Genomic DNA, 72,089 nt, shown 5'->3' on the forward strand with positions numbered 1-72,089 from the left:
TACATGCACTCATACGCCAAGGCAAGGTAAACGAACCAGAAAGTACCTGTATGGAAATGTCTTTATTCTCTGCTGGTCTTGAGGAATGGAGGGGGGGGGGGGGGGGGGGGGGGGGAGTACAATGACGTCGCGGCAAGACTTTTAGCAGAACCTGCATGCCTGTTGGTTTGCGGGTGCAAGCGTCAAGTCTGCCAGAATGGAGTTCCGGTTCATTTGTGCGACAAACATTTCTCGCACTGCTAACTTTTAGTCAAGGCAACAAATTCTTGGCCACAGTGTGTACACCAATGATGCTCGATAAACTCCCATCCACCAATCGGCAGACGCATTCTCTAGCAGTCAAGCTCTGCCGAGAGCCCCAGGCCCGTACCTGCAAAATACACATAAAAAGAAACAGAAGCAAGCATTAGACACACAATACAGAACTGAGCAGTCGACGAAGTGCCCAGCTCTCTTACTCAGTTACTCGCAAGAGTAACCCAAGCTGACTAAACCCATGCTGCTACCAAGAAACGGCTGCAACTGAAGTGCCTAGACATTGTCAGGGAACATGAGCGCATGCATTTTAAAGCAAACCTCAGGCCCGATACAGCTGTGGTCGAGTAAGATCCCTGTCGCGCTGCAGCACACGAATCTCCGAATAGCAGAGTGCCTCGGCGCGATAAGGAATGAGCACAAAGAAAAAAAACTGATCTGAAACTGTCAACCCGACACTCACAGGGAAGCTCGCAATCTCTTTACACGCGTGCAAAATAAACATTATACCTGACTTACCTGCAAGCACCCTCAGACCCACAACCAAGACATGCGGTTAGAAAAGCAAGCATGCCATGTGGCTCAAGACAGCTGTGAGCGAGGAACACCCTCAACGCTTTCGGCAACGAGCCAAACCAAGAAGCACAGTGCCTCGGCCATCTGGTGTTATGCAGTCAAAAGAGAACACCAGACAGCTAGTGTGGCGAGTATACCTCCGGTGTTCACGTGCAAGCAGCCATTAAACCCACGTGATAGTACCTGGTAGTACACACCGCTAAAGGCAAAGACAACGCTTGTTCTTGTCTCGCACGCGGTCGCGAGAGCGGGGGCAGTGGGAAGCAAAGTACCTTCATGTAGTCAGCCAGGCGTTTAGGCGTGTAAATCTTCTGAATTTGCCGTCTCGCGAAAGTACAGTGCCTTATTTCACTGAGATGGTGCACGCTTCAGGTTAATATTTATGCGGTGGTACATATGATGAAAAATATACTAAACATACCAAATAAAAGCTTGCATAACTTACCTGGCTCTTGACATACGGAAGGACTCGAAGAAGGTCCGGGCGTCGGGGTCCGGGTACATCTGTCGCACAGTGGTGGCGTACACGCCGAGCGTCTTTCTAGACCTCAACAGCGTGCAGATTGCCCTTCGCTGCTCCTTGCTGATACTCAAGTACTGTTCACATGCAGCCGCAAAAGCAGTCAGCCCAGTCATGTTGACGGTTCTTGCATTTCTGACGTACTACCTTACCGCACAAAGGTTCATTAGCTCAGCAATCCCAGCTTCGTACGTGGGATCCTCACGAAACGCCATCACGAAAGCAAAGGAATGAAGACGGGGACGGCGCCGACGGCGCAACCAGCGCAACGATCCCACAGATTAATTTTCATTGGACACTCGCTCGGGACCAAAGCTGCATTTCGATTGGTCGTCATTTCACCGCCAGAGGGCGCTCGTGCCTGCGTGCGCGCGTGTGCGCTCGCCCGAAGCTGGCACCGTCCAAACCAAACCGCACGGTTCTGACTCAGAAAGCGCGCCGGAAACAGCAAAAACGTCACGAAATACGTCACATCCGGGGCGCGCACGACCTACAGCCGCAAAAAAGACGCGTTGGTTTGGATCGCGCTTAATTGGCAAAAACGCGCTCCAACCGCTCGATCCTAGCCGCTTTGCGGTTGAGAACGCGCGGATCCGCTTCGCGAACGCGGATCCGATTCCAGTGGGAACGCGCCATTACATGCTTCAACAGGCTTGTGTTTTTCGCCAGAAGTACCTCATTTGTCTTGATCTTGTTCCGTTTGTATGCGTACGTAAAAAAAAAAAAAAGTGTAACAGGTTGATGGGTTCGAACTGCAGTCGGTTCTTGTGATTCGCTTCTTCGTTTTTTGTAAAGATAAGAGTGGCTGCGAGGTCAAAGAATTGTTCCCTTCGGCCGAAGTTTGGATGTGTGTGTAGCTTTTGTTAGTTCAAAGGAATTAGTTTTTTTTTATTATTATTATTGTGTTTGCGAAGTCAAGACGTGTCCCCTTGGTGCCTTTGTGTGGAGTGTTTTTTTTATGGTGACGATTTTGGGTTCAGATTGTATAAAAAGAGGGAGAACTGAATGAAGTGGTTAGCTGTGTTTGAGACGTCGTCGTGTTTCTTCCACCCAGTCTCAGGTGGTCTAAAAAATGGTTGATTTATTGGTTTTGTGGGATTCTACTTTACCCCAAAGTCCTCAGTGAGGCAAATACCCACTTGTAACTCGTCGGTTGAAAAATGTGGGTTTCGACTTACCTTGTTGATTGCTGTGAGGCAACACCCACTCCGTAGTCCGCTACTATGACGTTTACGGCCGGGTCCGTCCCTTGACTGCCGTTACGCTCCGGTGGACGGGAGACAACACCAACACAGTGAGCCCGTTTTCGACGTGTTTATTGACTCAAATGCCAACACGCTTCGCTCTTAGACATGAAAAGTCTGGGCGCTGGCTCAATTTCCAGTATCACTCGGTCGGTTTCCCGCGCTGCTGCATTATGGTACGTTTACACTTGCGGATTCGCCAGCGAATCCGCCCAGCTTTTGCCGCTGGGGCGAAAGGCTGGGCGGAAAACGCGGCGACGAGCCGTATAGGTACGGGACCTATTTCTGCAGCCGAACGAGGCGTTTCGCTGACCGGAAGTGACATTCTTCTACAGTGCGACGCTGCCTACGTCATGAGTACGCCTTCTTCTGGGAGCAGCAACGTCCGGGAGAGACAGCCGAGGTGGGACTTCTTGCGCCTTCTCGTTCTGTTTGACGGGATGGTAGAACAGCTGCCGCAGCCGGCGCCGCCGCCGCCGTTCGAAGGAAATAGATGTAGACGCAACCCGCCCGTCGTCGCTGCCGCCGGGAACGGATCCGCGCCCGCGGGAGCGGATTTTTTCTTAGGTGTGTAAACGTACCATTACCGCTCATTCACACTGGAAGCGGATCCGCGTTCGCAAAGCGGTTGCGAACGCGGATCCGCTTCCAGTGTGAATGAGCGGTTAGACAGAGTCACGGGAAGTCGCGTCGTGTCCGCTAAAGTTCGTCCCTGTGACGGCCGTCGTCAGAGGTAACGGTAACGTCAGCTTCTTCGACGAGATCGCACATTGTCTTGTTGTAGAGCGGAAATTTGGCCTCGCCGCAAAATCGTTCGTAGTATGACGTGCAGTTTTCACTGACCGAAGTTTCTTTCAGATTTGCAGCTCGCACCCACATTTCGCAGGCTCTCTCGCAAGGTCTCTTTTCTTCTGTAATCAATCGAAAAATAACTCATATTCATCCAAAACGCTAAAATGCCAAAAAGGAAAGAGAATATTCTCTACAGACGTTTGGAAGCAGTCGCGCATTGAAAACCAGTTAGGCCACCGTGAATGGAAAACGCTTTATTTTGGCGCCAGTCTGGAAACCGTGGCTACGCTTCAGCAATGCTTGACTATCAGACAATCTACGCACACCAGCAGCAAAATGGTTGCGCCCAGAGGCCGTACTTGCAAGCATCTATAGTCGCTGGCGCTTTAAAAAACGCAGGGCATGGCGAGTGTCAAATGTCTCGTTATCACTCTGCAGTCGATAAGGTTACCGAAGCACGAATCACGAAACAAGGAACGTGAAACAAAATGAGCCACGCTCTCCGTTTCTTAACCTTGGGGTGACTATAGATAGGCATGACCGAGGAATGACTGGTATGTATAGATTTCTCTCAAGTCACGTCCTTTACGTCATCTTCCTCTACACTGCTCTCCGTTCCTCTACACTGTTGTTGGCGCCGCCATTTTGGGGCTTGTGCAGAGCAGACGCAACTGCGGGTCGTCACGATTCACGTGCGACTTCCTCAGCATTAGATTTGGTGTTTGGAAGCTCATGTAATGTTGCTTTGCTTTGTCGCGAGCTGTTTAAACATTTGTGGAGGTCGGAAAAGCATTTCCTGTGATTTCAGATAAACCTTCAGACAACTTGCAACCAGGCTTTTAAGCCACAATTTGGCCAAGTGTCGTTACTCTGAAGCGTAGCTTATTTAGTGGCACTAGTCGTCCCCATAGGTGTATAGTTGTCAGCTTAGCCGGTAGAACGCAATGTTTGGATTTTGCTTGGGAGAAGAGCGTGTTGGTTTAAGTCATGGATGAAGAAAGAATAAAACAATTAAAACAGGGACACAACCACATCTATGAAAGATGTGGTTGTGTTGTCCCTGTTTTAATTGTTTTATTCTTTCTTCATCAATGTTTGGATCTCGTTGCTAATACTTAATTACGACACTTGGCCTTTTTAAAGCTTAGTCGTCAGACGCATGGCATTTGCTTCTGTTTTAATGGCACGAGGGCTCGTTAAACGTGTGCATTACAGTCGCCCTTAAAACAGCGAGGGCTACAATGAAGCTATGGTACTAAAGAAAGAAACAACAGAGGTTTAAAACAGCCGCGGCTAATTACCAAAAAAAAAATATAGCTCAACGTAGTTTGGAACAAATCTAAGGAGGGTACTGAGCCCTTAAGAGAGAAAATCAACCACAACAACAACAAGGTTGTGGCAATTACGAATAAGCTGGCACCAATATGCCATTAACATAGCTAAGGTTGACGCTCGGGCTAGTTGGTGTGACATTCTTAAAAGGTTAAAACAGCGCAAACGACAAGGGACAAGGAGCAGAAGGACACATATACAGCGCTGCGTATGTGTTCTTCTGCTTCTTGTCCCGAGTCGTTTACGCTGTTTTAACCTTTTAAAAATGCATGGTTGGATACCTACGACGTAACTTTTCCTTAGCTCCATTATCGTTAAAATTATTGCTTTACAAAACATCAGTACTATACCTAAGCTCGAAGATGCATGTTCGGCCTGGGATCCTGGTACAGAAATACTAATTTCAGGCGTCGAGGCCATCGAAAACCGTCCAGTACGCTTTATACTATCCCACTATCATCGCATATCTAGCGTGACTTCTGTGAAATCTAGCCTCTCATTGCCTCCCCTTTCCACCCGGCGCTTATTTCTCGTCTGTGCTTGCTTCATAAATTATCCATTAACAATGCTATACTAAAACGCCAACTTATCAATGACCACATCTACATATCTTCTCGTTTTGACCATCCCTGCAAAGCAGGCTTAGCAACATGCAAGACTAATTCCTTTTTACAGTTCATTCATACAAAAACCCTTTTTTTGAATGGAACCGCCTTCCCCCGTGCATTGCAAGCATCAATGACCTTGCGGGATTTAATGAAACACTAACGTGCTATTATTCGTGTGTTCGAGCCGAATTGACCGTTTTGTGACGTGTTTGATCCCGACTCCCACCCTCTCTGTAATGCTTCGGCCCTGAGAGTATAATAAACAAAAAAGAAAACAATAAGTAAATAAGCGTCTCTCGTTACCATTCTGATGGGAAATAATACGCTCAGCCACACTACGTTTTAATTTGTATTATCCTCGCGAACATTACTTTTTTTTTGGCGGCACGAATGCCTCGATCAGAATTCTATTGCCAGCTTGTTTTTTTTAGTGTGTATTTTAGTTTTTCTATGAAAAGCCACCAGCGAACAGAAATGCGAGAAAATCAAAACAAAGGTTAAGCGCAGATATAAAAAAACTAACCGTCCCTACTTCTCCCCAGGGCAACTAAAAATCGTGGCATTTGACCAAAACAAGCTCCGAGACGTCCAGCTGGTTCCGCTGAAGAATTCTGCTACGCAGGCTTCTTCTGCGCACTTGTTTACGCAACAAATAAAAAAAAAAAAAAAAAGGCGCCGTAATACGCACAAAACATAATCTGCATTCTTCGGTTCTTTTTTTTTAATTCGCTTAATGAGATTAAAGTTGTATTCACACGGGGGCTGAAATTCGAAGAATTTCCCACGGAGCGTAGATCGAGTGAAGAAAACGTCAGGTGTTGCGGGACGCCTGGGGGTAGTAGAAAAGGTCGAAGTGCAGGGCTATCGGCACGCTCACTTTTTAAAATTAATCAGTTCACGAGGGGACATCAACTGGTTGGATGACCCCGCGGATTTGGTGATCCGGACGATTCACCCATTTACATTACCGTGTTTCGACGTGGGGACCAGCAAACCCCGAGAACGCGCATCACACGGACGGCCGCCGGTCTCCCTCCAACCAAACTTTTGCGATGCTTGTTTTTGTTTTGCTTTAATTTATAGTCGGTCGCTCATTAAACGCGTTGGTGTCAAGAGTGGAAACGACGAAGCTGAGAAGAGAGCTGCCCTCGCTGATGACGTGACGTGCATCCCTCTGCGATTGTCTTTCCCCGTGTGAATATCGCTTAATGGTCCTTCACGTGTCAGTATATTCTTTGCGTGGATGCGATGAAGTAAAGTAATTTTGCTTATATAGCTTCCCAATTAAAAGTTGGGCCCCTATTTTGAATCCACCTTTCTTTATCTGCCCAGATTTTCTGATGCTTTTATATCTTCAACATAACGATATATAGTTTAAATTACACTTGGTGTACACCTTAAAATTAGGAGATGGAAAATAGCAATTAGAATCACCTACTATATTCGCTATTAGAACTCGTGAAGTCTTTTTTTACAGGGATTGATACAATCTGTTTTTTTGTCTAATTGAAGACGACAAATGAAGCACAATTTATTAAGGCAAGTTTTTACAATAATTTCCTGGTTTTCTTTATTGGCATGAGAGCTCACTATTTGACCCATATCTATACGTTAACGCAGAATAAGACAAGCACTGCAAAATATAAATGAAAATTCCTGTGCAACATTGAGAACACTATGTGTATTTCATCCGAGGTAAGTGTAGGAGATTCACGCTTTGTCGTAGTACAGATTGTGGGCGGCGTATAGACTTGTACTTTATGTCAAACTACTCGAGCCCTTATTCTTAGAAGGCTACAGAGCAGCTATATTTTCTTGACACATTATAAGCAGTTTCTATCTTGTAAATCTGTGTAGAATCTGGCAGTTTCCTCGCTTTTTCATGTGAATGGTGATTTCGTTTTTTCGGCAGCGGCTGTACTTCGGTATGAACTAATTGCAGAGTAACAAGATTGTGTCGTTATCTGAATTCACTGCCCTTCTTTTTCATCCTTTTTTGCCATTTGTTTATTTGTCTGATTACTTTTCAAGGAGTCACCGCAAAGTTTTAAGAGCCACAATATCTGATTAAAATATAAATATAGAAAGCAGCCATTAATACTTCACCTTTCCGGGCCTTGTCTCCCAAGGGATCAGACACCTGAACGCCGGTAGCATCCTTACATTGCTTCGCAGCGGCTTGTTGAGAAATGAACCAGATATTAGAAAAACTATGGGGCTGGTCACTCTTGGTGTATACATCGATTGGCACTGTATGGCATGCGTCTTAGCCTCCCCGTCCTTCTTGATTACTGTTACGTTCACATTGGCTGGTCAGCTTTTGGCTTATACCATCAAGAAAACTATGTGCCACAGATAGGATTCCGTGTCAAAATCCTATCTGTGTTTTCCGCTGTTTAGTTTTAGTGTAAAGACGGAGGTGTGTGTTAGAGTCTAAGTTTGGTAAAGTTCAAATTCTTTGACATTCTATGTTAAATTCAAGATCAATTTGGTTATATACGTGAATATTCATAATAGTTAGCAATACAAAATTAATATTCCCATACAAGTTCATGAAAAGACGCGTATAACCATTTTAATTATGATCATGCCGAAGAAATCTGCGGGTTAAATTAATATAGCTTTGTTTTCTTTAAGTAGCCCAAATAGTACAGTCCAGATTAGAAACTGGAACACTGGCTACTACAACGACGTGCTTGGATTGGACTTTGTTGTCGTGACTCACAAATATAACAATATTAAGAATTTATCCAGATAAGCCTCCCTTTGTCAATCTTGCGTGGTTAGTTTGACAATGGCGGTTCACTCTTATCAAGACTGCCGTTGAATTGATGCTTAATGGGGATTAATATGAAGCATCGTGAAACATCCTGGGCATTTTCGTTTCATTGTTATAGTTTGCGCTTTTCAGATCAATCGAAAACGACGATCATTTTACCGATGAATGATCTTAGCATATTATTTCGTTTAATTCCAGAACATGTATCGAAACCGTATGTAGATTTTTTTTTTTTCGTCTTTGCTATCGCATAAAAATATACATATGCTTGCTCCGGGGCTAGTTAGGGCGCTGTGCTCCGAGTCAACATACAATAAAACTGCTGATAACTTTTTCTTCTCCTTAAGCTCGGGCTTTTCTAATTTGAGGACAGCTTTAATTCGGGTTTTAAGGGTTTTTCATATTTTGTTTTTACCAAACCGACTCGGGGATTATTTTTCGGGGTTTATCGGTATGACACCCCAGATCATGGAAACCTAACCACAAGTTACCGACTGCATTAAACCATTAACCTTCTTACCGTGATCCCAATGACTCATCAACACAACGGCGCAATTCCCATCGGTGTACAAGAAAGGGTAACAATATTCGCCAGTTATGATTCCATCTGAAAGAATTTAATACGCCATTTACCAAACTGCGAGAAGCGACAGTATGCATGCAAGCTGGCTAGGTTTGGTGGTCAGGGTTCAGATTATGATGGCATAAAACTGGGTTAAAGCGTGCGTGGACTAACAGTCGCCTCCTGAGGCAGGCGGTCTAAGATTGGGATAACTTAACTATAACTTATATAAGTATAGCCGAATGAGGACATGATGTATGAGGTATCCTGGACTCTGAGTCGAAGTTGCTAAGTAACGCGTTACTTGAATCTAGTTACTTTGTTCTTCACTAAGTGACGACTTGCTGAATCTTAAGAGAAAGAACGAGTAAAGTATTTTTGCTATATTTCGATGGATAACGAGTAAAGGTGTTTAGTTACTTCTAGATGGGAAGGTGTACAACACAGGCATCCAAACTAGTTATTACCGCAGCTCGCGCCGGTAATTTGCACGACAAGAAAACACTAGATAGACCATAAAAATGAGCACAAGTCATACCAGCATAGCCACAGTTATCCCCGATTGATCGCGTTAAAAAGGAAGGAACTACTAAAAACGACCAATATTAGACGTGGCTCTGCCTCGTAAAAAAGCGACATTCAAAGTGACAAGAAAACAACGCGCCACTTTCAAGTGGAGGTGACTCGTTCCTTTTAAAGGTCAGCCACAAGTAACGCACTCAGTTTCTTGCTAAGTGAGGAACGAGCTATTCAGTTACGTTAAATCAGTATCGAGTACTTGCCTGCCCTCAGCCCTTCACAGCGCCTTGTGTGTGCACCCTGCCCCTTGTGTCTTTCGTCTATTTTTGCGCTGTTTTACCTCCCTATAAGCATGTACCAACTAGGCCAACTTAAAGGGGGGTGGACCAGTACAAAAATGTATATCATATTACTATACTGCTAGGGCCCATCGTATGTTTCTATATTTTTGCTCTATTCGTTTTGAAATTTGTGCGACAGCTTCATGGATAAATTGACTTACTTGCGGGACCCTCGAATCCACCCCATTAGGGAAGGCCGCCATGTTTGTTGGGTCGCTTACGTCACCCGCCCGATGCGCGGCTTCCCCTTGTACGCACTCGCAGACTTGGCTCTCCCGGCGCCTCGAGCTCCTTCGTTTACCTTCCGTTTTCTGAGCACGCGGTTTTGAAGGGACACTGACAGGGTTAGTATGCTCGCCGAGGTTTTTCGTTGTACGTGACATATGAGAGCCCAACTACCCAGAACAGAATTTGCGGCTCGAAATTCGGTTTTTTTCCGCCCGAAAACCGCCGATCGAGAACTGACCGGTCTGAGTCGCGCTCACTCTCTTTTCCGTGGTCACGGGACGTTTTCTAAGGTTTAGACACAACCTACCAAATTTAATCAAAGTCGAGGATTATTGAAGGCACACACGCAATATTAAAAATAGAAAAAAATATGAAACCCATTTTTGGTGGCTTCTAAAGAACTGTTAATATGTTGATTGAAAAAAAAAAAAAAGTTGCACAAAAAATTGGAGCCATTCTTTGCGTTCACCGCACAATTCTCAAAAAGGCGTCGTATCGCGTAACGCGGGTCTCGCGGGCTTGACGGCGATGACAGCGCACGACGGGCGTGGGAACTCTACTTCAGAACTTTCGTTCACGGTACCGGCGAATCTGCCTTCCTACGAAAGAGAAATTTTGGACCGATCAAAAGAATGGGGATTCATTCTGTACGACACGCCCGACCACCAAACCGATCTGCACGAAGACGTCGCTGAGCCGTCGCCCCTTCCCATAGCTGAAGACATCGCTCGGGCATACGTCAAGCACGACCTGAGTGTTTCCAGTTGAATGTGCACGCGAGCAATTTCTTTACTATAGGTGCGAACGTGGCCAATGCATGGTGCTGCCCGACTTCGAGCCGGGGATGCCTTTGCTGGAAGGAAATCGGCAGCAAACTTTCCGACATCCAGTCACCAGCTGCATGACAACGAACGAAGAGTTGCCCCAGTAGCTCAGTGTAAAGGTGCCCGTTCCGCACGGAGCGGACCCAGGTTCAATCCACAGTTTGAGCGTTCTTTTCTTTTTGTCAAACATTTTGCGATGTTTACAGATTTATTTTTTAAAATTATCACAAAAAAAATGTTGTGGCGAAACGTCGCTGAACTAAATGGTATGGGATTCCTTTTTTGACACTTGCGAACTCAATGTAGTCACTTTCAACAAAATGCAAGGAGCATATAAATCGGGTAGCTTCCACTTTCCGAGGTGCCCGTAAATGTTCTGCAGAAATAGACCCTTTTCAAAAGTCCATCGAGCAACATTGTTCGGTCACCATTGCTTGCTCACGAAGTGTGTGATTGGCTCCGAGTTTTCGCCGAACCGTGACGTCGGCGCTCGTTATCACCACGAGCTGAGCCAAGATGACGCCGAACGCTGACGACACCCTCGTGTCCAATACACGTTCAGAGTATGTGAGCAAGCAATGGCGGACAGTCGTTGGTGTGGACTTTTGAAAAGGGTCTGTTGCAGCCAGCTATTAGTCCCGGTCCCGTTGATCTTTCGGAAACTTGTGCAGATTCTGCCGCACAATGCCACTTTTGGATGCATGACCTGAGAGGCATCTCTTCACGCAGCATCTTGGGGGCATTCTTTTCGAAGCCGATCACGGGCATTCACCACGGGTACTCACTACTAATTGGCAACACTTAAATGTACAAGACAACTCATCTTGAAGTGCAGAAGAGCGAGCGGAACAAACATAACTGATAAGCAATCGCACGCCAAACGGTTCCTGCAACGCATGTCGTCTGCTGCCTGCGGCAAAAAAAAAAAAAAAGGAAAAAGAAGTGCGCGGTGGGCTATAGTCACGCTCTCTATAGTTCTCCGACCTCCGTGCGTAGGTTTCGGTTTTGGTTTCGGTATCGAGCAGTTGCGTCTTTTGGCTTTATTAAATATATTAATTGGGTAGTCTTCTAACACCGTAATGACTCGTCTGGCAAATAATCAAGCATTTTTTTGGCGGGGGGGGGGGGGGGGGGGCTGTCAGTGTCCCTTCAAGACGATGACTTCTACGCCACCACTCGATTCGTCGGGGTCTTCGATACCAGTCGCATCAGCGGTGAGAGTGATCGTTATCGAAAGATGTTGGAAGCTGTCCGGCGATTATCTCGCACGTGCATGCAAGGTGGAAGGAAGGTCAAAGGGCAAGTGGTCGAGAGCGAGAGTAGCTTTGGATTAGCCGAGTGCCGTAAGTGCGTGCGATCGTACCGTGGCGAAACGAGCTTGGTCGAGCTAAAGTCCCTTGATACCTTTTTTACAAGTAACGACAACCAATACAAATGCCAAAGCACATTCCGCTGGAACAAAATGGCGGCACTCAGTTCAAACCTCTGCCGTGCGCCTCCATTCGCTTCCTAAAACCTGCACCGTCACGCAGTCGGTGCGTCAAAGAATGCCGCTACTTGTAGGAAGCTCTTATCTAGGGACTTCAGGTCGAGCGTGGGCGCTCCTAGAATAGGAGACCGTTCATGGAAATATGATGATCACGTGGTTTACGCGCACCATGGTGTGACTAATTTGGGCAGTGTTGCTTGGTCGCCAGAAGAAAATCAACATTCATAAATTGAATTTTTCAATTCATTTTTCAATTTCAAGAATAATCTACCCACTTAATCATCGTGTTCTAGCCCCTTTGGTGCCTCGCTGCAGGTATTCTTTTCCCCATAAAAATAAACGCGGAGACAAAATAACACAAGAAACACATTTACTTTTACCTTTCACATTAAGAAACACGTGTCTTTTTTTTCTGCTTTTTAGAACGCGCCATTGTTGCTTCAGAAACCTCTAACACCAGAGTGAGTGGTTAAATATCAGCCATTTGTTGTTTGGGATCTGAACGGATGTGAATATTTAAAAAGAATTTAAGTCTTGCCCGCAGAACTTCGACAAAAAGTCGCGGCTAGTTTTTGTGTAAAACAAACCGTTAATACGCCTGAGTTCTTTCTTGAGATGTATGTATGTGTGTTTAAGTTTTTATATTAATATATCTATAAATTAGGGCGCCGTGATACTAGGTTCAGAAAGGTTACAAAATCGTGGATCGTTTGTTAGTGCAGAGAACCTGCGTTAGATGGCCGAAAAATGACCAAGCATCTAAAGTATAGTACGTATCAAGCAGAAACATAATTATTTGCTGATTTTTCAGTTTTTTTTTTTAATTTATAAATACTAAAATGCTTAGATAGTTTAAGAGAATATTAAATTGTCCGAACTTACTTCTTCGATGTCGCGCACTCAATACGTTCGTTACTGAACTTCCATTCAGTCGCACCATTTTATGACAGGACTGTATGAAAAACCTGAAGAAAAATCTGTCGTTACTCTTTGGTCAACCATTTGTACGTTTTATTTCCATTAGAGCGTGCCACACTACGAGCACAAGATGTTCTTCTACTCACGATTTATTTAATGATACATCGAACCACTTGGTGAACTTTGAATCCTCCTTCTTTTGAGTCTCTTTGTTTTCGTATAACACTTTCTGGACCATCGTGCACATATATAGTCCTTCGTTCTTAGGGTCGCCGTGGAAATTTCTGTACAGTACGTACTTGAAGTATCCGGGTGCATTCATGAACTGAAATACAATGTTGAAACCACCAATAGAAATATAAGCCCCGATGAAGAGCTGCCCAGCTTGAAGGGTCATTTTTTGAACCTGTGTTATAAGAGCGCCGAAACAGAAGGCATCTAATCGTGTGTTTTCATGAGGCACCTGCCCCCGTGTGGAAAGCGGCGGTACGATAGAGCCGTATTTTAAGCCCGTGTCCGTAAAATATGGACAGCATTCGAATAGAAGTTCACTGAATTCGAGCATAATCCATAAAACCTGCGACAGTGACTACACGGAATACTATACTGTCACGAATGACAGACGGTGAGGCAGGTGAAAGTGGGAATAACTAAAGATTTTGTGGGGGGGCGAACTTGTGCCAGAACGAAGAAGAACGCACGTCGAGAAAATAAACCCCCTTCATATTTTAAAAGTAGCGCAAGGTGCATCGAGGCACGTGCAGCTTTCAGCTAGAATTCAGACGCCATTTTTTCCAGAAGTGGCATGCGGCATGTGTCTCGAGCATTTCCACAACAGTAAATGGCGCCACTTTTCCCAGGATGAAAGGGCTTTACGAGAAAGCAGCAGCAAGCGACGGTCCGTCGGCGTAACAGCTCTGGCTATCTCGAGAGAAAATCTGTAAATGAATCGGTAATACGGCGCACGACTCTCTGTCTACTCTTCTCGTCATCTAGAATATTGTACCTAGAATGTCCGGGAGAGAGCTAGGGTGAAACTGACTAGCCAAGGTCATTCTGGCCTCCGTACCGTCTACGCTCGGGGAAAAAGTGAATGCGAACCTTGTAGATGAACGGAGAAGCGTATCTTCTCGATCCTGCACGCGGCATTACGCAGTTTTACGTTGCGTTCAGCCGCAGCGGACGCTCTTCCCAGCGAATCGGGCTCTGTGAACGTAGCACGTGACCGCGCTTTCTACGCGTCACGACGCTTCCCGTCGAAGGCCGCAGGAAGCTCACACGGCCTTGGGTTGGCTCCGATAGCCCGTAGCATCCGCTGCGGCCAGATGTAAGGCGAAACGGAGTTTGGTTTTACAGTGGCGGCCGGCACGAGAGCTATAGAAACGAAGTCACTGCTGTTTGTCGGCCGGTCTGCGGTTGAGTTTCGTCGCCAACCTTAACTCAGTTATCTCAACTGTGATACGAGAAGTGAGAGTACTGTATACAATACCTATCCGAGAAATGCATGTTGAGATGAACTATGGCATTCGGAAATGAATGTTATAAGCTTCGGCTCTTCGTGACTTAAAATAAAAAATGAAATACTAAGGAACTAGAGAAAAACGACGTGAGCCGGGACGGGGAGGCAAGCGAAATGTTACGAACGCAGCCAATCGGAGGGTATGGAGAAATCGCACACTCACTTAAATATGACCTTAGAAAGCTCCCAATAAGACAGACAGTAGTAAGATTCAGAACTTACTTTCCACGCATCCTGGTTCGATTCCGAAATGTTTCTGAAGCCCGCAGGTACTTGTACGTTTGTGCAGTTGCTCGTCTCGTCGGGCCTTAGATCGGTCGATGCAACCTTTAAGAAAAGCTTAAGCTAGTTAACAATGTGGTTAGTTTTCCAGGGATTTTCGTGCGCGTGTACGACAGTTTCGCAAGTGGCCCCGGGTTTTTTAGGTCGTTCCACTAGGAAGCGCAGAGAGAGAAGAAATACCCTCCCCCTCCCACCCCACGCGTCGTCTGCTACGCCGAGTGGGCAGCGCATGTAGCTATCATCCGGCTGGCGTTCAAACTCGGTTTAAAATAGCGTCATTCTGTAAATTTCAAGCGCAGATGCGCGGAGCTTGATAGGCAGGCTATCGTGTAATGTTCTGCTTGATAAAAAGACTGACCGGGTCCCATTGCGCTGTTACCTGCATTTAAATAACAAAAAAAGAGGAAAAACTGTGTCACAGTGCCCAATCTCTCCGGCGAAAAGTAAGTCCTGGTGCTTTAGCTTTTTTACTACACAAACTTCGCACTGGTGTAGGCCTTTAGCGACAATGAGCGAAAGTCTGGAATAATAATTAAACACCTGCTCGCCTGACGCAATAGACGCAGTGGTGGAGGTTGTACTGCCGGCTGACTCCATTGCTATTGAAGTAATTGAACAAAGATACACTAGTAGATCATTTATTGAAATAAAACAATAGAGCACTATAGGCTGATTTTGGACTAGCCATAAATATTCTAAGAGCGCGAACCACTTCACAACAGCGGCCACGAGCGAAAGTTCGATGTTCGGTACAGCCCGCCGGTACAGCCCAAAGATGGAGAACGGCAACCTCCCGGTTTGTCGTCTGCTAGCCCTATCGGGCATGTGCCCTCTCTCTCGTTGCACCCCGTCGAACCTGCTCAACTTCCCAGATATGTGGAGAGGGCGCTGCGGTCGAACGAAATGGCGCCGCCCTGGAGCGCTAAATGGAATGGTCTATACAATCCAATTGTCATTTTGGTCACACTAAGATAATGGCGTCAATGTTGTGTGTGCTGAGTAATGCTGCAAATGCTACTCCAGCACCACTGTCATCGTTATTGTTTGACTTTTATGCCGGGCAACTGCACGTGACGTTGGTGTATTTGGAATCCGGTCGACATTTTTGTTTGCTTGACTGCATTTACCGGCTGTACAAGCTGTAAGCATGTTTGCCTTTCTCCTTTTTCTAATTGCAGCATAATGACAAATTTATTTATTTTAAAATTGCTTCCATTTTACGGACATTCATGTGTGTAAACAAACTTACACAATAAATAAAAAGAAAGAGCAGGAATATGACGTATGGACGAAACTGTATAGATTTATTCTGTCTCCTTTATTTGAGCCATCAGCTTGATGCGTTTTAATACGCGCCAAATACTCAGACAAACCAATGCATAAATGAAGTGACTTCCTGAAAACTTGTTATTCCTAATAAGATGGTAAGCGTGGAAGCGAGCTGGTGAAGGTTCACGATGAATCCTGAGACTGTGGTAGATAGGGAATGGGACTCAATAAACGCAGTAGCCGAGTATGAGACGTCGCCTTGTCCTTTCTTCGCTCTGTTCAACTGTTTAATTTTTCCCATTTGTTACCACAGTCTCAGCTATGGTTTATCATGGTTCTGTTCCTCCCTCACAAAAAAATGATCGCATCTCCATGTGGTGAATGCTGTTGATTGGGGCGAAGCTCTGGTAGTGCTGATGATACTGATTTTATTGTTCATAAATAGTGCTGAAGGTGCTGATTTTTTTTATTGCTCATAGGTAGTGCTGAGTTCTGGGTTGCCGTTTCGACTTCATTATTACTGATTTATGGTCGGTGAAACGCAGAGCCAGTGGTTCTTCTAGCGGATCAGCTTGAATCCTCTAGAAGACGTGGGAACGCATCTCTCGGACATATCCACGGTTGATAGTGCATATTAGCAGCCACCGATTTTTTTTTTTTCTTTACTGAGAGCTACCGCTGATCAATGATAGCAGCTCGCCAGAACAGCTGGACAATCCTGAACTCCGCGACCGATATGTATGCAGGAACGTTATGCGCGCGCGGCACAGCATATTCACAACTTCCGGTGATTTATCACAACCTCTGCAACACTTCTCCCGGTAGATTCACACAAGCCCAAAATGGCCGATTCGGAACTACCTGTGGCCGCATTCGAGGAGCAGTGAAGCGCGATCCAGCAAATTGTTTGAGATCAGTGGGATGCCCACAGGTCTGCCCATCACAGGGTGAGGACATCCCTTGTTGCACGGAGTGGGCCAGCGCATGAGGTATCCCGTAAAATGGCGTCTACCATTCGACAAGTCTACGCGCTCAAGCTGAGTCAAACAAGATTGCAAGCTCTTCAAACGGCATAAAAAGACGACTGGGTAGAAAAAAAAATGGTTCAGATATCACCACTCAAGACAAAGCGCGTCTGTGTATGGAAGCACCCTAAAAAAATCATTCAGCAGTCTTTAAAAAAAATGAGGGCGAGAGTATTACGAGTGCCGGCTTCACCATGTATTTATCAATCTTGACGGATATTCGATGAAGGAATAATCGTATGATAAGATGACTAATGATATAACATTTTTATTAGAATTTTTTAAATTATGGTTTTAGGTGTCATAATGGAATTGCAGCATTGAGGGTAATTACTGTTAGCGGTCAGACCGATTTAAATCATTCGCGAGGAGGTAATGATTTTTCAAAATATTTATCGATAAAGTTTCGCGTTTTCCCCACCGATTTAATTATTGCGCTCAAGAAGTGCGTCGCAAGCAATGACCCCAGTGACGCTTCGAAAAATGACGTCGTTGTTTCAAACAATCAGTGGTCTGTGAATACGCCTAGACTTGACTTTCGCAAGTCTTTTGCATATTATTTACAGGAAGAGAACTGTGCCTTGAAATTCCACGCGTAAGACTGACCTGCTCAGTGCATATTAAGTGGACGTCTGAGGTATCTATGTTCGGGCGGCGATATCCATCCTGTTTCATTTCGCTCCATCGTAGAAGTCGAACCAAATCATTTGGACGACTGTTCACAATTGCAAGCGATCGTGAATGTGGTAAACTACGCGTGTAAATAAATTTTTGTGGTTCGGATTAAGGACCGCTACCATACAAAATGATTTGGTTCAACGGCACACGACGTGAACGTTCGTTAAGTTCAAGAGGATAGAGACACATAACCTACCTTTGGGGTCGTTCAGAGACGTTTTACTCTATTTAGCTACAGAGCTCTTCAAATTCCAACCGGTAAATGTTACCTCGGCGTCTTGTTTACATGAGTGGTGCGCCGTGAAACGCGGGTCACAGATTTACACGCTGCAGAACGTTTTGAATGTTTACTACACAATTGCGCTGCCCGTCAAACGCAGAGCTAAAGATACAATGATTCGAGGTTGAGTGAGTTGATGAATACAAATATCTAGGAGTGAAGATTAATGAGGTTATATAATACTTCAATGAACGTGCCAAATGTCTAACAGGTAAGGGCAACAGAAATGCAGTCATAATGAAAATCGAGCACTGTGGAACTATAACAGGTATAAGGTGGTGAGGTAGTTCTAGAATGGAGTTATGGTTTTGAGCCTGACTTTTACAAATGCAGTTTTGTGCATAAAACTGAACGTCCGGACAAGGCTAGAAATAAATTAATGTGGATTAGCTAGATCCGCTCTAGGAGCACATGGCAATACACCGAACTGAGGTGTACAGGGCTATATGGGATGGTCCTCGTTCGAGGGCAGGGAAGCTAGCAGTTAGATTGAATTTGAGGATAGGCTAAGAGAAATAAAGTCAAAACTAGGGGTACGAAGAATTCTTAGCTATTTAGAGATGAGAAGCGTGGATATAGAATGGAGAAAGCGGACTAAAAAACTCTGATCTAAATATATGGGCAATAGCAGGGAGGCGGATGAGAAAAAAAAAAAAGCCTTATAAGAGAGTTAAAGACACTTAGAAGAAAATATAAGAAGCAGGTATACAGGCTAAATTGGCCTTGGAAATTTACGAGTCGTTTGAAAGGGACATTACTAAGGAGCCCATCTTCGACAAATCCAGGAGGAGCTCCTTGTTGTACGAGGCAGGGACGGGAGTTTTGCGCACTAAGGCATATAGAGCTAGATATCAGGAAGTAGATACGGTGTGCCGAGCTTGTGGAGAGGAAGAGGAGACGACCAATCACTTGATACTTTACTGTAAAGAGCTTCACCCTGTAGCAGCTGAAAAGGCGACTAATTTAACGAACGTGCTGGGATCTAGGAATAGTGATGGAAAAATAGACATGGGCAGGGTGTAGCTAATTTAGAGGAGATTATATGACTGGTGGCACCAGTTCAGGCAAATGTGAATATTTCCTTGCTCCCTTCCGGGCGACGTGCATTGCGCAAGATCCGTGCAAACGGTTGCCTAGAGGCGGCTCCGTTATACGGAACGTAAATAGCTTTTAGGAATAAATCTCTAGATATATAACTCTATGTTTAATAAATGTTAAGAAGTGAAAAACACTGACTAGGTGCGCAAACCGCCGCCCGATTTAAAGGCCTTATCCATCCATCCAGTAATCCACCCGTACACATAAGGCCAGTACAGGGGCTTTTCGAACTAGGGTGCATAGAGCGAAATACCATGGCATACATACGGTGTGTGGGGCATCTGGGAATAAAAAGAGACGGCTGACTACTCAATACTTTACTGTAAAGGGCTTCACCCCGCAGTTAAATGTGATACGGATTTAGTGAAGGCTTTGTGCTTTAAAGACAGCGACGGAAAAAGAAACGCTGGTAAAGCGGAGATCACCAAACACAAGTTGTCGGACTGGTGGCACAAGTCGAGGGAAGAATGAAGTTTCGAGGACAATGGTAGATGACGGCTTGGGCTTAGCAACGATATGAGATTGTTTTGATTACGAGTGTAATCAAGATTTGATTGATTACGGGTGTAATCAGAGATTAGTAGATTTAAATTAAAAACTTTGGCTAGGTGGCACAAGCCACTGCCCGATTTAAAGGGTTGAGCCATATATATTCATCAAATCATCGTCATTGTTGAAATGGTTGCGAACGCTTTATGATTCACTTTGATTAAAAAAATACGTTATATTTCGCATGCGGTTTCCCGAAAGGAAGCAGACGCATCATTTATGTTTCCGGAACCGTGTGCGTGCTCTTATAGCGACTCACTAAAACTCTCCCTTGAGATAATCCCAAAACATTCAGTCCGCCAAAAATAGCTAACCGGGGTGGGGTGGGAAGGGGATCAGTCGCGTTCGTTCCTTTGGATTCAGAGCCTGAATATCCAACGAGCTCAAAGATCCAACGACTCAAAAGATCCACTAGTGAACATTCAGGCTCGTTTAATGTTCGGACAGGTCGTACATTGAATCTTGCTTGGATCTTCCGTTTCGTTGGACATTTTGATTCGTTGGACATTCTGTCTCAATTGGACATTCTGCTCCGATGGACATTCAGTCGCGGTGGACATTCCTGCCTGGTTGGATCTCCCGTCTCGTTGGATATTTAGACTCGTTAAACATTCCGTCTCAATTGGATATTCTTTTCCGATTTATATTCCGTATCTCCTGCCACGTGGCCAAGTGGATATCGATCGCGGAGCGGCATACAGTGTCGTTACTCTGGCTACTTGATATGAGGAATGCGTTTCGCAATGTTTACGTATTTCGAGCTGATAGGTTTTTAAATGTGTTAAAAAGAACGCTGGTCGCTCAAGCACATTCAAGCAAGCTGGTTAAATTTCTAAAACTTTGCAAAACATCTACAACTGCTGAAAAAGAAAGAAGACGTGCAACTTTGCGGAGTTTTAACTGCAGAAACACCCAATATTTATTTTAGAAAGATGTTTTATCTAGGTTATCGTTTTATTCATAAATTTTCTAGCAAAAAAAAAAGACTTCAAGAATAAAATGTAAACCCGCACAACGATGAGTGATTGGTGCACACGAGACCAACTCTTTACAAAAACACTACGGAGACGAAGCTTCGTAGGCGGTAATATAGGATCCCCTTTCGGCATGCGGCACCTTTCTCCACGTTTTCAAAAGAGGACAACGTAGTCAGCGGAAAACAAGAAAAATTTATTCAATTTATGCGTCACTAAACGACTACAGAAAGAACTGTTAGCTTGCCCCTCGAGAACACAAAAACATCGTAATTCTGTCCGTGTAATTCCAGACGTCCTGGTAGACTGCAGCATGGGTGGTCACTGATGAATGAGGTAAACGCATCTATTGAATGGAGGCTGCACAGCACGGTAATATTTTACGTCTTCACGGTTGCCGAAGTGAGTATCCATTCCCAGTAGACGTCCCGACCTGGTTGGATCTTCCGTCTCGTTGGGTATTCAGTCACGGTGGACATTCAAGACAGGTTGGATCTTCCATCTGGATGGATATTCAGGTACGCTGGACATTCAGGCCTGGTTGGATCTTCAGTCTCGTTAAATATTAAGACTCGTTGGACATTTCGTCTCAATTGGACATTTCGTTTCCATGGGTATTCCGTCTTGTCTGTCACGTGACCAATTGAATTTTTCGACTCGTTGGATCTTCTGTCTCGACGGATATTCGGGCCGTAAGCGGTTCTTTTGCTTGGGTACTGGTGCTGTGAAAAAAGCAAGCTCTTCCCCAAACGGGCCGCATAACGAGGTCTTCTCACACTCCGTCTGGTGGTCAAGAAGTGACTGTCATCGATACCGTTCACTAGATGTGCTCTTTAATTTGAAATCTTTTTTAAACAAACCCTATTCGGGTAGCGCTAGACCACGTGCTACACACAATACATATAATGATCGAATGTTGACTATTGCTGAATTCCATGTCCGAATCCTGTCGTATACATCGACAATCAGGTCGTTTGTGCGCGAGAAATATGCATGCCTTTCGGCTATCTTCTGCTGTAGAAAATTTTCGAGAGCTCAGTCGTGTCGATTAATACGACTGAGCGGGCGGCGCCATCAAAACTTAGGGTAAAATAAAGCAAGCCTCCTAGTTGCGTTCGTTTTGTCGCGCAAGAACTCAACAAAAACAATAACTTTTTTTCTAAAATTTCAAGAGCGGTACAATGTTTACTTAATAAAATCGGCAAGTATACACACCACTAAACGAAAAAACAACTAAAAATACGAGACAAACCCAAGGAGCTTTGCGTAAAATCCCTGATCATTCAAATCAAGCTCGGTGTTATGACAGCGCCGCGCACTTTCATCTCCTCCTCTATCTCAAATTCTAGCCGTATAGAATGTGAACAAGAGTTTATTTTAGACATTTAGATTTATCTTCGTGAATGCGTGTAGAGCAATATTCTGTTGCCCTCCTTTGCACATCTCAGGCTTGTAGTTCTAGGCAAGCAACAGGGAGTTTCCGTAAACCGTTTTCGGCATTGCTGTGTGGCTACGGGACCTCGTGCCGTCATTTCGAGCGTGGATCCAGTACGCTCCCGCGAGGTCAGCTGTTCTTGGCATGCTTGCAGAAAAAATCTACAAATGCTCCCTAATATCGGCACAGTCTACTCTATACTATGTTTCGCCTTAAGATGGACTTGTAGTGAAAGCTACAAGCGTGAGCTTCTTGCTCAAGAACGCACCTCGGCTTCACGTCACGAACGTTTATGCAGCAGAAGCTTCAACAATAACTTCGAGCTCGTGCTTCTAGCCTTTGCTGGGGTACATAGAGTGATAGCGGGTGCTTTTCCGGCACTCTGTTTTTGTTTTCATATGATCTGGAGCATTCAAAAGAACATTTGACTCGCCCCGTGTTTGTTTATGATCGCGGCATCCACCGAGCCAACGCATCCATCGATGCGTGTGTTTGTTCTGCGGATACGTTGACATGCGGTTTGGACGTAGGTTCTTGGTGTATATAATGACGCGATGGCTCAAACAATAAGATGGATCTAACAAAACGATGGGCACGTTGTTGTAGTTTGCCCAAAAGGGATGTAGTTTCTCGTTGGCGATGTCATGATAGATGTGTTGGAGCGATTGATGTGACGGCTGAACACGGACGTATTTGCTCGGTGGGTATGATGGAACTTTTGATTATTTCGTCCCTCTGGTTAATATGCCACTTATAAAGAGCGCCTCATAACCTATACACGTCTTCCTTAGAACTACATTACCTGAAAAAGTTCGTCAGCTATTCCCTCGTAGTCCTCGTAGTCTACTTTTGCCGGTTTGTTATCGTCGTCTCCTTCAGCCGGGGAAAGCATTTGAGTGGCCAGAAGGGTACAGACCAAGACATATGCAATGTGACGCTGCATATTCACCCAGATTGGAATCTTGACTTTTCCTGGACCCCTATCTTTTTATACTCCCTTTTATTTCACGAAATCCTGACATATGACGCCGTAGAAAATCGTCTTTCATCTTCTGCCACGCAGCTGGCGAAGTAAAAACAATAATTCTGTGTTTCTGCGTGTATATTGTTGTTTCAAGTGCAAGAGAAAACATTGACAGGTGTCCCTGACATTTTTAGTGTCCGTTCGTAAGTTTTATGTTCATAGGGCGTTTGAGCTTAATTCGAACAATCAATTTTTTTAAAGGGGTTGAACGAGAGTTGTTTTTTCCATGTTTTTATCAGGCTCGGTGGACATTCCATCAGTCTATAACCGTTAGGTAAGTTAACCAATTAACTAAAATCTGTTAATTAACCTTTTGATGATTGGTTTTAAGGGTCACGTTGCTAGTGCAGTATTGAGGGCAATCACAATTAAAGGCCAGACCGATTTAAAAGTTGCGTGCAAAAAGCCCGCCGCAAGCACTGCTCACAATACCGCTTAAATGAGTGAAGTATGGTCGTCTCAATCATATCGTCGCTTGTGTCGTTTGTGTAACTATCAAAGACACGCCCCGAGGTAGGTCATACGTGACTGAAATGACTACTTCACTCTTCTAAGCATCTTTGTGGTCTGGGCCTGAATTACCGGTGTCAAGAGATCATTGAGTGAATATTAAAACAAAATCGATAATTAATTTTAATTTTTGCCTTCCAAAAGTCTCATATTTTTACTAGAACGTAAACTTTTTGTTAAAAAGCACAGCGCGTTATTTCCTCTGGCAAAAACGGTTAAGCTCAAAAGGTTGTTTTAACATATGTTAAAAATCGGAGAAGATGCTCTTATATAAAAGAGTTGCACAAAAAGCAAATTCGTCCTTTTATTTTTCCTTAAATATAATCTTCAATAAAATTAATTTAACTAATTAACCCCAGCTAAGTAAACCAGTGTCCATGAGTTATCCATGAACACATTTACGATGTAAACTTGCATTATTTATTCCTATTGCCTTCACAGTTACGCCGACCCGAAATTGGAAAAGTCGCTGTTCCATCTCCTCTTACACGTTATTTTTTCTCCCCAAAACAATAACATATTTTGAAAAATAAATAAATAAATAAGTTTATTTCGTTGCGTGGACATGTTTTTCTACCTCATAACGATTGCATTGATAACAAACAAATCGACATGACACCCCTTTCATTATCCTTGGCTGAACTGACCATAAGACAATCTGCAAGTGTTTATTTCGCTCATACCATTTTCTAACCATTCATTACTAAGGATATACCTGTGATATTCTGTAATACCTGTTTCACTGAAATGCACGACACACTCGCAAATAGTTAGTGCAAGCGGTATACCTTTGGTGTCGCTGAAGACAAATGATACCAGGGCTGCAAGAATAGGAAGACAGAAATACCTAGAAAGTGTTGTCATTCAAATAGCACTAAAGAGGTAGGAAGGATCAGATTTGTATAGACGTCTTCCGAATAGACACCATGTGTTGACACATGGAATTTATCATGTTCATTATGTGCCTATATTTATTACGCACTCTGCTCAGGAATGCACTAGAACATTAAAAAAGTTTGCCTTTTTTATATAATGCTAGCTGTTCTAAACATTTTGCTATTCACGCCTGTTGAATACGCAATATTTTTTTTACCATTATAATTTCTACTTCGCATCTTAGAACTTAAATTTCAAATGGTTTGGACTGTCTGTTTTAACCCAAACAAATGGCATGTGTATTTTCCTTTGTTTCGTAACATAGCTTATTAAGAAGTATTCTTGAAGGGGATTTAATAAAATATAATATTGTTTTAAGGTTCTACAGTTATATATACTGAGTAGTCTTAAAGAGGCACAAAACAATCAATGAAGTGTCGTATTTGTCAAATACGACACTTTCGAATCTCGACTTGTAGAAAACGAACAGAAAACAACTGCGAAAAAATTCGGCTTGATGTGCATTTAAATAACGGTTCAGAATCTTGGCGTGGGCGTGAGGTTCGTAGTATGACTTTTTCTTAGGGCTGAGCCATTACGCGGTTAACTTTATTTATATATTTATTTATTTCAAATACCCTCAATGTAAATACATTGAAGAGGGGAGTGAGCTATAAATATTTACAATGTGCACATATCGGTAAGAACATTCTTAAACAGGACAATATGAGTATTGTTGGCACATATCTATTAATCGATTATAGCTTTAATCGCGATAAATATTTTTAAACCGTTAATCGGTAAACGTTTGACGAACCAAAGGAAAGTGACAATTGAACGCTTTCACCTCGCGGACGTGGAGGAGTACGCATGTATAAAGGGCAAATATAAGATGAAATTCTACCCTAACATAAACTATGCTATAAAGGTGAGATTTGTGACTCCAGACAAGTGCTGAAGGTTAGACGTGTTCCGGCCACTTCAACGCTGTGAGAATGTTTCTTTGGCGAAATAAAGAGTATAGGTGGTATTCACTAGATGACATATTTGAGGTAACTGGTCACAGCGCATGCTCGGGTGGAGTTTCCCGTCAGCTCTCGGGCAGTCGCGAAAGAAGAAGGGAAGGAGAAACTATCTTCTCACCGGGACCTTCCTTTTTATGTCCCAGGCTTCCCCAGATGTCGCTATTCTCCCTCCAGAAGATTATGGAAGGTTTACTTTCACTCAAAATTTGTAGAAAAGCATCTTTCCCCTCTTCCTCTTCCCCGGTGGTTCGAAAGCAGCGGTGAGCTCAGCTATGACCGCCAGTGAATACAACCTATTGTAAACAGTGAAAGGATGTCGCTCTTGCCGAAGAACATTACCGAACCTCTTTGCCTCATGCAGCTGAAATAATAATAAGAGAATGTCTTTGAACTAGGGACAGAACGAACGGGTTGGTATGGATAGTAAACTTGAGGAAGAAAACGAGAAAGGACGGTCAAACACAAACTTCCAACTGGCAACAACATAACACCAAGAGTTTGCTTATATACAGGAAAAAAAAGGGGGGGGGGGGTGAAAAGGGGGTGGAAAGGAGGAGCACTATGCCGTCAAGGGTGCGTCGTCGCCGTCGGGAACGTCGGGGGAGATAGCTCCGAACTAAGAAGTCTTATCTCTTTCCCCGAAAGGGCAATGAAAGGGGAGCCGATGTTGTCCTTGGATCGACACATGGCGAAGGCCTCCAGAATCTCCCGACCATACCTCGAGGGGTGACCCCCGATTCTTGTAGTAGAGTGAAGGACGGCCGTCCTGCCCTCTACTACGAAAAGAAATGAGTGTACGGAAACCAACAAAAAGACAAGGTATTCCTCCCGAGTGTCGCGGCGCATTGGTGTCTGGTGACCGAACGGTGGAGCGGCGGAAGCGCACACGTACGCCCACAGTGCCGACTTGCGCCTCCGCGGACAACACCAGCTTCAACGCTTCAAGTGCAATGACAGCACGAACTACTTTTGAGTTTGAGTGAGGACCTGGAATTAGTTTTGGAAAACTATCGATAAATTGACTATTGATATTAGCGATTATTTTACGGTAGTCGACTATCGACAGTTTTGCTTAGACCTTTGCATCGCTTAACATCCGGGAAAAAAATGCTGAGTCACTGAGCCGCGAACGCATGCGCAGCGTCTGATATACAGCAGTGCAGCTCAACAGCGCATGCTCAGAAGTCGTTTCACAGCCCAGCAGACAAAGGGGGCAGCACGCAGAAGGCGATTTTTGGAAAGATCTATAGTCAACCATCGATAGTACTATCGATTGTTTTCCGATAGTCGACTATAAAAAGTATCATCGATAGTTTTCTGATAGCCGGCCATCTATACGACTATTTATAGTTTTGCTATCATCGACTATTGATATCACTTTCAAAAGTTTTTTTTCTTCTAGAATATAACTTAGGTCCTATTTCGGAAGTATTCTATCGATATTGTTTTTGGAAAGTACTATCGATAGTTTTTCAGAAGTATACTATATATAGTATTTCAGAAGCGCTATTGATAGTTTTTCAGAAATGCACTGTTAAAATTTTCTCGAATATTTACTGTCGTTATTTTTACAACCGTATTTGTATCGCTTTTCTATAGTTTTCTTTTAATATTTTTATTGTTCCCTGATAGACGTGTTGAGGGTTCCAGTCGCGAAATGATATGAGCTTGAAAATATTTCATGGTTTGCCTTTGGCATTCTTAATTGACTCTTTCAATTACTATTACTAACTTTATTAAGGTTTATTATCAATGGTAGAATATCAATATTTTCAATAATCGAGTGCCGATAGCAAGCAATCGACAGTATTCCGGTAGTCGAGCATCGATATTAGGGAGTTTTAGGGAACCGTGTTTGGACATCCCATACGGTACGATGGGCCCTCCGGTAAGAACTGCGCATATCAGAGTCCTCTGTGGTAGCGCATGCGCAGTTCTTACCGGAGGGCCCATCGTACCGTATGGGATGTGCAAAAACGGTTCCCTAAAACTCCCTAGTGTCATCGATTGTTCTTACGGTACTCGGCTACAGATGTATCGATAGTTTGGCTATACATGTACTGACCGCCAGTCAACGATGCCTCAATATCGATAGTTTTATCATTGCATACTATTGACAGTACGGGGTTTCAGTAAATCGTGTTCGAGCTTTGATAACGATACGATGAGGGCGCAAACACAGTCGGCAATGTAATTCGTACATTTATAAGAGCTCGGAAAATATGTGCTGAAAAATATACAAATCCACCGGTTCACGGACTGCACTGAGCTGAAGCCCCTAGATGATATTCAATGTTGATAAAAAAAACTCATCGAGGGGTTTTACACCGAGGCCCTTAAGCGCCTTATCGGTCGGCCAACGAGACATAGAGCCGCGCACGCCATCAAGAAGACTTGCAAAACCCTACGAAGAGACGCCGGGACCGTCATAGCGATACGATGGATCCCGGAAAACGATGGGCACCCCCGGCAACTGGCGGACCCACGAGTAGGCGGGCGAGGCTTCACAACACCGCTCCCGGCACAGGGACCCGACGTGGTTGACACCATTTCAAAGACCCTAATGAGGAGCGCTGGAGCCGCCGCCAACGAAGACGGCACGGCCTGATTCTTACAAATATAACATATACATCAAATACAAAAGTGTAAGTTTAACGTTGTGAAATTATGGACGGAAATCAACGAGACCGGTTAATCGATGAATTAATCAATCATTCGGGTTAACATTTTTATTCGACGACAAGTCTTTCTTCGTTTGTAACTTTCTTTTTCAATTAGTGCAGTTTACTCTAATAAAATAAATGTATCACATAGTTTCGTAAACTATAGCGTGGTCCAAGTCGCCAGGCTCGATCTAAAATGGATCGTAAAAATCAGCGCCTGCACGTAGCAATCTAAACTTTTCGTCAAAGATCTATTTCACAAGTCGGTTTTTTATTGTAAAATTACAAAGCGTAGCTCGCTTTCTGTAAAAAAATATGACCAAGAAACTTGGCAGGGTCTACGGCGGGCAGCGACGCAGACGACAGGGTCCAGTGGCGGGGTGTGTTCAGCGTTCGTATTGATAGATGGCGCTACCTCCTTATTGCGACGGCTCGCGACCACCGTGATTTATTAAAATGAACATAATATTTTTGAAATGTACCTTCGGTTAAAATATAAAGGCGGAGAATAAAAGCAATACTTAAAGTAAAAAAAAAAAACGCGTCTGCATAGCGACGGCGGTTTTGCTCCTAACGCATTTCGTCTGCGTGTCGTCTGTAGACTTGTGCCCGTTACTCCAAAAAATAATTAATTACAATTATTCGGCCTAAAAAGTAGAGGATTACCGTTACAAATTACTCTCCGTAAAAAGTAACTGATTAATTACTTCGTTACTTTACTCAATTATCTTTGCGTTACTTTAAAGAAACACGCAAAATAGCTGCAAAATCTACTGCGTGTTTGTGGGGGGAATTTTTGGCGCCATCAAAAATAAAACATCTTCAGTACTATATCTACCGATTATTTTAGGATAATAATTTTACAACAATGAATCTATAAAGCTGTAAAGGACTGAAACAGGTGTTCGATATAAACGAATCTAGCGCTGTCCACTGGAACAGAACTGAACCCCATGAACATACGACGAATGCACATGGGTGGCGGAGGCACGCACACCATTCCAAATATGGCATCGCCAAACTTCAGAACACGACTCTCCCGAAGATGTGGCTTTTTTACGATTGATATATATTACCTCAATAAGGGCTGGTTTTGCCACTAATACCAACTGGCTGTAAGACCTAAATGCGGTACTTGCGTTTGGGCAGATTTCAGAGTACCGCTTGTTGAAGGTTGTTGTCCGGCCTTGACCTACTTATCTTTTTTCTTGGTCATGAAACTAATCAAAATCGAAACTTCACACTAAATATTCATTCACAATCTTTCAGCGGAGCTGACTTTTCCGTTTCGAAAATATTATAAAAGCGCAATTGTCATTGAACAGCGACTTCAATGTACCTCACGCGTTTACAGCCGCCTTACGCTACCTTAACGCCTGTGTAGGCACCCTACTGTGTCCAAGTCAGCCACTGTTTTTTGTCAGAAACCTCGGGCTGTGTTCCCTTTCTCTGAAATTTTGGAGTAAGTTCCCGTAGGCACAATCCGCTGACGAGAACCCCAACATTCTCGTTTCTAAAAATATGGGTTCGGCTTCGAAGTCCAAAGCCATTTTGGCTGTGCTCCTCGGCCACCTTATCGCCTGCTGTCCAAAGTTACTGTTTGAACTGACAGTAGTGTTGATGCTACATGTTTTCTGCTCCAATGAGCTGCTGCCATCGCTTTCCTTATGTTTGTGCCTTACGTATCGGCTAGTGCGAAGTCAAATGACAGAAGCTACAAAGCTGGTTGGTCCAGCCAGTATTAGCTTTCACAGCACTGTCAAAGATGAACAGGGTCAAGGTCTTCTTAAGCCTGGTTCAGACAGTTGCGTTTGACTGCGTTTGACTGCGTTGCGGAAGCGAGAAACCAGGACATCCCTGCTGCTTATATCGCGTGCCAAGATGATTCTCTGAATTGGAGTCCACGCTTCGTATGAAGCACAGATGTGCCGGCGACTCGGTTTCGGTTCTCGACCTTACGCAGTCAAACGCACTCAAACGCAAGTGTCTGAACCGGCCTTTACAATTATTTTTTTGTCTGCGGGGTTCGTGTGTGTAGGCAGAACATCGACAAGCAACAGACGGTATCGTGTGACAAAAAAAAAAAATGCTGATCGGTTTTTGGGGGACAACACGCAGGGGGTGGGGCGGAAAGGAGGGGAGGGGGGGGGGGGGGGCGAGCGGACATCTGCACCACGGTTACAGTGTCCACGTTCGTGCTCTTCGCGACTCCTACTCGACGGTTTAATGGGCAATTAGTTTTCTCGTCTTTTGTGCGCTCAAAGCAGTCCGCTCGTTTTCCAAGTCGAAGCTTGTTGCCTTCAAGTAGACAGTCGAATCCTCCCAGCCTGACTGACCGTACGAACAAGTCCAGAAACCGGCTCTGGCTGGGCTGTCGCGGTTTCCGTGAATTCCTTTCCTTCGCCAGCACTAGATTTCCTCGCGAGCGAACCCCCTTCTTGTGTTACCATGCTAAAAGCGCGAAGGCCGTTGCATCGCCCTTCTTCCACTTTTTTTCTCCCTCTGACGGGCGGAAGAATTGTAACAATTAATTTCAGTAACGCGTTACAGAAAAAGTAATGAATTAGATTACAAATTACATTTTCAAAAAAGTAACGAACTAATTACAAGATTATTAGAAAAGTAATTAATTACAAGTAATTATGTTACTTGTAACGGATTACTTCCAAGTCTGGTCGTCTCCTTACTTTCACTGGGTGGCTGCACACTCGGACGCTGCTCCCGTTGCCATCTAACAATACGAACCCCGAACACACCCCGCTACTGGACTTGATCGTCTGGGTCGTCGCCCGCCGTAGACCCTGGCAAGCTTCTTTGCCCTATTTTTTACGAAAAAGAACTACACTTTGTAATTTTACAAGAAAAAACCGACTTGTGAAATACACCATTGACGAAAAGTTCAGATTGCTACGTATAGGCGTCGATTTTTACGGTCCATTTTAGATCGAGCCTGGTGACTTGAACCACCCTATAGAATTGGTTAACATACCAGCTGGGTAAAAGAAATAACGAAATAAAACTTTGAAGTGAAAATATAGCGCGCCTCTCGGTGTGTCTAGAAAGGTCACTGAAAAGTTTGACGAATTTGAAGGGTAACACCGTTTCATTTTTGATATTGAGGAAACTGTGCAGCCCTCTTCAGTATCATCTAGGAAGACCACATGTCAAATGCTACGATATAATTCCGTCTATATAATAATTAAACTGGCCAGCAAACCTTTGAATGAGCCATGTCGCTGAATCTGCTAACTTTAGCATGCGACGTAAGGCGCAATAAACGGCGCAATCAATACCACGGAGTTGGAGCAGCCAACACTCAGCTACAAAGTCAAAGTCATGTCTACGTCATTCTCACATTTTGTTTGTTTTACTTTTCAGAGCGAAATTGAAAGATGACGTCATGAGTTTCTCCTCCCAGTGTTGGGTCAACTGTGCCCACGTGATCACCGTAACACAGATGCGCTAGTTTACGCTGCCCTGTGCGCCTCTCGGAACTGAGAGCTGGGAGCTGGGAGCAGTCTGTTTCGTCTCGCCGCTCTTGTAATTTGAGAAAGACGTTTTGTTGACGTTACGAGCGCGGGCCGCATCTCCGATTACTATCTGCGATGCCTGGCGAAACATCTATAGGCTCACGATGTTGTGTTGCTGCCTGCTTGAACCACCAGTTGACCAGCCCGGGAGTTGTCTTTTACAAGTTTCCACACGACAGTGCGCATCTGAATGTATGGACGGATATCCCGTACCGGTAGAACTCCGGGAAACCGTTATCTCATAGTCGCAGAACAATCATCTGTTCCGATTGCTTGTGCTCATGACACTAACTGATTTGCTGTCACCAGCTTAATATAGAAACATGCCTGGAAAGATCAGTTCCGCTGCGAAACCAAATGAATGTGCACTGAAGCGTACTTATCACGGCATTTATAATTTTCTCTGACTATTTTGATATTGGCAATAGATTTGTAGTCCGTACACCTTCGTAAAGGTACACAATTCAGGCTACTAAAGCAGGAGACACATGCACGGTTAAACAACCACCGCGCCGGTTGCACTACGCGTTGGGCGTTTCCCAATGTACGATCATATGTGTCTCGTGCCTGTAAAGCCCAGGCGCGTACACTCGGCTATTTTCGGTCAAACAAATGTAAACTTGGAGCTTTATGTGCCAGACCTACGAGAGGCATCTCGCACGCCCAAGCGGGGGCCTGATGATTCATTTAGACCACCTGGGGATCGTGTGACGTGTAACCGAGATCTCGTTTACAGGGCACCTTCGCGACAATAAGCCCACGTCAAATTGCTGGCACCTCCGTCGAGATTCCAACCCGAAGCGCAAGCTGGGGCCGCATTGGTGCAGATGTCGTTGGATGTTGCAGCAAACTAATTTGGCGAAAATTGCGGAGCAGACGACACTTGCCCTTTGCTCTACGTTCGCCCAACGTCGCATAGAGGATCACGTGACCTGTAGGGCCACGTGGTTCGGCGTGACGTGGCCATGACTCTGTCGACACGAGATCAATGTTGCCTGTCGCTACCAAAGTTTCAGTTTCGGTATCTCCTGATGTTTAAACTGATTACAGAAATAATATTCAACATTTCGCGAATCCTAAGACGTAGAGCTGTTTAGTAGTGCTTTGGGAAATGGAATCGCATATGAGCCTAAAATTTTTGGAATTGAACTTCTGCAGTGTTATCGGTCCACGTTGGTTTCGCATTTACCCTATCACTACTGCGATGATATGTCAAGGTAAAATATGACAGTGATTTTATAAAAATAGCTGAAAGAGAAAGGCATGAAGACACAGTAGAATGGCGGAACGAATGGAATGAAGACACACAATAGAATGCCATGTTGCGAAAAATAGTTTGGATGACGTGTTTCTAAGCTTGTTCTCTGTCTGCGTTTCTCTACTGCTGTGGCGCATTTATAAAGTGATTTTAATCCTTCTAAGTTTCGGTGGTTTGTTTACCAATCCGAACTATCTTTTCAAAATACCCAGAATTTACTCTTCAAAGCACACCATATACTATTCATAGATTTTGAATAGTCCCTAATGGTGAATTCCGGTGGTAGAACCGGATCGGTTTTCAAGATCAGCAAGGGAGGATAAGAACCGCTCCGTGGCACCCGCTTCAAATCGACGAGCAGAAGATGGAGTCGCATTTTTGGAGCGACCGGCCGGAGACGGTCTGTCGTTCAAAATGGCCGCTGCTTGAACTTGCCTGAGCTCCAATTTGACGGGTTGAACGAAATCTCCGACGACCAATTACTACGGTTGCCCTCCACCAACAGAAAAAACACCGGACAGATGTCGGGAGCATTATCCGAAGCACAAAATCCATGTCACAAAGAGATAAAAAAATATAGATGCTCTCTTTTTAGTACTTTGAAATTCAGAGTGATTCAAAAACGCCACACACGACAATCGTCAAAACCTCGTCGTTCTGTCCCGCTTTTTTTAGATTTTTTTTTCATCAACTAAACACGTCAGGTCATTAATATCAAAAGGATTGTTCTTCTTGGAACATGCGCTACGTAATATAATAATTCAAAGGAAAATAAAAATACGACTGCACCTTGTTGCCTGAATCCAAATGAAACCGCCCATTAACATGTTTAAAATGATGCCTATATATGTACACACGTATTTCCGATGCTCATGTATAGAATTAATAGTATCTGAAATCGTGCAAAAAAATGGTGGGTCCTCAAAATTTTTTGGATAAATATATGTTAATGAGAAATGTGCGAATAAAAAAAAACTGAAAATTACAACTACAGAATTATTATTATTTTTTTTTTTGTTCTTGTGTTTTGGTCTTCTCATGGGCAGAATGTAGGTCTTGCGATATTTGCTGTTTTCACGAGTGATACATTTTGAAGTCTCGCAAAGATTAGATTACCTTTTACTCAACAATGGTTATTTTTTATTGCTCTAAAACTTGAAGGGTTAAATTTTCCTAGAAGTGTTTTTTTTTTATTATTTTGTTTAATAAAATAAAAATTCTTGAATTTTGCATCTTCGGCAATAATGGACCAAGTTTGAACCGAGCTAGCGTTCTATGTACAATTATTTAAGGAAAAGAAACATATCAAATAAAAATTTGGATGTAAGCCTATATAAAAAAAAATATTGTTAATGTAAGTATAGTTATTTAGAAGAAGCAGCAGTGTAAACTTAAGAAGACAAGATAAAAGCAGAAAATTCAACGTCATTTTAAGAAAATTCGTTTTTTTTCAATTTATTTTTTATGAAAAGCTTTCATGTGCTCTTATAAATTTTATAAAATTTCTTTGTCATACATGGTTTCGTTATATAAGGCACGTGTTTATAAAGAAGTGACATTTGTACCTCCATTCTACGCCGCAAATCTTTGCCATTTCGTTTCTCGCTTAAATATTAGTTATTTCGATAACATGAGCACAATTTTTTTTTTGTTCCCCAGTCTACGCACGGTTCGACAGAACTTATACATCGATAGTATTAATAGTACTAGATGGTAAGGGATTCTTCCTCACGTTCAGTTCGGTTACTTAGTAAACTGTCTTAGGGTGATTCCACGTCAATTCATGCAATGATGGTCCGGGTCATATTTTAGATATTTTTGTTAAAAATATATATGAAAGCTATGTTTTTGGGAGGAACATTCAGCTAGATATGAACGCCGTAACAATTGTTTTCGCTGAGATATAAAATAGAGAAGCTTGAGGCGTGGAAATTGAGAAGATTTTACAATGCTACTTTGCACAGTCGTCATTTTCTTATGAAACCTTTCACGGCACCATAACTTTTTTAATAGGTTTTACAAAGTTTATACAACACATACATAAAAAATTAAAAATATCCATAAAATATTTCAATGCAAACAAAAATATCAATCATGGCACAAAAACGCGTTTTAGAAACATATTCACAATTTTTTTGCAAATAAACAATCTTTCATAATACTTCACAAAACATATCAAAATGCGCGTATTTAAATATTCTTTACGAATATATAAAGATAATATGCCCACCCTTAAACATATTTTTGTTATCAACGCGGAAATTCGGCTGATTTCTCAAAATGTGGCAAGATTGGGCGTCGATATTTAAAAACCTCCATTTTTTGTTTTCTTTAAACTCCCCTTGGCACTTTGCAGTGACTTAAACTAACCTGTGATGGCAAAAGATTGAGTAACATATGACCTCCAAGCGGGAAAATCTACGACAAACCTTCACTCGGAGCGAGCCGACATCTTCGTCATAGCGGCTTTGCCGCAGAGCACCAAACGTTTTGAGCGTTAGTTATGGCATGTATTTTATATTATTAAAATTCTTTTTTTCATAAGGGCTTAGTATTAGTGACGCGAAAATGGACTTTGAGCTGGAATACCATTAATTAGCTTACAATTCACAGGAACAAAACGGCCCCACTGTGCGAATTCGCTAACTATGCATAGATAAGCTTAAAACTCACAGTTATGCGAGTGGCCATGTATACATCCGGCCTCTCGGCATATGATGACTTCCACAGATGAGAAGCCTGGATTCCTCTCATAGGTTTTGTGGTGGTCCACTCTGCTTGCTTTACCGCACGAAACTCTCGAACCCGTTCCACAGACAGGTGGAACATGCAGACATTTGTTACTTTTTTACGTAGCACTTCCACGAAGTCTTTAGCGGTGGCAATCGTTGAGTTGAGCGAAGATCTCAACTTGGTGAGCGTTGGTTCTTCCACCTACTTCATCACAAGCGCTTTCTCCGTGTCCAGTGGCTGAAAAGATCATCTTGCCGAAGAGCGCGGCTTCCAAGACAATTCGTGGAATTGGAAGCGATTCTTGAAATGCGCCGCCGCTCCGTCTGATACAAAAATTATTTCAAAAAAGACTGGGAAATGAACATTAACATACTCTTTTATGGCCTATGTGACTAGAAGAGCGTGAGCTGTGTCATGTGTCGTGTACCATCGGTGACAACGGCAAAGCTTTGCGTGCCTTGCGTGGACGTAACCACACTTGTGGAGAGAGACACTTGAGTTTTTTTTCAATGAAAACTCTGCACTTCGGTTGGAAAGAGTACTGTCCATTTTTCCGCAAAATCGAAGTGGAACATCACTGCCTTGGGTGGTAAGGCGGTTCTTGTGTCATGTATCAGGCTTCGTTCAAGGTCAAGGATGTAAGAATGCCTCATATACTTTTCGCTCTCCTATTGCCGCAGGAAGGCAGAAGTGTCCATAACCTTTTTGACGAGTTCGCCAGCGTCCTATAACGCGTAACAGATCTCTTCGTCTTCGTCGAGATGAAGCGACTGCAGCGAGATGCTCTGCGTTTTTGGGCACTTTTCGCAACGGCGCAGAAAGCAATCGTTCTGTGGAGCGCAGAAGAGGTAGATGCGCTTGAGGTCGTCTTCAGTAAATGTCTTCTTTGGGGCATTTTTTATTGCCGTTAAAATCAACTGAAAATTGACGCAATATATGCACGCGCACACCTCGTGCTCGGGACTTTTTTTTTTACCCATTTTGGTCGTAGGGAATAAACTTTGGAGATGCCTAGTTCGGGTTGGGGATGGTCCTTCCTAAACAGCTGGCAAGCTTCCTTAATAGAGCGGGTCATAAACCTTTTTACGACTTTGAACATGTCGTTGATCATGGCTTGGACGACGCCCTTTTTTTCGGGACTTTGAACAGAGCATGCGAGGTCGTCGCGTGTGTAGTACTCAATTGCAACCCCCACGTCTTCGGCATTCGCCTTTTTCCCCATGTATGGATCAGGGTTTGCCCAAACACCACCTTTGCGCTTCAGTTTTAATGTTTGATCAATCATGTAGGCAGTCGCACCCGACACCAGACGCAATATTGTTTTCTTCAGGATGATTGGTGGCAGAAGCACGTACAATCGCTTGCGTTCCTGGTGGGAACTACATGCCTTCAGCACTTCGCAAAACGCGTCGAACCACTCTGCGCAGTGCTCACAACTGTCTTCGAGTTCGAGAGTTTCGTGCGGTGAAGCAAGCAAAGTGGACCACCGTAAAACCTGTAAAAAAAATCCAGGAAACTCATCTGTGAAAGTCATCATATGCCGAGAGGCCAGATGTATACATGGCCATTCGCGCAACTGAGAGTTTTAAGCTTATGTATGATGCATAGGTAGCGAATTTGCAGAGTGGGGCCGTTTTATTCCTGTGAATTGTAAGCTAATTAATGGTATTCCAGCTCAAAGTTCCTTTTCACGTCACTAATACTCACCGCGTATAAAAAAATAATTTTAATAATATAAAATACATGCCATAACGCCCAAACGTTTGGTGCTGTGCGGCAAAGCCGCTATGACGAAGACGTCGGCTCGCTCCGAGTGAAGGTTTGTCGTAGCTTTTCCCGCTTGGAGGTCATATGTTACTCAATCTTTTGCCATCACAGGTTAGTTTAAGTCACTGCAAAGTGCCAAGGGGAGTTTAAAGAAAACAAAAAATGGAGGTTTTTAAATATAGACGCCCAATCTTGCCACATTTTGAAAAATCAGCCGAATTTCCGAGTTGATAACAATAATATGTTTAAGGGTGGGCATATTATATTTATATATTCGTAAAGAATATTTAAATACGCGCATTTTGATATGTTTTGTGAAGTATTATGAAAGATGGTTTATTTGCAAAAAAATTGTGAATATGTCTCTAAAACGCGTTTTTGTGCCATGTTTGATATTTTTGTTTGCATTGGAATATTTTATGGATATTTCTAATTTTTTTATGTATGTGTTGTATAACCGTTGTAAAACCTATTAAAAAAGTTATGGTGCCGTAAAAGGTTGATAAGGAAATGACGACTGTGCAAAGTAGCATTGTGAAATCTTCTCAATTTCCACGCCTCAAGCTTCTCTATTTTATATCTCAGCGAAAAAAATTGTTACGGCGTTCATATCTAGCTGAATGTTCCTCCCAAGAACATGGCTTTCATATATATTTTTAACAAAAATATCTAAATTATGACCCGGACCATCATTGCATGAACTGACGTGGAATCACCCCTTAAATATTGCTTAAGCATTGACATATGAGGTAAACAATCAGATATATTACGTTTTAAACGTTTGCCGTGAGCTAAAGCGTTACTGATCGGAAATTTGGAGCTCACAAATGCAAGGCTGGAGCGATGGGCGGGACGCTTTAAGGCCCAATGTTTTCACTTATACAGCAATATCTCTAACGAATGGCCGTAGTTTTGGAAAACAAGTGCGCGACTGAACACGACCGACGAGGCTAACGAGATATGTGACGTCACGATTCTAATTTTCTTACCCTTCCCCTCGTTCCCTCGAGCTGGTGAACCGAAGCGAGAAGGAGAGATGCGAGGCCGCTTCCCCTTATTCTCAACTGTTCCAGGAGGATCGTGACGTCATAGTGCTCGCCTGATCGCGGCCGTCATCTAGAAAAATAAGGCCATCCCTGTAGTGTTGGACGATCGTGGACCGCTATCAGAGCACGACCATCGAGGGCAGAGTCTCCTAAGTAACAGCTTTATTCGAGCAGAACACAGGAGAGGAAAAGAAAGACGGACAACTCAAAGAACAAGACGTGAAAGATAAACACAGTAGGACACAACGTTTCTCCCCTCCCCGGGACAAACATACATCAAGAATAAAAAAAGAAAACAATTAAAGCACTTTTCACTATTACATTACACTCTGCATTTACATACACTATTTACACAATGAAAACAATGAAAGCACGTCTCACTGTTATATTACACTGCACATATATATACTCTATTTATTCAATGAAAACAATCAAAGCACGTCCACGCTTTAAATATCATTCTATTTACTCAATAAATAAGCGTTACCACAGAATGCATTCGTTATTCCATTCAAGCTACCCTTGGCCAAGGCTACCATTTTACGGATTTATACTAAACATGTTGTCTTCCCAAACAAACTAGGATATTTAAACGTTTAAACTAAAATAAATCCGTCTCCGGGTTGGTCACTTCCAAGTTCCATCCGAAACACAGGACTGCGAGTCACAGCCTCCAGTCTGCAGAACGCTCTCGAGGTCAACGGTTTCGCTTTGATCGGCGAGAAGCATCCCCTTGCATAGCTTGATCGGATCCACTGAGACCATCTGGAGCTGTCACGTCTTCATTCAGCTCAGGTTCCTGGCAAACTGGGAAAGGAGAGATGTTTGCGGTCGGAACTGCTGCTGTTGTCACTGAGCATCCTCCCTCAATGTGGGCGCTTGCCGCTCGTGATGAGGATGACGGTTTATTGAACTGCCCCTCGTACTTCTGCTTGCAGGCGCCCCGTTGAATGTTCTTGTCACTGCTTGTGGCTTACGTTACTTAGGTAGAGCCGCCGCCGTAAGCTTGGAGGCGTTCCAGATGCGTCCATCATGTAGCTTGTAGGTCCATCGACGCACGAGCTCAACAATTTGCATTGGAGGTCCAAAAGCCTCTTCTCTCTTTCTCACCTTCCTTGGTTTTCTGACACGCACCCATCCGCCGACCTGAAACTTCGGAATTTAAGCCCCTCGCCGTTGGTCTGTATATCGCTTGCTGCTTTTTTGCCCTTTCTGGACTCGACACCGCAGGCGTTGTAACTCCTCCAGTGAATTTTGCAGGAACTGCAATGGTGACAAACCGATTATGCGGAGCCGGTTGCGTGGCTTACGTCCATGCAGCAGGAGTGCAGGAGACAATCCTGTCGTGGCATGAGGCGTACAGCGATACACGTGCGAGTGATCCAAGACGGCAGAATGGATCGGTCGCTTCTCCATGAAGCGCACTGTACAAACGACTTAAAAGTGCGATTAAACCATTCAACTTGTCCGTTGGCCTGTGGATAGTGGACGGAGACAAGATGATGGTTGATACCTCACGCAGCTAGGAAGTTCTTAAAGTCTACGGAGGAGAACTGAGGTTCGTTGTCCTAAACAATACCTTTCGGGGTAGCCTTCCCGAGAAAAGATGAGACGTAGGAACCCCGTCACTGTGTCTGTCGTGACGCTTGAACAACAATAAACTTCCGGCAAATTAAAAAAAAAAAAATCGTCCACAAGTGTGATCGCGAACCGATACGCTGGCGGTGAAGTTTCAAATGGCTCAACAATGCCGATGCCAAGCTTCGACCATGGTCCCTCAGGGAGAGGCACAGGTTAAAAAGATGTTGGCGGTGTTTTCGCACTTTTGTCGGCAGACCCGCAAACGCCACAGGCCTGGACCGCTGTTTTCACGTCTGCATTCATGCGGGTCCACCAGTAGAGCTCTCGGAGTCGGGACGAAGTCCTGCCGATACCAGGGTGGCCCTCGTGCGCTCGGCCGATGAGGGTTCCTTCATGCTAGAGAGAATAACGAACTGATCGCCACGTAACAAAAGACCATCGTGCACAGAAAGCGTGTCCTTAGTGTCATGAAAGATGGCTTCATCGGGAGCCAACGCCCACCCTGGTGGCCACTCCGAGGTGACATAGGACATTACGGCGGTCAACTTGGGGTCGTCAGCCGTCTCTTGTTTAAGTTGCTCCTTCGATATGCACTCATCATCCAGAGCGATGAAAGACACAATTTCTTCATCAAACACTGTTTCTCCTTCGTCTTCCGCTACCGGAAGTCTGGAGAGAGCATCAGCTACTTGATTTTCAGCGCCACGCAGGTACTCTACATGAAAGTTGTACTTGAGAAGCCGGGTAGACCACCGAGTGATACGGATCCGGTTCTTTGCGTGGCCAAGAGAGCAACGAGATCCTGATGGTCTGTGTGTAGGGTGAAGTGGCGACCCCATAGGTATGTGTGCCAGTTTTCACAAGCCCACAGACACGCAAGCGCCTCTTGTTCGCCCGCAGAGTACTTCCTTTCACTAGCAGTACGCGTTCGTGATGCAAATGCTACCAGGTGAAATTCCTGTAGTATCGCTGCTGCAACACTGCGCCAATACCGTGAGCTGAAGCATTCGTAGTAACGATGATAGGCAGCGCAGGATCAAACATCTTCAAGGTTTGTGCAAAGGACAGTAGCACTTCCACCCTCTGGAAACTTCGATCTGCTGCCTGGTACCAGATGAACGGGATGTCCTTGCGCAAGTACTTTTGCAGCTGCTCTACTTCGTAAGCCAGGCACGGGGCAAAACGAGAATATTCGACCATTCCTAAGAAGAACCGTAGCTTAGTCAGGTCTGTAGGAATTGGTGCCGCACGAAGAGCGTCGACCTACTTCTGAAGAGGTGAAATCCCGGCAACACTAACTTTGTGCCCCAGAAACGAAATTTCTGTGACTTCGAACAGACATTTCTTGTTGAGCTTCAGACCTGCTTCCGAGATGCGCAATAATACTTTTTGCAGGCGCTCTAGATGCTCCTGTTGATTCTTACCAAAGACTACTACATCATCCAGATAAAACAGCACTCCCTGGCAGCCCTGCGAGATCGTTTCCATCATCTCCTGGAAGGTTGCTGGTGTGGAAGCTAGTCCCGAGCACACTTCCTTAAAGTAAAAGAGTCCTTCGTGCGTAACAAACACTGTTAAATCGCGACTTTCGGATGAAGTGCAACCTGATGGTATGCTGCCGCAAGATCCAGTTTCCAGAACCTCCGCGCTCCATGCAATGCGTTCAGCAGTTCTTCGATGTGAGGATGCGGGTAGCTGTCGACGACTACCGCTTTGTTAACTTCGCGAAGATCCACACACATTCAGATAGTGCCATCTTTCTTTTAGACCACTACTATTGGTGATACCCACTCGGAGGCATTGATTCGCCCGATCACCCCAGCTTCCTCAAGACGTATAATTTCCTCAGAAATTAATTGTCGATCAGCTTGGGGAATGCGCCGAAGCCGATGTTTAATGGGAATTGCTAAAGAGCGGATCTTCACCTTGCATACGACTCTTTTAACTCGGCCCAATCCTGGCGTAAAAAGATGCTCGAAGTGACTAAGGGATGCCGGAAGCTTCGGAGGTGTAGACACTGGCTTAACTCGAAGGTGCACGTGTGGAGCCACGCTTGCCTCCGCTGGAGGTGAAAGCCGTTAAGTCCACTCTTTCTCCGGTGCCACTAACGAGTCGTCGAGCTTCGGGGTAACAACGGTGGAGACTGCTCGGCCATACTTGTGGAAGCCTCACCGGTGTCACCAGTCTCAGTATAAAAGCAAGACCTTGTTGATCCGCTGATTTGAATGTTGAGCGCCACGACTGCGTCCATGCCCAACGAAGAAGTTCCACGTTCTGCGATATAAAACACCAGTTACGCGTGCCGTTCTCTTAATGTCACCATCGCTTTGAAAGCTCCCTGGCTTTGTATGGGCTGACGGGAGTAGCTCAACAATCTGGCTGGTGGAGCAACCACGTGGGCGTCACTTGCAAACCATTGCGTGAACGTGGTCTTATTCATTAGCGAGACGAATGACCCGGTGTCAAGAAGAAACTTCACTGGCGTTCCAGTGAAGATGTAGATTCTCGCCTTCGAGGGTTCATTAATGTGACATACAATGTCGGGGTCGTAATTCTCGTCGTTGTAGGCCTCGCAATCTGAGAGGACTTCCTCCTCTCTCTTGCGTTGTGATCGCTGACGATCTCGACATATACTCCGGCATACACGGTCAAGATGACCCTGCCGACCACAGTTGCAGCAATATTTTTGTCTCGCGGGACAGGTGTCGTAGCTCTGGCATTTGTGTGGGCCATTCCCGCAATTCCTACAGACGCGCGTGCGACAGGGATTGTCCTGCTGTCGTGAAGCCTGTAGAATTTGGGAACTATCTCGTGGGAGGTTGAACTGTACGCTAGTCGGACGTCCGTTCATGTAGTTGCTGTCAGAGGGAATACGGGCTTCGCCCGCTACCTCCGCAGGTCACGCATGGTTCCAAACCACGTGCTGTGTACGTGTCTCTTGAGATGACACCCGGCCTTGCAAAGGGTCGCGATGAAGCCCTCTGTGAAGGTGGCGGCGATGACTCATAATATGAGTGCTGTGGAGGACTGCTCTGATGTGGAGTCGGTCGGAGTGCCCTTCCCGGAGAATGCCCTTGGCGCCCTCCGAACTGTCTCTCGCCAGATAGTCTACAGGCTTTGACGCGGCTCTCTGATTTCTCTGTAACTTGACAGGTCTGCCTACTGGATATTGACGCGGTCACGTTAGCCCATTCTCGAACTTCGTGTCGTGATCGCTCAAGGTTCATAACGGTCTGCATTACTACGTCGAACGGAAGGGCTGCATCAAGGACCATTCGTTCTTGAATTTCCGTCGATGCTACCCAATCATGAACTGCTTGCGGATGCAATCTTGCGTTCGACTTTAAAAATTAGCCTGGACTGCTAACGTCCGTAATGCGGAGAGAAAATCGCGAAGAGACTCGCCTTCCCTTTGTCTACGCAAATGGAACTGAAGCCCTGCAGTGTCACATTTGTCGGCTGCGTGAATTCGGCTTCCACCAACTTGATGGTCTCCTTGTAGACATCAGGGGCCCTATATTGCGCTTTCAGGATAGCTAGGTTCGACATTGTACATGTTCCTTTTTTTAGTACACGGAAGTGACGTCATCACATCTGATTGGTTGGAAGCAAAAGTGACGTAATTTCCCTAGAAAAATGTGGGCGGAGTCGGCAAAACTGGGCGGAGTCGGCTACCGGACGTGACAACAAAATGACGTTTCGTTTTGTACCGAGTACGTTTCAAAAGGTACTTGCTCGGAACTAGATGTCATTGGCAGCTTCTTTTCGGCGGCTAGGCGTCGCCGTCTCGTCAATTCGTCTTTTTCTTTAATAGAGCTTTTTTGAGCATAGTTGTAAACCCGAGACTGGGGATACGGACAAGGGACAAAACACAGAACGACTCGTCCGTGTCGTTCTGTGTTTTGTCCCTTGTCCGTATCCCCAGTCTCGGGTTTACAACTATGCTCAATTTACACCAGCTAGCCTGCACCCTCACCATTGCTTCAGAGCTTTTTTGTTTCGCTGGAAAGGCTGTATCGGGAACACCGCGATGCATTCGAGCTTCCAGAGGAGATCTTTCGGAAGCAATACCGCCTGCCCAAGATCGTGGTGCGGTGGTTGTGCGACGAACTTCGCGAGGAACCGGAGGTGAGGAGAGTGCGTACCTCGTGGACGGTCATGACTGTGGAGCTTCAAGTGTTGTGCGCACTGCCCTTCTACGGCACGGGGAGCTTCCAAGGCATGGTGGCGAGCGACGAACACGTAGCGCGGGACCAAAAGACAGTCAGCGTTGCGGTCCGCGCCGTCTCCGTCGCTATCGTGCGTCGTCTCGGGGTCCAGCGTGGCTGGATCCACTTCCCCGAGACGCCGAGCGAGAGGTTCGACGCGGAGAAGGGCTTCAGGCTGCTCGGCAGGATACCCGGCGTCATCGGTTGCGTGGACGGGACCATGGTCTCCATCGTCGGCCCGTCCAAGAACGACCCCACCGTCACGAAGGCGGCGTACTGGTGCCGCAAGTACTTCTACGCCCTCAACGTGATGGTGGTAAGTACACTCATGTTACGTTGTCATAACGCGCCCCAAATCTCTAGAAAAAAAAACGTATTGCCGATACGGTTTAAGTATGCCGTTTTATGACTGCGGGCTGTGGGGTCTCACGACTGCGCGAGCGTGTGCTCTACGTAGCATGTGAGCCGTGAGACGCTTCTCCCAAAAATAATGCTTGTCTGTTAAAACGTGCAAGCTTCCGTAAAAAAAACCAAAAAAACAACAACATTATTTTTGTTTTAAGGTAGTTAGTTGTACCTTGCATCCAGGAAGGTGTGTTGACATGCATGTGTCAGACAAAATAACTTAAAAGGTTCTGAAATTGCGACTGCTTTGTGAACCATAAGTACAATCTACTACTTGTGGATTCAGGTAATTACATGTCAATATCTCTCTCACTTTCAGGTGTGTGACGCCGACTGCCGGATAATGTGCATCGACCCACAGTATCCCGGGTCGGTGCACGACTCCTTCGTGAGGCAATTTTCCTGGCTCCGAAACCAACTCGAGCAAGGGCAGCTGCCACGCGACGGCCGGTTCCTGCTTGGTGAGCATACTAAATTCATTCCTTATGCACACGGTGGCTCCCACCGCTTGAAAGCCACAGTACCACACGTACTGTGCTTGTTGTGAGGCACACAGACACAGTTGCTGGAACTCCTTGAAGTGAGACAACACCCAAAGTTTCGCCATTAATCTCTTTTTATGTCCACATAACTCTCACACTCTGCAGGCTAGGAAAGCCACACTACACCAATCTCACGACAGTGATAGACTACGCAAGGCATGCGACCGCAGTGCGAGTCGCTGTCCGGTTCGGCCCACTCACTGTTACTGTCTGCCTGTGCCCTCTTGCTGGTTGGTTTTTGCATGAAGTTGGAGGTCTTTCACTGATCCCTGGGGGCTCGCCTGGTCGCTTTGACGGTCGTCAGTTTGTACGGAATGGGATCAATTCCTCCTTGGCCACTTGGGGCTCGCCAAATCTGTCCTCGGGTCGTCTTTGTCCCACACACTGGATTCTTTTCCCTGACCCTTCTTCTTCGGTCTGCCTATATAGCTCCTCCATTTAGACCCTCCGTGTCCCAACAGGACCTGACTCCTTTCCAATCTAACCACCCCCTCTCTTTTCCCCATCTCCAACTCCACCGAGGATTAGGAAAAAGGTTCGTCGAACTGGCGCCTTATCCCCTTGCTTGCCAAAGACAAGGCCAGCGTGTTCTGCTCTACCCGTGCCTAAGGTCACGGCCACACTCCCAAAAACAACAGAGCTTTTATCTGTCGGATGCAAGGGCCTAATAATGCACTTGCATACAACACAGCACCCCTGAGGAATCGTGCACACATCCCATACAACCCACCAGGAAAACACATAGTTACATGAAATAACAGAGAGTTTGCAGGCAAGCTGGTGCTAATTAATTATAATGTAAACTGATACTGTAGTGCAGAAATATTAACAAAATTTTAAAGCACACTTAAGTTACAATATAATTGACATAGTTGCACACAGCTGTTTTTGCTGTTTTCTTGCCTTTTATTTTAAAAAGTAAAGAATGTAATATGTTCCATCCTCTACATGTGCAGGTGACAGCGGCTACCCCTTGGAGCCTTGGCTCATCACCCCTGTCCCCGGGAACCACGCGACCTCCACCGCTTGCGGCCGGTTTAATAAGGCGCATTCCTCGATCAGGTCTGTTGTGGAGCGCTGCATCGGGCTGTTGAAAAACAGATTCCGGTGTCTGCAAATTCACCGGGCTCTGTATTACCACCCTTCAACAGCCACCGCCATTATTTCGGCATGTGCAGTGCTCCACTACATCTGCCTTGCATCGAGCGAGCCAGAACCGGAGTCAGACTCCGACCCTGAAGAGTCAGAGTTGGAGTCTGAGCCGAGCTCGGACGGTTCTGAGCCGAGCTCGAAGAGGTCAGCGTCGGCTCCCAAGAGGCTGGCTCCTGCCGGCCCTCCGGTCGGCCTTCCGGTCGGCCTCTCGGACGGGGGGAAGGCTCTGAGGCAGCGCCTTGTCGCCCGGTTCGGAAACCGCCGCAGACGTGCCCGTGCGGCCCGCCACACGCAAGGGGTCCGCCGCCACGACGGTAGTCCCGACCACCAGGGACACCGTCGGGAAGCCCCTCAGCGCCCTCGCTGCGGTGGTGCCCAGCACCACCGCAGAACCTCTCGCCACCACGACTGAGGTTTTGACCACCAAGGACCCCGTCACATCCTTGCCCTCAGTGAAGCCCTCCCCGTGGAAGCCGTAAAGTGCACACTTCGCTTCCTGCTCCACAGTCATGGCCGTCCACAAGCTACATACTCTCTTCAGCTCCTACACCTTGTGAAGTTCGTCACACAACCAGCGTGCTGCCTCCGGATACGTGTCGAGTGCATCGCGGTGAAATCGATACAGACTTTTTTTTTATTTTTATCAGCAGAAGGCACGAGACGCAGTCGACAGTGACAGAAAAGGTTCGGAGGTTTAGTTGCCAGACAAACAGGTCACCTGGATTGCCCCTGCAAAGAACTCAGAAGTAATTTAGACTACCTCTAGAAAGAAATGCTTGCTTTTGCAGAGATTGCTTTCTTAGTTGCTGATTGAACCAGGGATATTGTTGTCATGGACATTGTTTCATTTTACACATGCTTCAAAGCGTCTTGCCTTCTGCTCCATTTTATTATCTCTTTTATGGTACTTCATCAAAGTTAGGTGATTGTGTTATCTCAAGACAGTGCACATGTAGTTTGTTTTGAAAATTGCTTTATTTCTTAAAGAAAAACCTGTGACTTCATGAATAAAAGTGTGATAACGTGGAATGTAATATTTCATTCTTGGAAGTAAAACTGAGCATCGACTGGAACCATGTAAGTAATTGGGCAAGCTTAAGTATATATCACAGATATCTTGTTGAACACTCTGGTCTTATTTGAGCACAATAGTTAAATTTCGAAAGGAAAAAAAATATATATATTCTCTGACTAGCATACCACCATATAAACACTGGACCACTTTGAAAGAATTATCACAGATGTTGCGCCAAACATTCTTATTTGAGCACAGCAATAGCAAGTTCTCGAAAGATAAAAAAATTGTTTCTGACTAAAGCAGCCGTCACTCGCGCGCTCCCCGTTGGTTCCGCCGACCCCTCCGCTGCCCCCGGCACACCCGGCTCCTCGTGGATCGACATTTTGGTTTGAAGAAGGCGCGTAGCGCACATCCCGCATAATATTGGCACAACTTTCTCTCCAATTAATTCTTAAATGTATTGCAAAAGGGTACAAAAAAGCGGTTTGTTTTAACAACGCCCAAAAGGTTTTGATTGTTTTTCAATACTTTTACCTGTACTAGAACAGATGCGACGGCCAGCGACGCACAGGATTGGTTGCTGTTCCTTCGCTAAACGCAGGAACTGCTCCCCGCGTCGCAGTAAATCCTACCCCGTATCCCGCGCGTAGGGACGCCTCAGGGAATGCGTAGCTGCTTCCGCTCGTCGGTGGTTGGCTCCGGACGTCGCTGAAACGGTTGACCGGTGTCAAGTTTGCGATGACGTAGCGGCGTCAAAGTGGGCAGAGCCGCCACGTGAGTGTTGCTAGGATACGCTCCTCCTTTGCATTACGTCACTTCCATGTACCTTTTCTCAAATGTCCAACCTAGCGATCCTGGACTCCCATGGCTGCTAGGGAGAAGGAAGGGACGTCACCAACGCAACGAACTCAGATTGGATGTTGATTCGTGAGAGTCGCTGACGACGAATATCCGGAGAAGAAAACAAAGCTCACTTTTTCTTTGTTTTCTTCTGCGGAAATTCATCATCAGGGACTCTCACCAATCAACATCCAATTTGCGTTAGCTGCGTTGTTGACGTCACTTCCCTTTCCCTAGTCGCCATGGGGGTCCAAAATGGCGGAACATAAGCCCCAGGAGTAGCGCGTACAGCTTGCTCGCCACCTGCTGCTCCTAGCGGTGCTAATGCCTGATCAACAGCAGGTTCAGGCGTTGGTAGTGAGTCATAAATCCGCTGGCCGGCCTCGCCGAGGCAGTTCAGCAGCATCGCTTGACGCCGTTCTGCAGGATACTCTCGGGCGCCCGTTGCCAAAAAAATACGCTCAAACATTTTGATCTACCGCTCCCATGGAATGGTTGAAGGTCCCAACTTAGCCAAAAACTGCTGGGCGACTGTGCCGCCCGAGGCCATGACGATGCCAGATAGCTTCTCAGCACCCAATGATGCCGTTAGAACTGGTCACCATCTTGACTTAAATCGTGCGAAGAAGATGGTTACACCGGGAAAAGCAGAAAGCTGTCCGATACAGAGGGTACAGTTGAGGTCAGGCTGTATTCCTCGCTGCTGTTCAGTACAGTGCAGGAAAAGCTTGTTTTAACCGATCGTCGCCAAATAATGTACGTTGGGCGGTTCGTGGACCGCTATCAGAGCATGACCATCGCGGGCAGAGTCTCGTGACTAACTGCTTTATTCGGGCAGAACACAGAAGAGGAAAAGAAAGACGATGTATTAAAGAATAACGCGATAGATCGGACAACACAAAGACGAAGAGGGGAAAGATAAACACAGTTGGACACAACAATCGCTTTAAGACATCGATGTATCAGTGATATTTTGAAGTTCGTAGCGTCCCGTTCAACGCTTTTACGGCCTTATTTTGCGAAATGCAAATTTCGGTTCAGCGTCCTTGTAATAGAGAAATTGTGGAGCAAAACATTTGAAAGCGGATTGATCAATGTGATCGTCAAGATCGCGTTGTTTCACGCTGGGCATAGCAAGAAAATCTGAGACCGATATTGCGTTGCTTTACCCTCGATGCCTTACTATTACGCCCGAAGTAGCTGTGCCCGAGAGGAAATTGTAGATAAAGCTTCTTGATAAAACATACTCACTTCTCGCGGTTGTAAAGTCATTACCACAGCCAAATAGGTTACAGTGAAGTCCTGCAGAAACCTCAGCGGCGATGCTCCCAAAATTAAGAAAAGCTTTCGGGTTCATTTTTAAGCGAAACTAGCAGTAAATACAATGAGAATGACAAAATTACGCATTTACATTCCTGTTTAGTTAGTCGGCGTGGAGTCCTCTTTTGTGAGGAACCAACGACGTTTTTAACGGGAGTAAAGCATTGTTGATGTAAAAGTCTTGTGTGTGCAAAGAAGCAGGTTTTTTCTGTTCGGGAAAATGCTCTCTGTCAAGCAAAATTTGCCCCTGCAGAGACGAAAACCGGTAACAAAAATACTTCAGAAATACGAGATTACATTGAAGTGACTGAAGTTATGCGGCGCTTTAGTTATATGTTGTGGTTTGGCGTGTCTAATTTTCTAACCAGGCCGTTACAGAGAAAAGGCTCGAGGTACACCTAAGCACTTCTTATGAGTTGTGAATGCTAAAGCATGCATGTTGTTCTTCCACTCCCCTACTTCGTCTGCGGCGTACTTGCGTAGATGGCCGAGCGCGCGCTCTCCTCGCCGCGCTGACCTTGGGTGTGGAACCGCTGCCCCGCTCGGCGGCCAGACGCTTCGTGTTACCGGCGCACTGGCGGCGCGGGCACGCAGCGCCATGGGGTGGCGGTCGTCGAAACCAACGCGCAGTGGCCGATGGGAGCCTCGTTCTTTGAAACTATAACGCACGCCAACCAATGGGACCGAAGCCCAAATCCATCCGATTTCGGCTTCACTGGGCTGCACTGGAAGTGTGGAAACTAGGTGCCGTTTGGCTAGGCTTTTCGCGCGGCTTCAAATCTGGGAGCCATCAGATCTCGGCTTCACTTAGAGAAGGGCGTTTAGGTGCCGTTTGGCGCGGCTTCAAAAGCTCTGGTGTCGGCTCGGTCCATGGGACAGTTAATGCTTTCGCATTAATACCTCTCTAAATATCACTGGAGAGATTCTTTACCCTTAAAATATTAATAATAATTTCGATTGGGCATATATATGTGAAGCGAAGCTATAGCATGCATTAAATAAAACACAATGACACGTAACTTGACATTATAATGTCAAGTTACGTGTCATTGTATTTTATTTTGCGCTATAGCGCAAACTAAATGTATAAGCACACAAAAAATGTACTTTCTGCAAAAATGGATTCGTTTGTTAAGTTTCGCCCTTCTTTTGTTCTTTAACCTTAGATATCGTCCTTGTGTTCGGCAGGGCGAACTTCAAGATCAAATGCACAAGACCTTAAAAAAGCATTGAGAAAAACGAATGTTAAGACACACGAAGGAATTGTTGATTATGTTTCAAAGGCTGCCCTCAACAGACTATTCACATGTTTACACGCTTGTTCTTCACATGCGGCATTTTTAGGGTATTTGAGCTATACCGATGATTATTTTTTGAGTACCTGTACATGCGTGCGGCCAACACTACATATTCTGTTCCAAAACTAGATTGCTTTCGCACAACCAAAATTCATTCACAATAAGACTTTTATCCAGAAGCTTTTCCATTACTAAACTGACAGCAAAAGAGTTTCTAAAGAATAAAGATACAGAAATCCATTATGTTACCTATGTTATGCCAAATAAATGTTCTGCCTAAAAGGTCGGATCTACTTTATTATTTTAGGAGTTTAGTCATTCTTTTTTTCAAGGCGAGTATGTTCTGGTTCAAAAGTACATAAGGCGAAACGAACTCGCCTGACAAGTTACCAATGGCCTGCCTCAAGGGAAAGGTACATCTGGGTGGAAAATAGGCCAAAAAACACAGGGACAAAAAAAAAAGAAGCACACAGGGCGAGGGGTACTGTGTGCTAAACAATGCAGGAGTGCCGGGTGATTGGTAGGGGGTGTGTGGCAAGCTTCATGCCACCTAATTTCGGCAATGTGCCTTAGGGGTCACTTACGAGGTCCCCCTGTTTTGTGGTAGGGTTTAGGTTGGCCAGACGGGGAGGTGCATTAATGATCGAATCAGAAAACACTCCGCCACCATAAGGCGACCCCCGTCTGGCCACTGGGCTGTACATTGTGATAGGTGTGAGTGCCAGGCCGAGTACAATAGTACTATGATTGTGGAAACATTCAAAACAAAATAGAAAGGCCAGGTACATGAGGCATTCATGATAAGGGCCCATTGTAAGGATATGTGTATCAGTGCACCTGCTGTTGCCTTATTCGATAAGGAGCACGCTTTAATCGGTCATTCAACAGTGACGGCATGCTTTCCAGGTGGTTAATGAAAGCCCATCTTTGCTCATGTGCAGTTTTCTTTTTCTTTTTATGTGTTTCCTTCAGTAAAGTTCAGTTGCACTTTTTCCTTTTTCTCCTGTATTTTTTGGCGCATTTTTACCATACATAAGTACCAACTAGCCTAACTCGCAGTGTTACTATGGGTACAGCAGCACGCGATGTAACACAAAACAGACAAATAATGTCAAGAAAAACTAAGCATACATTAAGGACAACAGCAATACATCACCAGCACAAGAGCAAAAAATAAAGGTATAAATACGGGAAAACATACAAAAGGAGCCTAAAACTTCGTAAGTGTATTTATTAAGAAAATTGTTTCCGTTAATAAATATCACAAAGGATGCATATAACATAAAGACATTCACTTAATAATATATATATATATATATATATCAGTGTGACGAACCGAAAAAAATACGGGTTCGGTTACGGTTCAGGTTCAGGTAAATTTATTTTGTTCCGGTTCAGTTCCGGTTCGATTAATTCGATCCGCGAACCGGTTCGCGAACCGGTTCGGAAATTATAAATGACAAATTGCAACATCAAGATAAATTACAAATAAAACATCTGAAATCAGCACATACGAAACGGGATACATCGTAGTGTAAGGCTCAGGGATTTCTACCAGGAATGGTTTCTTTATGTGCACTCAAAGGTTACCTCACCGACGTTTACGCATTCGGACTTCATCTAATTGGGTCCGACGCAGTAGCTGTAAAATCCGCGACCTCCTTACAAACCCACTTACAAGTAGAACTCGCTAAGTATCCCGCCACCTCGGCGTGTAAGCAATTGAAGGAACAGTGGGGAGAAAATACAGCTTTCTTTATTTGAACTAACCTTCGGTAACTCAAATTAGACCCTTAAAGAAGTTTTCATTAAACAAGATACGGAATATGAAAAACACTTCACCGAACGCAACGCCAGAAGGACGTAATAGGATAAATATTAAAATAGAAGAGTTCGCTGTCTCACAAATATGTTAGCTTCTAAGTGCCTATACGGAACCGGATGCATTATTATCAAACTCCACAGCCTTTTCTTTTCTCATTCCGATGGAAGCAAGCTTCAAGAACTCGCGCGTTCTAGAAACGTGTTATGAAATGAGCACACAGCAGCATTTAGGATTTACGAGATTGTAGGAAAATGAAATCCCGTGACGCGATCTTTTTTTTTTTTTTGCACAGCCTTCCAATTCTTTTTCTTCCGTGCAAGCCGCGACCAGCGCAATACTGGTTCCTATGTCAAGATTCATGGATGCAGCGTTTGTCAAGATTCATGGATGCAGCGTTTATATTCCTAAGACTGAGTGGAGAAGAAAAATATGTAAGTGAGGTGTGTGTCAGTTGACGGCACTTAAAAAACAAATGCATTGATAGCACATTCCTTGTCAACAGCGCGTGGCCGAACCGTTTTGACATGAGCCGGTAACCGTTATTTTTTTTCCGGTTCAGTTCCGGTTCGGGTTCATCGCGATAACAATATAACGGTTCGGGTTCGGGTTCAGTTCCGGAAAAAATACCGGTTCGGTTCCGGTTTTTGGTTCGGTTCCGGTTCGACACCCTGATATATATAGTCACGAATGACAATGGAGGAGCCAATGATAACTGAAGAAACTAAACGTTTAATAGGGCGAACTTGTGCCCAAAACTAAAAAAAGAAACAGAAGAAAACAGCAGAGCGTCGCGGGTGTCCATGTGGTCGAAACCGCAGGATCGAGCGCTGGGGCGAGACTGACTCCGCATCGGCACGCGGAGCGCCTTATGTACGCGCGTGGAATTCTTGAACAATCAGCGTAGAAGGTTCGGCGCGGAGAATATTCGGACCTCGAACAAGCAACGGAATTCTCGAATTTACCAGAACATGAAATTGCAAGAATACAGAACAGATGCAGTGACGAAAAAGGTCGTTGATCTAGATGATGTTCGGCCGCTTGCAACAAGGTGCCTGATGGCGAACACGTTGCGAATTGAAGTTCAGTCAGGTGGTGTTAGACTTTAACTCAGATAGATTTGTTTAACATAGTACGTTCACAGTGGTGGGCGCGACCAGACGTCGCTGCCCGCCACTTTCCGTCCCCCAAAACTCCCACAAGGAACCCAACCACAACCCAGCTCGATCCGTCTCAAAAAGCCCCTTCTCATCATTGGCCCCTCCGTTTTAGAGTCGGAGTCTGAGGTTCCCTCTCTCAATCGTCCGAAACAATCGCCCAGTATCCCACGCTATTTTCTTTCTGGAAAACGTTCGGTTCTAAAAGCACACAAGCAGGACAACAACATGCATTCTCAAACGGGCAACCAAAATAAAACACACAAAGACCCCACGTATTCTTCGACAGACATTACAAGAAGGCGCCGTGAAGATGGGCGCACTCACGAACCCGGCCCGCTCATACAATGAAAGCAAAGACGACATGTTTGGCACGGTTTAATACCCCAGAAGCCCCATCCGGCAGCCACCCATGGGAGTGCGTCCCATTGTCCCGGATCCCCAATTAGGCAGACTCCCGCTCGTGGCGCCCCTGAGGGCGACATCTCCCCCATTCCCGCGGTCAGCCCGCCGTCTCCCCCGCCGCCTTGGCGATCCTTCCGACGACACAGCTGCGCTTCGACAAAAACCAACAAAAAAAAAAGAATAATATATGCCTTAACCTAACTGATGCGTCGCTGCCAGGAATCGAACCCTTACTCTTCGCGTGGGAGGCAAACACGATAACCGTTAGGCCTCGGCCGCGCTGCCTGCTTCGCCAGCTGCGTGCGCGGCATTACTGCCCCTTTAAAAAGTGCAATACTCCGATGCACCACAGGACGAAACAAAGCATATAAAAAACGGCAAACTAAAGAGTCATTCAGAACACATAAGGTCCATACTCCTATCGAGCGTAGTACGGCTTCAGGCGCACGACGTGGACGACTTCAGGTCGTGGTGGGTGGCGTGATGATGTTCCTATTCCGTCGTGCATCACACCGTATAGTTCAGCTCCCTGAGGCCACAAAGTACCTTGTCTAGTCCAAAGTATCGTTTCAGCAGTTTCTCACTGAGGCCGCGGCGACGGATGGGCGTCACCACCCACACCCTGTCTCCAGGCTGGAAGTGGACGTCCCTGCGACGAAGGTTGTCACGGCTCGCGTCGACGCGCTGCTGGTTTTGAATCAGGAGTCGGGCGAGCTGCCGGACTTCGGCTCGTTGAGCAACCACCTGGTCGTCGTCGCTCTCATTGGCAGATGGCTCATGGGGAAGCATAACGTCCAGCATGGTCGTTATCTTGCGACCATGTACCAGCTCGAAAGGTGTGAATCCAGTGGTTTCTTCAACCGCCGTATTGTAGGCGAACGTGACGTAGGGCAACACCTTGTCCCACGTCTTGTGCTCGACGTCGAAGTACATAGAGATCATGTCGGAGATTGTCTTGTTGAGTCTTTCCGTCAGCCCGTTGGTCTGCGGGTGGTACGCAGTGGTACGACGGTGGCTGGTGTGACTCAGCAAGAGGATTTCTTGGGTCGTCTGCGCCATGAACGATGATCCGCGATCTGTAATCAGAACTTCGGGAGCGCCGTGCCGGAGGACGATGGACTCGATGTAAAACGTGGCGACTTCCATAGCAGTCCCTGAAGGAAGGGCTTTCGTTTCGGCGTACCTCGTAATATAATCTGTGGCAAAGGTTATGCAGCGGTTTCCTGACGTTGACGGCGGAAAATGGACAAGTAAATCCATTCCGATCTGCTGGAACGGTGCGGTCGGGGAAGCAATCGGCTGCAGGAGACGTGCCGGCTTCGTCGGCGGTTTCTTACGTCGCTGGCACTCGTGGCATGATCAGGTGTCGAGGTGGACGGCTTTGGGGAGCTTTGGCCAGTAATACTTTTCACGAATACGGGCCAGTTTTCGGCTGTAACCGAGGTGTCCGGACGTCGGGTCATCGTAAAATGCTTGAAAGATCTGCTCCCGGAGGTCGGTCTGAATTACCAGCAACCACGGTGTGTTGTTGTCCCCGAAGTTCACTTTGTTGAGTACACCTTGTTCAATGGCGAAGGTCGGCAGTACTCGTGAGAATACATGTGGCGCGGTACTCCCGCCCCTTTCCAGATGCTCGATTAATGCGCGCAGCTCAGGATCGTCCCAATGTCGTCGTGCCATGTCGTCAGTGTTCACTGCTCCTACGAAGCACTCGTCGTCATCGTCGTCGCTTCAGCCGGAAGGGGTTTCGACGGGGGCTCTGGGCAGGCAGTCGGCGTCGCTGTGCTTGCGGCCTGACTTGTAGACCATAGTCGTGTCGAACTCTGGTAGTCGGAAACTCCACCGAGCAAGGGGTGCTGACGGTTCCTTGAAGTTCGCAAGCCAGCAAAGCGAGTGGTGGTCCGTCACCACGCGGAGCGGGCTCCCATACAAGTAGGGACGAAACTTCGTGATTGCCCAGACAACTGCAAGGCATTCTTTCTCAGTCGTGGAGTCATTTTTCTCCGCCTTGGACAGTGTTCGACTTGCGTAGGCGATGAGTCGCTCGATACGTTCTTGCACTTGGACCAGTACTGCGCCCAGTCCCGCGTTACTTGCGTTTGTGTGAATCTCGGTTTTCGCATCCTGATCGAAATGTCCAAGCACAGGAGGAGTCTGGAGTCGTCGTTTCAGCTCGTCGAATGCCTGCAGCTGCTCCTCGGCTCATTCGAAATTCACGGCATCCTTCGTGAGGTGCGGACATTTTAGCGAAATCCCGAACGAAACGTCGATAGTAGGCGCAAAGTCCAAGGAATCTTCGCACGGCCTTCTTGTCTGTCGGCGCTGGATATGCCGCGACGGCACGAGCCTTCTCGGGGTCTGGTCTGGGCGGACGCCTTTGTTACTAACCATGTGGCCTAGAAACTTCAATTCTTCATTGGCGAACCGGCACTTTTACGGCTTGAGTGTGAGTCCGGCGGTCTGAAGGGCCCGGAGAACAGCTCGGAGTCGTCGCAAGTGCTCGTCAAAGTCACTTGAAAACACTACGACGTAGTCAAGGTAGACGAGACAGCTCTGCCACTTCAGCCCTGCCAGTACTGTGTTCATGACACGCTGGAATGTTGCCGGAAGGGCTCACTTCATAATTATAATAGCACGATTTAATGTTAAACTTAATATATTATCTGGAGCGTTTCGTAACGTTTAAAAGCACGGTGAACCAATGAAATGCGGCACTCAAATTCTAACAAGGATCTCCCTCTCTGGTCTTAAAATCACGCTCACGCGTTGACTTTTAAAGCAGAATGATGCTTTAATAGAAGCTAGTTTCTGAGTCTAGAGTGTCACGAACAGTTGTAACCAAAACAAAACATAATAACTCGGGTACAATCACGTCGTTGTTCCGGGTTACACGGTCACGTGAAGTGACGTCAGGGTGTCCTGTGACCAGGTACCTCGGCGTGATGTGTCCCGTGACCCATAATTTGGCGCTACAGTGTCGCGTGATCACGTTACTTCGCGTCATAGTTTCACGTTACTATGCACCTTGACATCAGAGTGTCACGTAATACCACGCTGTAGCAATACACGTCAAGTGACATAATGACGTAGTTGGTGTCACGCGACTACTGCCCGCGAAATTTAGCGGAAAATGTCGCGTTGAAGCAGCCCCTCAGGCTAGCATTCTGCGCAGTTCGGACTGCATACGTATTGTCAAGGCAAATATGTTTTCACAAAGCACGCGGGGGTCTCTTAACTTTAGACGAATGATGAAGAGAAGTTTAAATTTTTTGTTTGTGAATCGCGAGAGTTAAATAATATCAATAATAAAGACGCGACCATTAAATATTACTGTATTTTTTTTTGGACACTGATTCATGATCATCAAAAATAAGGCAGATATGACATTGATCGCGTTCACTGCATATGTAACATCATCGTCCGCGGGTAGCGAATATCGCAACTCGCGATCACTGTTCTTGTCGGGACGGAAATTGTATTTCCGACGTAAATTGATGTATAAATAAATGAATGATTGAAAAGGTTTACTCCCACTTAACATAACAAATTAATAACAAAAGGTACAGACGTTTCGCCACCTATGCAGGTGGCATCTTCAGTATACACTGACACAAATGAGGTGAGGTAGACCAGTCTACTTATCACACACGTCCCCGTAAACGTCCGGCAGGGGGCAACGGTCGGTGTTGCACACCGATGCGTCACGGCGAATGAACCAGGACTCGACGAATTTTCTTCGATGAAAAGGTTTACTCCGACTTAACATAACAAATTAATAACAAAAGGTACAGACGTTTCGCCACCTATGCAGGTGGCATCTTCAGTGAAAAAGTTTACTCCGACTTAACATAACAAGTTAATAACAAAAGGTACAGACGTTTCGCCACCTATGCAGGTGGCATCTCCAGTTCTGGTTCATTCGCCATGACGCATCGGTGTGCAACACCAACCGTGGCCCCCTGCCGAATGTTTATGGGGCGTGTGTGATAAGTAGACTGGTCGACCTCACCTCATTTCTGTCAGTGTATACTGAAGATGCCACCAGCATAGGTGGCGAAACGTCTGTACCTTTTGTTATTAATTTGTTATGTTAAGTCGGAGTAAACCTTTTCAATCATGAATTCACCCGGCTTTTGGAGCATTTTTGCATAAATGGATGATTGGTTGCGTACTTGGTGCGAGCTTATGCAAGATTACGTTCGGCCGGGTGTGTCCTTTGCTGGTGTTGAACAGGAGCGGAGTCTCAAATTGAATTCCGTGCAATACAAGAGTGTTTAAGAGCAGACCTTAGAAATATCATCATCGATAGATAGTGTTTGTAACCATTGATAACGCAAGAACGCCTGGACGTGTCCAGCCACAACAATCTACTCGGCAGCCTGAATAACCACAGCATCGTAGAACACGTACCATGAGGAGTCAATCCAGGTGAAGTGAGGCACGTTATAACAGCTGGCCACATCCTATTGTTCTTAAGTTCCCAATGACTTTTAAGAGTGATAAAGTGAGCATTGCGTTTTCCCGCCAGTTCTCATCCCAAGTTGAAGCATGTATCGGTGGTCCACGCACTCTACAGTGTTCTAGAAGCAATCCGCCCCACGAGGAGTCTGATATGTGGTGTATTTTATGAAAAGTTTTTCTCCTGGATCAGGAAACTGAAGGACAAAAAAAACAGCCCAGATTTATTTGTTCACACAAATATTTAACGACTCCTGATCCGTAATTTTAATAGTCTGTTGTTTTAAGTTATCGCGAAAGCATTTTAGTAAGCATCTCACAAGTAGCTGAGAGGTAGCATTCATAAATTTTGCGTTTCGCTTCCCGCTTCGTCTCTGTCCCCTTCTTCGTCCTTGTTTATTCGGTGCTTTCCATTCAGTCATTCATAAATTTTACCTGGAAATCGAGCGAAATTCTTTTTTCCATAGCGCAAGCGTGAGAAGAAAAAAAAAATGCCAATGACAACAAAATGTTGATTGCGGTTGACGGCGGAAGCTGTTGCACTGTTGAAAAATATATTTTAGGATATAGTTTCCTAGTCGATGTGCTTTAGCTTATTTGCTTTCAGAGCTTTACTTTTGTAGAATAGTTGCAGGAGATGTGTTCTTTCTTGGAATGTATTCAAGATGCGCCCCTTTTTTGCTAACATGAAGGTCTTGACGCCTTTGGCGTTTACGCGCAGAGCTGGGTAGAGTTACTCCAAAAAGTATTCCGGAATACAAATAATGCGATATATGTATTTTAAGGGCGAAATACGGGTGGTTCCCGTTCCCCCCCAACCTATTTTCATTTCAACCTTCCCGTTTGTACCTTCCCGTTTCGAACCGGTTCAAAACGACCTTCTCGTTTCATCTTTTCCCATTTCGCACTATCCCGAAACGACCTTCCCGCTTCGACCATTGTTCGTTATCAGTTGGGTCGATCCAAGCGTCCATGTCTGTCCTCCTTGGTGATCTCATTGCTCCCGTTCCCGGAACAACCTTGGAGATTTCATTACCAGCAGTTACTTTTTGCACGCTTTTCTGGTATTTGTGGTGCCTACAGTGCTGCAAACGAGCATAGCAGTTCTCGCTGTAACACCGGCGCAGGATGACTTCGTTGGTGCTTGACTATTTTGATGGCACTCGAACGGATGGCCATTTTTCCATTCAACAGTGGAACCACCACAAAAACCGAGGACCATGGACCAACAACGACACAGAGTCCTGGCACCATAAGATATAAACGCGGTGTCAGGGAGGGCTCACCGGAACATTTACAGCTTCATCGATCTGATCAAACGAGATGAGGCCTTGACAAGTGTATCTTGCAGCAGCTTGCAAATGGAAGTCCCGTGCGGTCCAGGGGGCACAAGTGGGTCTGCAAGGACCGCAAACTATCAGAATTGAAGTGTCGCCTTTCTGATGGCACGATTTCCCTGTTCGACTTCCTCAAGAAGTTGAAGGCTTTTTCTGGTCTATTATTTTTTTTCTGTGCGAGCGAGGGTTCAGTGTTTGAAATTGTAAACAAAATAAAGTTGCAATTATATGCTTGTCAACTTGTCTGATTTTTCGCTCTAAAGAATATCTATTTCACTATAAAAAAGTTAAAAAAAAAAGAAAAACCTACGCAGGCGCTTTGGGTACCCTAAAAATAGTCTCGCGATGTAAAACCTAGTGCTACGCTAATTTGAGCTTACCCAAAGTGCTTGCGTACATTATTCTAAGACTCCCTTATTGTACAGAGCGCGACACTATTAGCGCGAATAAGCGATCGCCTTTTTTTTTTATCCCATGGAATCAAAAGGCTGCCCTCAAAACTATTAGTGTCTTTGGAAGTGCTCATCTCGGCCACTAACCGTATCGGTAAAAGTTCATGCCTACTAATTCCATTTGTTACCGCGAACAACGTCGTGTTCGCGGTAACACCGTACATAGTCCGTTTCGCGCTGGCACCGTTTTGGGGACCACCTTGAAAACAACGTTTTAAGTGGTTGAAGTAGGAATATATTACGTTTAAGCATGTCTGAAAGGGTTTTATATTTTAAGAATACGTTGACATGCACAACTATTTCAGAACCTATTCTTAGGGAGAAAAGGTGCACAGACTAGGATTAGAACAATGGAGGCTTTACGCGAAGAGGTTGCGATGTGCAGGGCCTTATACAAATGGGTTGAAACGGGACACGTTCAAACGCAAAGGTTGTTTCGGGTACGGGTTTATATAAGAAGGGCGTTTCGGGGGAACGGGTTGGAATGGGTCGGATTCAAATGGGAAGGGCGTTTCGGGAATGGGTCAAAACGGGACGGGTTCAAACGGGAGGTCGTTTTGGGAATGGGTTGTTTCGGGCTACACCCCAATATACAGGGACTGAGACACGTTTCTTTTACATGCTACGGGATTCCTGATAAACTACAGCAAAGGGGGTAAAAAAGGTTTGCGTAATACAAATACATACAGAGATTTTAAAAAAAAGTCTTTTTCCCGAGCAGAGTGTGATAGGATGCAATTCGTGGTAAACGCAAATGGCAGAGCTTGTATTCCTCCATGTTTGTGTAGCTTACGCACCTCCACTTACCTCAAACCCTTTTCATAGATTAAAATCTACAATCCTAAATGCCGCAAAAAAAAAAGAAAGAAAGAAAATGGTGGCTTCCATTGAACAATTGGAGACAAATGACTGGTTTGCAACCTTTACAAAAAGCGACTGCCCGAAATTAACGTTTTTTTTTTTTTTGGCCGTTAGAGGGCTATTGAAACGGTTGTCCTAAGTGCTTTTGAGTCACCATGGACAGGAGGATTGGAAAGCAAAGCCAGACCTAATGTCGGCAACAAGGTGTAAATTTGGGCGAGCTGTTTGATGGTCATATTGAATGGGTTAAAACAGCGCAAAAAAAGACGCAGGACCAGTAAAAGGAAACACACTGATACAGCGCTGAGCACAGTATGTATACATCGGGTCGATTGCTCGTATTTTTGTCTCGTTTAAAGTTTTCTTGCTGAAGGGCGCAGGAGTAAAAAATTCAGTTGTAACAGCGCTGTGTCTGCGTGTTTCCTTTTACTGGACCTTCGCAGTCATGGGTAAGTTACTTTTAAAAAGTAATTCGTTACAGTTACAGTTACTTTCAGAAAAAAGTAGCGAAGTTACCGTTACAGTTACCGCAACAAAAGAGTAACTCGTTACAGTTAGTTACTTTTAAAAAGTAACGACGTTACTTTTCAGTTACTTTTCTATAACAAAAAAATTTAGAAAAAACTAGAAAACGCCCCTCACAACGTTTTATTTCATAAAAAAAGTACGCTTTTTACTTCATATTGTAACTTAGCAGCAGTTGCTTCTCGAAGTTAGTGTTTGAAAGTTTCCACGCCAGAGTAGTGGCGCCAATCAAAATACGATGCATGCGCAGTGCGGACCAGTGGCGCTAATCAAAATACGAGACATGCGCAGTGCCCTTCGCGTGTATTGTTGTATTACGGTTGATTTACCCAATTAAAAAGCGTTTGCACAGAAAAAAGAAAAAAACACAGCATAGGTAGTGCTTCAAGACACTAAGATATAAGTGTTCAGGCACGAAGTACAAGCGCGTCCGTAAAGATAACTAGATATTTTTTCATAAAATCTACACGTGGCTATATTCGGGACGTGGCTCGCGAGAAAGAACGTACTTACAGCTTTGTCGAAGGCCAACTTGACATCGAAATGTCGGAATTGGCGATTGGGAAAGTGCAAGGAATGGCTGAATTGCACTCGTTCAGTAACATATTATTAATAAAACACTGCAGAAAGTAACGACAAAAGTAACGTCGTTACTTTCATCGTTACCCCAGGAAAAAGTAATAGAACTACAGTTACAAGTAACTCGTTACAGTTACAAGTTACCAAAAAAGTAACGAAGTTACAGTAACGCGTTACTAGTAACGTGTTACTACCCAAGACTGGACCTTCGTCTTTTTTGCGCTGTTTCAGCCTATTCAATATGACTAAAGTCGGCGACGGGTTTAGAGTTCAGGGGATGCTCCTCCCACATTACACATTAACACAGCGAACGCTGGAGAAAAAACGACCACCTCTCAGGTGTTCGCTCTCCTAAGGTGCAGAGAGATGGGTGGGAGCTTCCCCGGAAATTTTAACATGTAAGTAACCGACCATATATACGCCATTTCCATAAGGGCGCAGCCATCTTGAATGTCGTCAGTTCTGGTATGCGTTCAAACATAGTTTTGGGCTTTCCATGCCGCTGGAAGACCTTCACGAAAAATGCATGATTGTCACACGTTCTGGTTTTGCCTCCCCTATATTTTCTCGCTCATTCCAGGTTGAAGCGAGAACCCACGTGACTGTGAACGAAATGAAACGAAAAACGTCTGCAGTTTTCATAAGACCTGAACAGCTTCCGTGCAGGAAGGTAAGACCTTCCTAAAGTTAGCGACATTTCATGACTGATGATTTCCTCCTGTCCACTAACCTCCTTTAAAGCGTCTGCTCTGCTAATGTGGAAAGGGTAGAAGGCTTTCTAAAGGAGCTTATCCCACTAATCTTAAAGTGACCATTCTGGAAAACAAATTTTATTTTTCTTTTTTAAAATTTTGATCTCTGTGGCATACCAGGCCATGCACCTAGTTCAGATTACAAACTCTGGGATCCTTTGCACCAGAAAGGTGGTGTTCCGTTCACTGTAAAACACATTTAATTTTCGAGAAATGTAACGACATCCCTGAGACTGGCAGGGTACCGCGATACGAGCGAAAACAAAAAACGCAAATGTATTTTACTCCTGAAATACAAATATATATTTCAAAGGTGTCTCAGTACAGATATAGAGATAGATCCTCGAACGTATCTCTGAGATAGTATCGCGATACAATTGTATCGGGGTACTGCCCAGTCCTGTTTACACGCTGCTCCTATTGCCTTATAGTCGTGGTCGCACCCTTTACTGTTCTCGTGCTGCGGCGGCCCTCCGACTACTGTGCTCAGCGCGCGGAGCTTGAAGTTCCATTTCATTAGATGAAGAGTGAATCTTGCATGATTTGTTCAAATACCTTACTAGGGAATGTATCTTGCTCTGCCAATATCGAGTGGCCCTGTAGCCGGCAGCTTTTGCCTAGTTAGAACGGCTGGAAGCACGCGATCTCGCTGTTTTCCCCGTTGATTTCGGAAGGGCGACTGCCGCCATCTACTTTCGTTGTCTGGATATGTCTGGGAATAGGAGTAGGGGGCTGGAAGGGAGCGGGAGTGGAGGGACTTCGATGAAGATGTGTGAAAATATAGTAGAAAAGGGGGGGGGGGGGAGGGCATGATTTTGAGATGAAACTTTGGCTTCTTCCATGCGGAATTGTGATAGAACGAGTGAGTGGAACAAATTTGTTTGGAGCTTAAGAATTCTGAGACGCATTTTTTAGCGTAGTGTGGCACATGGCAGCTACATATTGAAAAAAGTGAAAACTTACCTCGCGTACATACTGGTATTTCGCAAATGCGGGATCATTTTCGATGGGTTATCTTCCCCGTAGGTTGTCCGCATGCGCCAACAAGGATGCACATTGCGCATGCAGCAAATGTACGAAACATTGCTTTTTGCTTTTCAATACAATACAAAAATATGGTAGCAGATGATAGCCAACGTTGCCTAATTTATATTCTATGGTCTCGCGAACTTATCGGACAACAGTAACATAACATCGGCATAGCAGTTTGACCGGCTGTGTCCTATTCTTTTCAAGATAGGCCACGTGGTTTGACGCCACTTCTTGCATAATAACGTGATATTTATAATACTTGCTCTTCAAAGCAAAGACACCCACACACACGCACGCACACACACCTTAAAGCCTTATCTAATGAAACAACACCCGGCTATATAAAATCCTTTGGCATAAATGTCAGGTTTCCTAGCACGCCCTTTTATTTCTAGTGAAAAAAATAAGCAAATTATGAAGTTCAATCTTCGATATTATTATACTGTCATAGCCACCTTTATTCTCACAAAGCCTGGCAGTTCGACGACGGAGCCATAGAGTGCCAGTCGCAGATTTGGAGCGCGATGATCTGGTAGCACAGAGCGTCAAAGAGTCATTTCTCGGGGAACCTGGACGTGAGCGCACAGGTTTTGCAGCGGCGAGGGCCCGAACACACTTGTTCGCTCGGAATTGTGTTTCGGCGTGTTGCCGCAGCGGGGCGCCAGTCGAGTGGCTCTCCTCTCATCCGTCGTTTGCCGCTCCACCTCTTCCATTTCGGCGGCCGCTTCTCGTGGCGAGGCTTCGTCAGTATATAGGAGGCTATGATAGTGTCTAATTATAAAGCAATTAAATGCAAATGTGCAAGCGAGCTGGACAAGAATGACGAAAATAATCCCTGGAGAAGGGGAACAGAGGGACAAAGGAGAAATATAAATCTCCAACCACAGCTAAGTGACGGGCGAGCGACCGAAAAAATCTACCTGGTCCGGGTATCGAACCCAGGACCTCTCCATTACACGCAGAGCGCTCTACCAACTGAGCTAACCAAGGGGTTAGACGTCAGCAGAGCAAACGGGTCACCTAGCTGTGTTTGGAGATTTATGTTTGTCCTTTGTCCCTTTGTTCCCCTTCTCCAGGGACTATTTTCATCATTCTTGTCCAGCTCGCTTGCACCTTTGCACTTAATTGCATTATAATTATAACCTTAAATTGCAAGCTTCACCCTTGTTGGTGTTAGACTGGTCGCAGCTGATTAAACCCGTTTGCTCTACTGACGTCTAACCCCTGGTTAGCTCAGTTGGTAGAGCGCTCCACGTGTAATGGAGAGGTCCCGGGTTCGATTCCCGGACCAGGCGGACTTTTTCGGTCGCTCACCAGTCACCTAGCTGTGTTTGGAGATTTATGCTTGTCCTTTGTCCCTTCCCGAGCGGCACGGATTTTGCCCAGGCAATGGCCAATGGCTGGGGACGGTCTTGTGGCCAGTGGCCAAAGAGTGGCTATTCATTGGCCAATGCTTGGCCGATGGCTGATGGCCACACTGTTAGCAAAAATAACACGCCCAGACGTGTAAACCGTTGTCCCATAGCGGACACGACGAAACGTGTTCGTTTTACACGGAGCCATCTGTGTTTTTCGGCTACACATGAGGTGCTGTGTAAACTTAATACGCTACACCGTGTTTGCCTTCCGAGAAGCACGGTTCAACGTGTTCCTTATGAAACATGGCGGCCAGCAGCCGAGAACAGGCGAGAAACGAGCCCAGCGAGCCGCGCCTTTCAGTCGAACTGAAAGCGCACTGGACGCGTTCGTTCTCGTTCGATGTCTTTTATGCAGAGTAAACAGTCTCCAAGCGGCGGACGTTGCTACGTGCAAAGGTACGTACGTGCGTCGTCGGCGGTCGGTGGCGTCGGCAGCTACAACAAAACCGCCAAATAAAACAAAACAAAACAAAACAAAAACGAATATCGAATATACTTGGATAAATAGCTCAAGCAAACTACTTGGAATCGGGAGGTAACTTGCGCCACCTAGTGAGATTTCTAGCAACCAATGAAAAAAAAAGCGGTAGTCTGTTAATACGCTGGGAACTATCACGAGTAAACTGCAACTCAACATACATCACAGACAACACGAGCACCACGTAGGACACAGCAGCGGCACATACACAAACACAACACTGACACTACGCCCGACACTTCCTACTAACAACGAACTCTCCCCGCGGCGTATATAAGCTTGACATGGGCGGGTGAGCTCTTTGGTCGCTGACCGTTACAGATTTATAGAAGAAGACATAAAACACGGCACAATGGACAGCCGTATGTAAGAACTGTTTGCATTTAAAAAGTGTGGAGGCAAAATCTATAAAGTTAGTTCGCTGCGAAAAACAACGATGTACTAACAATAAATATTAAACCGGCCATGGAAAAGTTCAAATTTTTGTTATTTTCATGCTCGACCAGTGTTATGAGCAGTCCGGCTAGCTTGAATCAGATAGAAAAACAAATGATTGGGATTTTATCAGTACGTATTCAATAATCAATGGAAATCATTCTTTCGCAAGGCATTTTTTATATATATTATTGTGGAGGACATCCGCCCAACACTTCACTTCCGCTAGTTGTAGTACGCGCAGTACGGGTACGGGAGCAGACGCCTTCACTTTTGGGGCGTTTTGATGCAGATTGTTGTCGTATGTCGTGTTGGTGTCGAGTGGAGCGGTGAGGCTTGGGAGTTTGGGACGGGTGTTATTCATAATTACTAATGTGGCGCTGATGCGTTTTTTTTTATATTTCTTTATAGCGACATTGAAAATTCACGGGCTCATGGCACTGCATATTGCTGAATCGCGAGCTCCTTCTCTGTTAACGTCGTTTTTCTCGTAGCACTCGTGGATACTGCAAGCGTTTAAACAGTGTGCACCGTCTCGCCTACATCCGCGGTGACGTACTCGACCTGTTGATACTTATTGCTTCCGTCATTTTGGAGTACGCAAGACAACTAACTCGCTGCTCTGGTTTCGGTTATAAAAGCAAGGCAAAACGCTCGTAGTTCCCGCCCTCAGTACACGTTGGACATCTTCCACACTTTGAGACTGGATAACTGAATGAACGAGGATTTACATTTACTTCAGGGGTCACTCTCGCCGCTTCCTCACCGTCGAGCGGCAAAATCAGCTGGCGACAAGCCGCGAATGAAAGGCTTGAGCATCAACAGCCCAAGTGCACTCGGTGCCGATGCGGGCGATGCGGGTTTCTGTAAACCGGTGGCCCAGCACAGACCGTGACCGTTCCAGCTCTTCGTCATGACACGGTGTTGCAGAAAGCAGGGTATAATACCACTACACGGACCACCGAAGCGAACGCACTGTTATCGTATATCTTGGCTTGTGATTGCGCCTAAATTTGTAGATAATCTTATTCGTTTTTCTGGAGACGCAAACGACGGGCATAACAAAATTGTTTGCATATTCCGCATACCTCGCAAAAGCATCAGACACCTTGCGAGAAGCGCAAAACACGGTGTCCGCACCGTCCTGACTTCCGAGTCTTTTACCTGCTTTAGAGCAGTTTGTACCTGTTAGTAGGTATGTCTACTGAAACTGCAACTTGAAACTTGGGGCAGTGCCAGAAGGAAAAGAGACATATTCGGGCCTCTTCCCAAAGTAAAGTCAAAGTACTATGTTCACTACGTAAAACATTGGTCTCAGTTCATGCATCTGTGGGCAGGTAGAAAATCTTGCCCTAATTTATTCACACCGCATGATGAGCGCAACAAACTCACACGAGTCACACGAGATTCACAGGAAAACATTGGTGTAAGTTTCCCTGAAATTCGGTATAACCGGTCGTTTGCGGGACCGAATCATCTACTCGAGCGGTGTGCGTCGCTGTGCGAACACGCCGCTGTGCAAATGCAGTCCAACGACACGAAGCATAAAAACGGCAGAGTTAGGACAACTATCCAAAGTCTCTTGCTCAATTAAAACGACGTAATTTTGTTGAAAACGCCCGCAGCATTTTACTCACGGTATGCGTCGGGAATCTTCTACATTTTGAAACAGAACGAAGGAAGATTTACTTTTAAAAACGCTCGCTGCGTCCCCCCGGACCAGCTGGACCGGATCAGCTGACGACGACGGGGCTGAACCCGTCAAACGCAACCCCACAACAACCAATATGAGCTCCGTGTTAGTGCGAGTTTCTACCTCCAAGCACCTCACCACACACCACGAACGTTTCGGCTCTTTCTCGCATTGCCGTGTTGTCCCAAACAGAACGAGATCGCCGAAGTCAACGCAGCGCTGTCGTGAACCTTGGCTTGTGGTTGCGCACTCGTGAAACCTGTGACTCCCTTCGCTTTCAAAGCACACACGACGAATGGTACTTTCCGTCTTCCGGGAACATCACAGGGGCACTTCTCCGGTCAAGTCTTCACTATGTGCTCGCAAACTGCGAAGCTCTACCAGCTCTACGCGAAGCTTCTCGAGTCCCGTCAAACCAAAACAATAGCGGCGCCATGCGTAGTTGCCAGATTTTCTCCGGTCAAACAAAAAGAACGAAAGCCAACCGGCTCTTGCTTCCACCATACAACGGCGTTGCGCTTGCGCCGTGGCCAGGTCGCTTGCAGTTGAAGGTTGAAGCAAAAACGAAACCACCTCAATGTCACGTGTTCACATCGAAGACACGCTTTTTATATCAATTTTAACTGTTTTTGACGAATATTTAGACCCACGCCTTTATTTGTGGTGTGTAAGAAACTATTATCAAGACTCCTAAATAAATGCAAACATGGGCGACATGAGGGAAGCCGTATTGCCATCGACCGAAAAATGGCGGCGAGCACGGTAAGCGCGGGTTTCGCCAACGTCCCGCGACATGGCGTAATTGCTTTTGGTGCATATCTGTCTCGAGACATGTTTCTTTCCGCGGCATTTGTCTCGACGGTCCTTTCTAAGTGTGTCCCGAAGCATTCCGGTGCTTCGATAGCCGGCAATGCCGCGGTCGTCGCCGGGGGCGGTGCGTGTTATCGAGGTCGGTTACACGGTTATGCGTGTATGACCGAACCAAAACACGTTTTTTACAACCTCGCATGATTTCTGAACGTATTATCCGTTACTCATCGTGTAAATTTATGGTAATGTGTGTAAATAGCGTGTTTTTCACCCCAAACATTCACCAAATACACGGGACTTGCTAACAGTGCAGTGGACATTGGCCAATGGCCAGGGAAAGGCCAGTCATCGGCCAATCTCTGGCCGCTGTCTGGTCACTGGCCAAAGGACCATTGGCTTGGCCAACTCTGTGCTGCTTGGGTTTGTTCCCCTTCTCCAGGGATTATTTTCGTGATAGTGTCTACTGGGCCGTTTTTTCCCCTCGGTATTTAAGATTTCAAACGCAAACTGTTCTAGAAAAAAGCTCCATCTCCTAAACCCTGGTTTATATAGCCGCCTAATAGGTGACCGGCGTTTGGCAGCAGCCTCAAAGAACTCTGGGTAATATTCACTTCCGGTTCGTAGCTAGCAGCCGACGCAGCCCCATGACGGCTGCGGAAGCGTGTGCGGGTGTTGAAACCCGATCAATCCGGGCCACCTTCCTCTGCTGCTGGGTGACTTACACACTTCTGAACGTCTCAAGTTACTTCTACAGATAACTTAAGTACTAATCGGTACGCAGAAGCATCGAGAACGGCCACGAAAGCGCAGAGCGAGTGCGGCCGGCGGCAAGCTGCACTCGCACAGTGCTTTCCGGATCTTCGCATGAAAACTCGGGTTGGATGTTTCGTTTTCCTTTTGAGCCAGCGTTCTTCATTTGGGTTCTGTTTATTTTTGATGGTTACGTTAGATCACATCACCGACCGAAATAGGCGCGAATGGTAAGCCGTGGAACGCGGCCAGCTGAAATGTTCGATCGGAGGTCTGGCGTACTTTTCTCATTTTGTTAGAGCAGCTGAGTCTGGGTAAGAAAATCTTCAGGCAACCAAAAGTTGAAGACAGGGAAAGAAGTCGTTTAGACGGTGTTTCAAACTGAGCTAATATGTATTCTCGCGCGATTAAAACGCCACTTCCGTGCGAAAGTTAGTTTCGACGACATCTGACTACGTGACAATCTTTGCTTTTTAACACTCACGCGTTTTTGGTACTTCAACTAAGTTGTCCCCCGTGAACTACAATAAACCTCCGCCCCCCCCCCCCCCTTCCCCCTTCCCGCGCGTTTTTTTTAATGATGTCGAGTAAGAAAGCATGCACAAACGAGCACCGATTTTGATATGAGCTACGCGGGGTCGTACTACTGCTTTATTATCCGTCAATATGAAGGTGCTGCCCATTTGCTTTTGTTTCTTTGTATTACAAAAAGCTGACCTGTCCTTTTGTTTATTTATATTATAGCAAGCCACCCATCCACGCCGCTTCCCGGGAACAGTCTGCGGCGGCTCATCACAGAAAATGTTAATCCGAGCTGTCGATGTAACGATTAAATGGCCTGGTAATGGCACTGTATGTTGATGAAACGTCGTGTCATGAACTGATTGCCTGCGAGATTGCATCCCGCGTTCTCGCAGATGCCTTGTACGACAAGCAGTGCTCACCCCTTCGCGGAATAATCGAGACGCTTTTGGTGGTTGCTAAAAGACTGTCAGAGATCGTTATTTCCCGCGGGCCTTACCCGAAGAAAGAGAGAACACGTTGTACTGGCATGTAACAATATTGGCCGCGCATAAACGGTCACCGACGTTTGTCTGTCACAGGTCATCTCGCTCTTTCACTCGCTTAACAGCGACGGCCCATCGTTGCTTCCATGCTTTGTTACACGGGAGCTGGAACATCTTATGCCCTCTATGGCTTGCGTTAGAACAACGTACCGCGGAGCTGTAAGCCATTTTCACCGCGAATACAGCACGGCCACCACGCCTAGAAGAGCTCTCGATGCAGCTGGACGAACCGCAACCGGCACCGGACGAACCGGAAGCGTGAAGTCACGTGGTGTCTCGCTTCGGATGACGAAACTTCCGGCTCAAACGCCGGTCACCTATTGCCCATGAGATAATCCTCGTTCTTCTGTTAGAACGCAGCTCTTCGGTGCCCGTTTCCGGCTTAAGTGGCGTCGCCATCTCCGTTGGCGTAACGGTGCGGTGCATTAAGGGAAACGTCCGATAACGCACCGCGCGGGACACTCGTGACGTCACGAGGGTCCCGCGCGGTGCGGTATGGGACATTTCCCATGGAAAGAGGAGGAGGAGGATTTCCCATGCATTTTTCATGGGAAATGTCCCATGGAGGAAAGAGGAGGAGGGGGAGAGGACGAGGAGGAGGGGAGGACGAGGATTTTGGGTGGAGTAGGAAAGGGAGGGTAGGGGGAGGAGAAGGAGGAGAGGTGCTTGAAGGATGAGGGGGGGAGGGGGGAAGGAGGAGGAGGAGACGAGGAGGACGAGTAGTAGGGAGGATGAGGAGGTAAAGAGGAGGGAGGAAAGTTATACCCTCCTCTTCCTTAAAGGGGCACTGACACATGAAAATTATATTTTTTTTATTATCCGAAGCGATTGAAAACTATGCCGGGACATTACCCTCAAAATTGGAAATTTGGGAATTCAGTATTTGTGAAGTAAAAAAAAACAATTTCCAAATGCCGAATTCGAAGTTCCCGCGCGATCCGCGCCGGTGCGTTGACGTCAAATATTGCGGAGTCCTGAGAGTCCACTTTCTTTCACGACTCCCTGCTGTTGCCATCGCGACCCAAAGCGAGGAGGAAAGGAGCGAGCGCAAGCGAGCGCCGGCGGTCCGGTTTTGAGTGGCGTCGCGTGTTTTCCGTGGGAGGATACAAATCCAGGAGACGGCACCACAACGGACTCCGATTTTTGGTATTTCAAAAAGAAAGGGC

The 72,089-nt window shown here is 45.6% G+C and overlaps 2 pseudogenes; both read right to left on the reverse strand.

The window, feature by feature from the left end:
• Positions 1-3,294: 3,294 nt before the first annotated feature.
• LOC115315337 lies at positions 3,295-23,039 on the reverse strand (annotated as a pseudogene).
• Positions 23,040-42,402: 19,363 nt separating this feature from the next.
• LOC115315352 lies at positions 42,403-48,716 on the reverse strand (annotated as a pseudogene).
• Positions 48,717-72,089: the final 23,373 nt, after the last annotated feature.

Source organism: Ixodes scapularis, unplaced genomic scaffold (assembly GCF_016920785.2).
Source record: "Ixodes scapularis isolate PalLabHiFi unplaced genomic scaffold, ASM1692078v2 PGA_scaffold5__190_contigs__length_132052651, whole genome shotgun sequence".
Classification (NCBI taxonomy): Eukaryota; Metazoa; Arthropoda; class Arachnida; order Ixodida; family Ixodidae; genus Ixodes; species Ixodes scapularis.